The 72,089-nt window shown below is 43.7% G+C and overlaps 1 long non-coding RNA gene across 1 annotated transcript; it reads right to left on the bottom strand.

Moving 5' to 3' along the window:
• Nucleotides 1-32,745: 32,745 nt before the first annotated feature.
• LOC135315744 (uncharacterized) lies at nucleotides 32,746-55,288 on the bottom strand. Its single transcript, XR_010375247.1, has 4 exons — nucleotides 55,133-55,288; nucleotides 49,591-49,693; nucleotides 36,385-44,878; nucleotides 32,746-35,354 (listed from the first exon to the last, which is right to left on the bottom strand). It is a non-coding gene; the product is annotated as an uncharacterized LOC135315744 (long non-coding RNA).
• Nucleotides 55,289-72,089: the final 16,801 nt, after the last annotated feature.

Raw genomic sequence — 72,089 nt, 5'->3', positions numbered from 1 at the left:
ATGGAGAAAGAATGGGGCTTTGCAGAGGTGACTTACTGTTTAAAAGACAGAAGAGTGACTTTATATGGGATAGAAATGGGTTTGAAATTCAGACACAAGACAGCTATAAACCACTGGTTTTGATAGTTGCTTAGAGCATTTGAATACCCAGGAACTGAGAAGCTGCTGAGTGTGCTCTGCTAACAGCCTCATCTTGCACTGGTGGCAGTCAGCGTAGCTGTGCTGAAGTCAGGGCAGCAAATCAGCCAGATACTGGCTGGGGAGTTGTCCAGTGGGCCTGGAGTATAAGACAAATATTTATGGAAGGGAAAAGTCCTCTCTGGATAGTACCATTGCAGGAAAAACCAGCCTATACACATCTCTCTATCTCTCAATTTATCTGTTGTCATTAACAGATCTTTAATTGTTGTTTTGGGACTAACTTCTGAATCTACATTCAGGACAAAATCCTGTGAAATGGCTATTATGGCTCCTGCATTAGAGACAAGCCAGGGCTCCCTTATAAAGCTCCTGGATGCAGTCACACCTCTAATTCCCCCTGGTTCCCTAATTAAAGAGTAGAAAAACCTTAATCTTCTCTAGAAATGCTTTGTCAGTAGGCAGTGGCAGTCTGCCTGCAGAGTTAAGTACATCAGAGATTTTATCTCCTTACAGATGTTGACCTCCAGCAAGAGCAACCCGCCCCCCCCATTTTGCAAGTAACCCATCTCAGTCAGCCAAGGTGTTCAGTGGGGTAGATGTGGGGTATCTTAGGCTGCTTGCAGCCGTTATGTGGGCTCCCCCAAAATCTAGTATGAAAGTGTTTGGTTACAAATGGGCAGAAAGTCTGCAGGGCTTTACTACAACCATCTGCAAATATCACCCAGCAGCTTTGCCTCTGTCCCCACGTTGCTTTTTAAATTACAGAAATTCACCCTGTAAATTTCCAGTTACGCAATGGAGGGAATGGGAAGAGAAACAGGACATACAGATATTTGTATAGGAATAGGAATAGGAATAAGCGTATGTTTGTTCCAAGATCATCCGAAGGGCAGCAGCAGGCCTGGGAAAAGACAGTGCTTTCTTCATTATGTGCCTTTCTAAAATACTCGTGAGTTTGATGTAAATGGCACATGGTCCGCCTGCCACTTCTCATGCCGTGCTCTGTTCTGCCATTTAACCGCACGCCTCGCGACAGGTCGCGTCCTTAGCGGAGGTAATTGAATGGGGGCATCCTCACTTTTCCACGGAAATGAGTAACAGGAGGGATGAATGGAGGTGCATATGCATCATGCCCTTTGTCAATACATCACTTTATTCTTAGCAGAAGAAAAGGGAGCCAGGCTTTTATTTACCTACTGGCTGAGCAAAGGCCAACAATCCTCACTCTGCCAAATTACTTAAGACTAGCAAATGCTGCAAGACCTAAACCAAAAAGGATTTTAAAGCTGGTGAAAGATCGTCATGGGGTGGGCTATGCAGCTTTTATAAAACAATTGCATCGAGCCTGGGAAGTGAAAGAATCTCAGTCCATTAACCCAGCAAGGTATGAAGCTGTCAGCAGAGCCAGAGAGCATTAAGTGTCCATTTGCAACATATTTTCAGTGGGAATCAGTCACCAAACTTCTTCATACACCTCTGAAACCCCCAGCCTAACAGGGACAGCATGGGCACTGTTTTGTCCTTCCTACATCTGACACAGACGGATGGGAAATAAAAAGGGGACATTTCCCGGCAGGGCAGAAGAGAGAGCGGTTGCGGAGGAGCTGGGGGCTCCTCCAGGCTGCCACTGAGCTGCTGCACAGTGAGGGCACATTGTTTCATATCTCTGCACTGCAGAAGACCTGGTTCCTCAATCCTCAGCTCCGCTGTGCAAGCCAAGAGTAAAATGCTTCAAAGCCAGGAAGTTAAGTTCTCTGTTCACAATCATGAGTGGCTGCCCAGGGTGGAAGGTTGTGATGGTTCTCCTAGGACACAGGGGTCTTGGGCTATAAAAGGACATTTCTCATCCCTGTAATGTGCTGAAAGCCCTTCTATGAAGTTGTTGGAAATCTTTGGATCAAAACCAGCCATGGAAATGCAAAGTGCATTTGCTTATTTTGAAAGAGAGATGACTCCTAATGAAAAAAAAAAATCAAATAAAATTGACAGGGGAATATGTGGACAAGAGGAGGAAAAATTAGAGCTGATTGCAATGTAGCAATAGAAATGTTATTGAAAAGCTTTTTTTTTTTTCTATTTAAACCAGGGAGGAAGGAGAGAGAGGAAGCAACTTGGATTGGCATCAAAACCCTCTTATCTCACACATTTACACTCTCCACTGCACAGATTACTCTCGTTCACCTTTAATTTGCCTTTTGATAGTTGTAGGCTGATACCAAATACTCCTGGAAGCTGACACTTGGCAGATAGGACGCTGCACTCCCATCTCAAGTGTATGACATGAGAGAAGGATTTGAGGCCATCGGCGCTACAACAGCTATTGCTGGTGTGATCCTAGGACAATTTAACATGACTTGATTTTGCTATTCCTGTGCATCCCAAATGTGTAAGTGTGACAGAGGAACATCTATTTTAAAAAATGCCAAAGCAAAGTGCCAAAGATATATGCTGGACATCTCGTATCAGAAACATCTCCCTCCACCTTCTCTTCTTTTTTGGCAAAATCTCAACAACCGAGCAGCTTTCTGTGCCCCTACATTCATCCATACAGGCAGCTGATTTATCCATCGCTCTCCTCACCCCAGGAAGTTTCCTCACAGTCTCCTCTTTGTCACTGACACCTTCGGAGGCCCTGACCTTTGCAGTATTCGATAGCGAGCCTCCATGCAGACATACTTAAGGGTTCAGATATGTTGTGTTCCTGCTGCCTGAGCTGTCAAGAGAACAAACAGCAACAAGATAGTTGCACAGCATTAAATAATTGGGGAATAAGTGGATTGCTTCTCAGTACTGGAAAAACACCTTGCTGTTGATAAACATCAACAGAGCCGGAGACAGGATCACACGCACTTTGTGCATGAATAACCAGCAAAGATTTGAACCCGACTGCACTGTACAAAGTGCTCAGTTCTTGCTCTTTGTGTTTCATCTAGATCTTCCTTGATCAATTTTAAACCTACAGCTTCTTTTCCTACCAACAGCCAACCCAGACATTATTTTCATGTTCCTTCAAAGTGAAGACCATTGCCTTTAACCGTGGTCTATTTATGATATGAAAATAGCTGCTGAAATGGATGTTCTCATGATACATATGGTTGCTTATAGATAGGATTTTTTTGGCAAAAGTTCATGTTTAGAAAAAAACCTCTAGAATTTTGTGACCAAAACAAAAGGAAACAAAAAGAAATTTCCAAGTGATTCTATGAGAACAGAGCAAAACTCCATTCCCGCCTCTGATTTTTATGTCTTTTTGGTCTGCAAAGTTCAGTTAAATGGGGCATATGAAGCCTGGTTTCTAGCCCTAACAAGGAGTAAATGCTCTGGCTGATGGTGTACTGATACTCTCCCTGCACCCGACACACTGTACAGGTGTGATGCAGCCAGCGTTTTCATCGCACTACAGTGGCATAAATCTCAAACGCATCACAGAGCAGCATCTGGTGTGTTGAAAAAGTGATGTTGAAACAGCTTCTTTTTTTTGTTTTTTAAAAATTGTAACATTTGTTGCTTGACGATAGGTTCTGGAGGACAAAACTGATTTGCACTTGTTTGGCCAGGGTCTTTAAATATGAATCTTCACCTGACCTGGGTAATGATTTAGGCTAAATATGTACTCACATACGGGAAGGGGAAAAATGCTATAAGGGCTTTGCCACCAGTTCATGTTGCTGCTCACCACCACATTTCCCTTCTCTGCTCTCCAGATTTGTTTTCTTGTGTATTTTGCATAATTAAACATCTGGCAAATTTACCATGAAATGAAGTCCAATGGAGTGTCCAATGGAGTGCTTGGGAATAGGGGGGCTGATCTGGGGAACAAGGCTCATCCTCTGGCTGCCAGGGACCTCCACAGGCTGGGGGACCTCTGCACCCCTGCAGTAACAGAGTGACCGGGAGATATTTCCCTGCTCTGTACGGGCACTGCTTTAAGCCAAACAGAGACAAAATAAAATGTAATATATTAGCTTTTGGTCTGATCTACACTGAAGCCAGCCTTCTTGCCTCTTTTGCCTCTTTGGCTGGGCAAGTGGCCCAACAGGTCACCTGGCTGCCACCTCCCAAAATAGATAAGGACTGAGCTGTAATTACCTTTCCTTGAGCAGGAGCACTGTGTTTGGTATCTGTCTTTTGCTGATTTAAAAAACAGAACAAAAAAAATTATGGAAATTGCATATCAGACAGACAGACAAGACAAGCCTCACTTCCTTAGAAAAATGGGATGAAAGTTAGTTAGAAAAAGCTATTTTCTCACAGGCTATTGCTTTTCTGTCATATTCCTCTTGCTTCAGCCCTGGATAAAATAATTTTCAGTTTGATATTCTAATTCTAGGACAGGAGACATGAACCTGCACTGCCCATAAGAACTGCAAATCATTCCTGTTTACATTTTTATTGCTGTTGTATCTCTGCTTTTTCCATAGCAGTTAATGATGAAACAGCGATAAACAAGAAACCAAACAACATCAGTTGTTAGGACACACTTTGCAACTGATGGACCCCAAAACTCTTTTCAATGAAAAAAGATGCTTTGTTCCTTTATGAGAGAGATTATCATGGCCCCCCCTTCATCCATGACAACATCACCCTCTCCCTGACTTTTCCCATACATCTTTTTCATGGGCAAACCCAGCCAGCCAGGGTTTTGCTTGCTCCTTACAAGAAGGATCCTTTTCCCCTCCCTGAAGTCATCCAGAACATTTACCCCCATTTCTCCTTGCTCATCAGATTGGGGTTTCTCCCATTCCCTGCTGCTCTCGATCCCCTCTTCCCCTAACATTGCCATGCACCACATCAAATAATTGTTGTTTTAACTCGCCTCCTTCCCCAACTAAAATATACTTGATTGGGAGGGAGAGGGGGAACAGGGAAATAGCTGGGTTTATTTTAATAGTTTCCACTCTCAGTTCAGTTTTATAGTACAGTATATTTAACTTTAACGTATGGACAGCTGGATGCATTTAACAGCACAATGGAAAGAATTTAGCAAGTATACATTACAGGCCGTGTATTTGGAGCTGATCACCACATATTTCTTCATAATATTTAGATGCGCCTGTTACAGATTGTGTCAGGCTGATCAAAATATGTTTGTGTCAGGTAAGATTTGTCATAGATGAGCCTCTTTATTTCTTTACTTACTAAAACTCTTCCTGGAGGAAGAAGCTCAGTTTAGCTGATATCAGCAAGTCTAGCCGGATGCTTACGATAGGGTTACTTGCCTTCCCTGCAGAAGCCGAAAAAAGCCATAGGGGCATATTCTGCCTACAGACTGTGGGCACATTACTCCGCTTGTGGTGTCACCTTCACCAGCAAACCAGCCGGAGAGTGAAGGATCACCAAAGCATGCGAATCTGTCCCATATCCCCCCATCACTGTAGTGATGGAAAACATCTACCACCACGAGACAGAGCTATAAATCCTTCACATCTTTCCATCGGACTAGCATCCCTCTCTGAGCAGTCTGGTTACCCTCTTGCACCCTCTTTACGGCACTCTAGAGACTTTTTTCAGTGATAGCCAATGAAACTAGGCACTAGTCTTCTATTTTTCTCTCAGAAATAAGAATAAAGGGAATTTTCAGCAATACTTTAAAATTCATTTGCCTATTATTAAAGATACCTCAACACCCTGTTCATTATTATAAAATAAGCTCCTTCACTACTTTTATGCCTAAGTGCCTGAATGACACGATTTTATCAAATTTATCTTGCTGTGTCTGCTTTTTTACTCAGTGCCTATCGCAGCAATGCAAACAGAAGGTGAATCAGCCAAGCGACTTGCCAGCATACTTAGCCAGCTTTCTTTCTGATGCTGGAAAATAGTTACAGCTTCATCTTTCAGTAGACTTGGGTTTCTTCCCCATGTGTGTTTTAAAAGTGCTGCTTTCCCCACTACTGTAGGGTCGCATGATCAACACTGACAAAATGTAAGGGACAATATTTAAAAGGTACTCCTATAAAAATGCCAAAGAGAAGTCGGAGCCTAAGGAACAGCGATACTTCTGATTTGGAGAGATTCCAACAAGTAATATGGCTCAATCCTGCTTTCCAAGCTGTGAACAAGCTTCTTTTATTTGGGAAATTATTATTTTAGATGTGTTTGGGCAGATACGTTGCTTTGCCTCTAAGCTTTGGGGGAGGGAGCAAAGAAGGAGAAAGATGCTCAAGGAGAAAAAAACCCTTTGGAGGAAAGACCAAATTGTTGGAAACCTCCGAAGTGTTCGCATTAATGTCATGTCATTACACCGTATTGCTGCGCAGGTTAATATAATTGGGTTACTCTGTGTGAGCAATGATCCGTAGCATGTTATGGCACTGAAACAAATGACATTTAACCAGGAGATTTGTAAGGCACCTTGTTATCTGCATGGTGAGCGATTGCAACCGAGAGTCAGATTGCTAGACGAGCGACTGACAAATTAGTTGTTGGGTTTACTGGACAGCCTGGATTTATAACCACACAATTCCAACATAATTTATTAGATCCATAAACAGACAGATCCAGTATTTTAACTTAGATTACACTCTTATTGCAGCCTGCGATCCTGTCCCATTTGCAGTGCTGTAACAGCCTGGTTGTATTATTCATGTAACAGTCCTTGGTTGGGGGCAAGGTGAGCTCAGAACAATAAGTGGCAGGTTTCTAGCAACAAAAATATCTACAGCCCAGTTTATAAACAAATAATTTGCAGATGCCTATGGTCCCACTCGCCAACTTTAGTCTCTCCAAGGAAGGAAGGATGCAAATAGAACGGATTGGTAAAAGCTGCAACTTCAGTTCAGAAAAAGATCTTCTTCCCTTTTTGCTTCCTGGTAGAACAGATGCCAAAGTCCCTTGCCTGTACGTTAAATAATAAAGACAAGCAAACTGAATGAGGTCTAGGTGGGAAAAAAAGGGCTTGTTCCCACTTGAACAGGTGTAGTAATCCGCTCTTGCCTTGGCCTCTAGGAGAAGGAAACCTCACCATTTTGTTCTGTATCTTCTGGGCTGGGCTGGAGAGCAGAAAGCTCAGCATTGCCCTGGCTGCAGGACAAAGCTGTGTCCTTTTTGGAAGGGCTTTCTTTAACTACTCACTGAAAGGGAACCCACAGCTTCCCTGGGCAGATTATTCCAAATATTTAACTTGTGTCATTTCCCCATTACCTATCTACTATGACTTAGGTCAATGACTTCTTTTTTTCCCCAGGGACAAAGAAAAGAAACAGCCATCTCCCTCTTTATGGCCCCCTCTACAGATTGGAGGACAGCTGTCAGAGATGTCACCACCATGGGCCCCCAGCTGCTCCCTTGCACCTTGCCTTTCCTCTTCCTACCTTGCACAAACCCAAGCCTCTGCCCTTTCTTCAGCAGCTGTTTTGCAGCCTAGCCTTCCCCTTCTCATCCACCACTGCACCCAACATCACTGGTGGCACTTGGTGCCCAGAGCTGGCTCCAGTCTCCCCTGGCTCTCAGGAGGTCAGCTCAGGGGAACAAGTGTGTCCTTCTAATTTTTTCAGTTCAAGGAAATGATGAAATCTCACCTGTGTTCAGAGCTTTGGCTCACACCAAATTTTTTATGAAGTGATAAAATGATCACCTTTGGGCTCATGGCTGCTGACTTAGACCAAATCTACAAGCCTGAGACTTACTACCCAAGAAAGTATTCTTGCTCCTAATCCAGCTGGCATCTTGGGATCACGTGTTCACTTTCCAGGTTAGAGGCCGGTTTTGTTTGGTCTAGATAAACTCTGGCGAGATGCCCAAGTTTCTTGGATGTTCCCCACATCAAATCTGACCTCCACTTCTTTTGGAAGTTTGCCTCTCTCCAGATAGGATTTAAAAACTCCTCTCATAGGTTGGTTGAGTCAAAAATAACGTGGGGTGACTTGTGAGGCTGACTCTGAGTTTCAGCTGTAAGCTGGTAAATGCTTGAGTTAATGAAAATAAGAGAGGAGTCCAAACTCAATCAAAGTGTTGGAAAGCCATGAACTGTGGGTGAGTTTGAAATCCCAAGCTGAGATGTGGAGCTGAGTGAGCATCTCTCTGCATATGCTTGGGCTGAGCCTGACTGACGATAGCGAAGAACCCAGAACCGAGTTTGTAATTTGTAACTTGAGCAAACTGAATGGAAAACTCTGGCATCATGGACAAGGTGCTGGAGAGGATGTGGCTGGGAGTGGAAAACAGGACACGGTCTTGCTGGTATAAACCGGTGCAGTTTCAGTTCCTCACCCGTAAATGTAGCTAAGCCTGTGCTGAGCACTGAGCACGGGCACAGCTCTGCTCTTCGCTTGCTCTGTAGCTGCAGCCACTACAGAATGCTGAACAAGTCCATCAGGGGTTCCCCTCATGTAACGCTATTATCGTTAAAATAAACATGCGTTTAGCTTCACCATATAATATTTCACAAGCCTGAGGCACAGCAGTTGGATCGCATCTCCCCCAGCCTTGAAATAGGAGGCAACACGAATCGACGCGTTGGAGCATTTTCAAGGTAAACACTGAAGGATTTTTTTGACGCCGGCTTTGGTGTGGCTGTCACTGTGGCGAGCGCGCTGCGTGCTGTGACATCTCGGCCTGAAACAGCACGGTGCAAAGTGATCCCAACTACTGCTCTTTCAAACTTAGCTAATAACCAGCTGCTGGAGGAGTTTGGTCTGGTTTAGTCAGACATGCTGGATACTTCAGTCCATGCCTGAACCAGTCTTAAACCCTGACTGGACTGAAGGATCAGGAAAACAAACCCTGCCTATCCCTGCCTAATGATCTAACTCTGTCTTCCTGGGCAGTTTTTGATGAGTTGCTTTCTTGGAATAATTTGATTAATTTTTAATATTAAAATCTTACAGGCCAAGTTCATGCCTAGTTTAGCATCACTTCAATTAATCTACCAATTGGTAAAGCCAGTGAAAAACTTAGAACTAAAACAGAGTAAACCAGCATTCTTTCTCGTTTTCTCTGAAGCAGGTTCTATACAAAGATGCAATAGCGGATTTTGTATAAAACTGCCTAATTAAAGCATGCCTCCAAACTGCATTTTCATTTTGCAGTATTCAGGAAGAAAAAAAACACCCCTTTTTTAGTTCCCCTACTAATAATTATGGAAAATGAATCTCAGCAGGGTAAGCAAAAGGAAGTACGGATAGCAGTGGAGGAGAGATGCTTGGCATATGGAGGGGTTAACTAAATCTGAGCCTGTGATACTGCTATCGTATTTGCCAGAGAGACTGGGGAGAAAATCCTAATGGACCTCCTGGAAACTGTTAATGCATATCGGTTATGTGTACAAAAAGGACATGAAGCCAACAGAAGTGGCTAATGAAAAATTATGTGAGCATTCAGCAGTGAACATTATTTGGAGCCTTGATGGTGGTGAAGGGATGTGAATGACGCTGGTTAGGTGAAGAACTGGAAAGCCTGGTACAGTATCACCTTTCAAGCTGAGTGCTGCCAACACACTTAGGGAAATGTTGAATCATATCTGGAAGATGAGATATAGCTTTAGGGAGATGTAGAGAGGCATGTTCCTAGCATACACTTCAACCCAGAGAAAATACTCATTTGTTTTACAGGTGAATAAATAACCATTTCCTTGAGCAAACCCAGGCATCTAGTAGCATGCAATCCTATTACTTAGGGTTTCATCGCAAGCAAAAAATTATGCCTGTTACCACTAATGGGAAAATCTAAGGGCTAGATGTAAGTACGATGACTCCTTGTTGCTCCCAGACGCTTGGATTATCATGGCTTTGGGCACAGGCTCTCTTTGTGCAGCGCCCAGCCCAACAGGAGCTTGCTTTGGGATGGAAACCTCCATGTGTTACCACAGAAAAATATACATATGGTCTTGAATATCCCAGCTGTAGCTTTCTCATAGGCAAAGGGAGATGAAAACATTACATGTATTTCTAGGAGACTTGGATTGCAGGAGAAATGGCTTTAATTTTTTTTTAGATCTACTGAATTTTCCTCTGTATTTTCACTTAAATTTGAGGAAAAAGAAATGCAGCTCCCTTTCCCCATCAGTTCAGAAGGATATTGCAAATCTCAAAAATCTCAATTTAAGGATGGGCTTTCTTGCCCTCCAGTGAGTTGTCAGCATCAGCAAGGACACTAAAAGAGCAAACCGTGTTCAAGATAAGAAAGAATATTCTCCTTTCTGATGCTGCCATGAGGCTGAGATGGAGAAGCTGGGGAGACAGAGGTGTCCAGCTGTGACCTCCCTGCTGAGGTGGCCTCCTAAACTCATTTGTTTCATGGCCATGATCCTTCCTCGTATCACCACTTCCATGGAGAAACCAAAGAGGGAGCCAGGAAGTGTTCTGCTGTCCTTTCCCCATGTTGGTAATGCTTTGGGCTTATATAGTGTTACTTTAGGTCTTTGCTGGTTTAGGCCTCATTTGAGGAAATTATGAACTATCTTTCTTGAGAAGGGATAGTCCCCTTAATTTAAACTGCTTTGAGCAAACAAGTACCAATTTGGGTGTACTTTCCCATTTAATTTTTCTGTGATTTATGCTTCCAAGCAACCCTTCTGCTCTCCTGTTTACCTGCCCTCAAAGCTCATTTTCTAACTACAGTTAATCATGCTGAAGCAAAACATAACTCACAGTGAGATGATGCTGGTCAAATTTTATAACTTGGGCTACCGTATTGGATGTCAGCTCTGCCACTAAAGATAACTGCCCTGGGACAGGTGCCTTCCCTGGCCAACAAAATTTAATGCCACTTTTAAAAATCCTGGCCAGGAGAAGCCTTGGAGGGAAAAGGAAGAAACCCTTCAGCATTTGCAGGGGGAAGGACTGGTATTTCCAGTCCAGGAATTGAAAGCTGCTTGTTTGAAGTATTGACGGACAAACTGGCTGGACACAAAGCAAACAGCAGTGACTCAGAGTACTTTGCCTTTCTACCCTGGTCACAGTTTAGGTTGTGAAGTGGCAGACTGAGTAATTTCTAATTTGTAAATGCTATGATTTCTGTACCACAACAGAAAGTCCACCTGCAGCTCCAGAAAACAGCTCAGGGGTAGGCAGGTGGGAGCCAGACTTAAGGAAGGAGCAGGACAAATGCTTTATGCCATGTCCCTTTCTCTGCAAAAAAAACCCCCTTTGACATCCCCTGCCCTAGCTGCACTCCTTGATGCTCCTTTAACCAGGTACCAACTCAGCAGCATCCAAATGTATCAGGCAAAACCACACACCAGCAGCAGCCCTGGTGCCAGGGTGAGACCTGTATCTTCATTTCCTGAACACTGGAGCAAGGAAGAAATGAATAGAGATATGTGAGAGACAGAGGTCAAGGGGTCTGCTGGCAACTGAGAAAATACCTGCAAGAGCTTTTTCTCTTACAGTCTGGCAGATGGACGTCGCATTGCCTGTACACTGTGTTCGCTGTGTTCAACACTCAATGTTTCTGCAATACATAGAAATACATAGAAAATGGGTTTTTAATTGCATTGGCTACTCCCAGTGAGCCAGGGAAGAGAGGGAACTGAGGGTTAGCCATGGCTAGCCAAGGGTTTCACTTTCCTGGGAGATTTAAACTAACTAGCTCAGCTGCAGCAGGCAGCAGCGTCCCGGCAGAGCAGAGGTCTGCACAGGCTGCAAAGCCTGTGGTTAACCCTGCTGAGAACCACATCTGTTGTTACAGGATTGCTCTTGGGGTACGAGTGAGCCTGTCTAAACCAACAGCTGCTACAGGGATGTAGGGGAATTATAGATATGATTTCTCTCCATCCTCTCCGCGTGAAGAGTCCTGCTTAATATCACATTGGTTTTCTGCATGTTGGTTTTTTTTTTTTCCCTAGTGGGATGAGAAGCCTTCCCAGGTGGTGGGATATAAGTATCCCCGGAAACCTGTCAGCCATGAGGGACCAAACAAGTAGCTTCAGCAAACAGAAACTATCAGGTTTCTCACACCTCCCCAGAGACATCCCAGCTATGTGCAGCAGCACTTCCCTCCACCTGCAGCTTCCAGGAACCTGCATTGCCTGGGCTGGGGGAGGAAGCAAGGAAACAACCCAGCTCCAGGAGAGCAGCCTCATTTCCACTGCCCCTTTTGCTTGTCTTTCTTGTCAGAAGTGTCCTTTGCTCCTTTTGGGTGCTAAACCAAACCCAGCTGGATTTTCAGGGACTTCACAACTGTTCCCAGGCTCCGCACGCACTGTTGGCAGTGCAGGGAATGCTGGGCCGTGGGTCTGTGGGAGCCAGCAGGAAAGATGCACGTACCTCCTAGCACATCTTGCATGACTTTGGTATGCTTTGTGCCAAATTGTTCATGCTTTGCTCTTCCTTGTTACACCACCAGGAAAAAAAAACCAACAAGTACCTCTAAGTCCTCCTTTTCCTCCAGGGCAGGGGAGAGGGGGCAATACCTCTGTATAACACCTGACAGTCTACAGAGGGGAAGTTTTTTCTCTGGTTGAGTCCTAGGGCCAAACACATCATCTGGAAGGGTTCAAAAGCTTTTTCAGACCGCCATTTTCTAGCAGTTATAATTTCACACACATTTAACTAAGGACAATTCTGAAAAACATGAAAAATTACAAGGAAATAAATTATATTGCTGCCTCTAACCAGCACACCCAGACCTGGAGTCATATCGCACCTGGTTGCTGGAAGGACCGTAGTGGTGCCGATTATTCATTTTGAGCGGCAAATGCCTACAGAGCTGCGCAACCTTTGCTTTCGAGGTAGCAGCGTGTGTTCTGCAAACTCTGACACCTGATTTTATTCCCTTGTCAGGCTTTTCATTTGGAATTTGGCTTTGCTACCAAGTTTCTACAGAAACATGTTGGATAACTTTAACTTGTGCACTTAATCTTACCTGGTTAATTTTATTTTTCTTCCATTCCTCCCCGTCTCCTGAAGTTCAATATCTGTAAGACAAAATAGAAGAAAAGAATTAACTGCTAATCCATTAAAAGTCAAGCTTTCTGACAATAACACCTTTCGTTAGAACCAGCTCCCTGCACAGGATGAGATTAAGACCAGCCTCGGGTTTTTATTTGCCTTTCCTTGAAAAGCATTGCAGATGCTTTTCAAGTAGCAAATGCAATAAAAAAACTGTGAAATAACTTTATAATCAGAATGGGTCTCTCTTTAATAAAAGCCCATTTCAGAGACTGATATAAGGGGTAAATTACAGACTGCCAAGTGCAGAAAAGGCACCAATTTCTTTGTAGGGATGTAATTAATGGAAAAGGTTTACTCAAATTGACACAAACCAATGGACAGGGTTCGTTACATAATTGACAATGCCATTATCTCTGTTCAGCATAGGTATGAGTTTGATTCCATATGTGACTCCAAAGACACCTGGTTTTCCAGCACCAGGTCTGCACAAAGGGCCAGATTTCCCACTGTGTAAATCTGTGTAATTCCATTGACGTCAGTAAGGTTGCATCAACTTTAAACTAGGTGATCTGCCCAAAGTGTCTTTTTGGTCTACGTGGTGTATGACTGAGATACATTTTCACAAAGATGAAGAATGGGAAACGTAACGCTTTCTGGTAGACAAAATAGATCCTCTTTCATTTCCAGCCTGACCCATTTATTTATTAATTGCTAATTAGGAGCTGCAAGCAGAGAAGGCAACACTTGTGTATATGTTCCAGGAATAGCTGGTGTTGAGATGAAACATCCCATTCAAATATCCTATGAGAAATGGAAATATTAAAGTGTGTTACTGTCATGTATATAGAGATTTTATGAGGATGTGGGGTTTTTTTCCACCTCAACTCCTTGGGTCCTGAAGAGAAAATCTGTGATTTAGGAATTAGCATGGTCCTTAAATACAGCCATTAAATTAGAGTAGAAAATGGACATAAGTTCAAGACACAGAAAACAGGGACATTGCCTTTTAACAGTTTCATACTTCTGCATTTGCATTCACGGGGTTTAGTACCTCCACAAAACCTCATGGAAATACTTGGGAAAACTTGCATGTTAAAGCCTCAGTCCTGCGAAGCCTTATCAGTGCCTCTTGTTTTAAGCAGACAGCCCATCCTCTGGTGCTCGACACCCTCCGTGCCCGGTGCGTTGGGTTTTGTGCAAGTTTGTAGTAAACCAATGCTGACTGCCTCAAAGCATCTCACTGTAAGTAGCCCAGAAAAAATAACTAAGAGAAAACAGATTTACTTCTCTTATTTCCATATACCACATAAATACCTTGTCAAATACTGCCAAATACCTTTGCTGGTTTGTAAGTGTTTCTATAGATATTGGTTCAATAAATGCACTTCCATTACCTAATATTTGTACTGCAGGAACAGCCAAAGCCATGCTCTGACACCATTAGGAGACAACAGTGAACATGCGTCCAGAGGCCTCCTTAATCTTGATCTGCTGGGCAGAGCTAAGTAGGGCAGTCGCACTTCACCTTAACCCTTTGGATTTATTTTAACTCGTTAATTTTCTGGGCAACACTGTTTTGAAGTGATAATTACAAGACCCTCTTGTCCTATTTACGTTACACTTGTGAACACTTCGAAGCTTAGCTCGGTCATACACAGATTAGATAATGTTTTATTCTGTATGAATAGATCTCCTGGGTTTACAGGTGATGACAACGACCTCAATGAAAAGTAGATAATGAAGCCAGAATCATTGACAGCTGCATTCTGTTTATTTTGGGTTATCCAATCAGCACTAATTGTTACCGGGTTTAACAGAATATGCTTTTATCAGTATTTTAACCCAGGATCTTCACTTGATACAAAGTCAAAGCCTTGTCCTAGGCAACTAGTGCAAAATAGGTCACATAAAGGAATCCAGCATCTGCGTGACAGTCCAGGTCACACTGCTATTTGTGGAATGGATACTAGTGCAGCCTTTGTGAGTGCATGATATATGAACTGTATGTATTTCCTTGATAAATTGTTTTTAAATATTTCCTCCTTTTTATTAATTGAAGAGGAAACTCATGCATCAATGACATTTTTATGCTGGTTTACACATAAATTATTTCCCTGAGATGTTCATTTTTATTATTATTGCCGATATTATAGCAAATGCATTTTTTTGCCTTGTAAACAAGATTTTGCTTACAGCTAAATGAAAAGAAGAGAAGTTAATCACATTGAAATAATAGGTTTAAAAAGGTAATTCAGTAATGTTTGGCTGATGTTTAATCTTCCCCAATAGAAACCACGCTGACAGAGATGACAGAAATTCTGTTTTTGTAATTAAACAGTATTCATCACTGGCAGGGCAGCTGAAGGAGAGCTGAAATACTGCAGTGACTACCTACTCCTGGCAAAGCCTTCCAAGCAGGGGCTTCAAGGTTTGTTAAGTGGCAGTGGTGGCTGCAACCCTTGAAAATGAAGAGCATCATTGTAGCTTTCAGTGTAAGAACTCGGCATTGTGGGTCACTTCACTGTTTCTGGGAGGGAGTGAAGTTTTTTCTGAGCCCATTAGAAAAGACAACATCAACCATCAGACAATGTAACATGTTTTTCTGTAGAATAGCTCCCAAAGGAAGTTATACCTTCCTTTGCTTTTGAGATGGGGAACTGAGGCTTGCTGGTAGTGTGCAATCGAGCACCTCCATCCTTGAAGATCAAAAAGGAGTTAAGGACTTAAACAGTGGGGGTCTGAGCTTCATGAGTTGTTCAAGATCACACAAGAAGTATGTGGCAGAGCTGGGTCTGGAAACCAAGCTTCCTCACTTAGATTTTTCACAACTTCATCTCCATAGAAGAATCATCTTTTCACACTGCTGTTCCTGCTAGCATCTGTCCTGGACTCTTGAATCTACACCTTGTTCCCTTCTGTGTGAACATGACTGTGCTTTACCTTAGTCACAAATGTTTTATCCCAAGCACTGTGTTACAGGAGGAGGAGGTTCAGTGATGAAGCTTTTGCCTCTTGTTGTGGTTTCTGAAAGTTGACTATTCCAGCAAGCAAAGCCAAGTGTGCCAAGTTGTATCAGACTCTCAAACTCTATTGGATTTAGGTGCTACACCCAGAAAACACCTTTTCACTTACAGGTTATTTACCATTCAGGGACCCCTTTTAAATTCACTTTGAACTTTTGTGAAGAGCCTATAATTGTTTTCTCACCTGCCAGCTTTGAGGACAACATTGAGATTTCATGGTGGCTGCCAAAAACCTCGCTCTGCCCTTTGCATCTTTTCCCACCAAGTTAATCCCCATGCCCATGAGGTAGAAGAGAAAGCAGAAAGCAATCTACAGCATTCAGTTCCTTAAAGAGGTACCTGAAGTTGCTCATCTGCCTTCCTTGTAAACAATTGACAGTTTCTATTCTTTCGTATATAATCCATTTCCAAATCTGGAATCAGAGTCATAGCTTTACCTGAACTCCTAGCAGAGTCCAGCCTGTTCTCACTAGTCTTCAGCACCAGGGGCTTCAACACATCCCTAGGCAACCTACTGATGTGCAAAGGCCGTTATGTTTATAACACCATTTTAAGCACATCTTCTGGAGTTTTTCACTTGCCACATTTTTCATTATCAAGAACTTTATTTTATATTTCCTGATCCACTTAATGAGTTTTTCAAAGTGGGCTCATATCCTAAATCCCCCTTACTAGAAGAGTGTCTGAGCTTGACCCTACTGTTCCGAGGGGACAAGCATGCTACGTTTATTTATGCTAGTTTTTTACCATATGTTTTTGGATATGGTGTGTTCTGATCTTGCATGCCTGCTTGGTAAGGTGGGTAATTATTGCTGTTATAGCATAGGTGACAGTAGAGTGATGTTTAAGTAAAATAGTTTTCAAGCACTGCCACAGACCCACCTGGGGAGAATCTAGATTAGCTGGAGGGCATGGTGCTTGGGAAGAAAGTTTATTTGATTTTGGATGAGGAATTCCTGTCAGAATCACACTGCTAACATCAAAACCAGCAATATCAATCCTGAATCCGATCCCTAGCCAATCGCTCTGAATCCATCATCCCTAGTTTCAGGTCTGACTGCTCTTCCTTACTACTTCTGAAAGAAACAGAGCAAGGAACAGGGCCCAGGAGTCCAAATCCCACAGGGACCAGTGGAAAGATCAGAAGGCTTTGAAGCTGGCCCACCTCTAAGTCCCCTGCTGTAAGTTAGCTGCACACTCTCTTTCCATGCTTGAGTAAGCATATAGTTCCCAGCCGCGCAGAAGCGCAGTAGTTTTTTTGCAATTGTCTTTAGGTATGTTTTCTGCTTGGCAGCTGAACGGGCAATTTGCAGCTCCCCATGAAGAGCAAGCCCAGTGGGCAAATGGCATTTAGTGTGCGAGCTCTGAATGAAAGTTACATTTCCTTTTTTCCCCTCTGTAGTTTGAACCTCCAGCAAACTTCCCCCCGCAGCTCTGGAAAATATAAACAATCCCTTTGTTGTTAGAAACCAGCATGATCAAGCTTTGATTTGTGATTTTCTAGGGAAGAACCGTATCATCCTTCAGTGAGAAGATCTGCATGTCAGAGTCACAGAAGCAGGTCAGCCTCAAACAGCATCTAATTAGGCATATTTCTATTGTTTAGCCAACATATGTATCCATCACTGAACATCAGATGCTGCATCATCCTGTTACAACAGCTCCTAGCTCCTTAAAAATGCAGAAATAGGAAATCTCCTTTGCTTCTTGGCTGGTGCTTTGACCCATGCAGTAACGATCACTTCCAAGGTATCAGTAAGAAAATTAATAAAGTAGCTGTGGAAGAGCTACTTTAGTCGTTCCCCAGCTTTAGCATCTGTGTTTAAACCAGTTCCTAACAGAAGGAAAGCAATAAAAATGCTTGATATTTTGCCCAGGCAGGTTTTCATTCTCTCCCACCCTCTTTAAGGTCAGATTAACTTTTTCTAAAGGAATTTTAAAGATAATCAGGCATAAATTGTATTTGATGGAAGAAGGCGTCTCTTCAAACAATGCTATTCAGGTACTCAGTTCGTTGGTCTGTGTACACAGTCCTGGTTGGAGGTGCCAACAGTAGTAACTTCAGCAGCATAAGGGGACAATTATCTGCCTGCAAGGGCCAAGGCCTGGCTTTTCCTCTGGCCATGCTGCTGCCAAACCTTGCTGGTGCCTTCTTTTCACTGGGGAATGGCCAAAAGGTTAGCAGACCCCGTGTTGCACGATTCCCATCATGTCCCTGCATCAGGATCACACCATGTCCCAATGTCAAGAACATAACTTAGAGCTTCCTAGAGGTGGCCTTCATTTTTATCCAGCAGGACTGATGAAGATGACGTGCTCTTGGTCTACCCTGTCATCCTCACTTTATAGTAAGCTGATTCAGAGACAGTTGGGCACCTAAACACCAGTATCTAGTACCACGTCCACCTGTGCTCTCACGTAACTGAGTCATCTGGATGGTTCTGCTGGTAAAAAAATATAGTTTGTGTTGATGTATTATTACAGAATCACAGAATCTTAGGTTGGAAGGGACCTCAGGGATCATCTAGTCCAACCTTTCCTTTCAAATATTTTTACTAAGTGGCTTCAGCTTTGAAGTCTCCTGCACCTTTCTGGAGCTTGGGATATTTTACAATTAGAAATCACAGGAGTTGTAAGGATGTAAGTAAGCATGATCCCTTGTGACCTATATATGCATTATGTATCTGACCGAGGTCTTACAGGATGCAACAACTTTGCTAAACAAGAGACCACAGTGTGTCATGGGAAGTGTAGTCTGAACAGAGCAGAAGACTTTAATGCATTGAAACTGTTGTTTGCCTAATACACAACAACCCCTTTTCAAATCAAATACTTTTTTTTTCAACCCAAACGCTTTGTTATATTATTTTTTGGTGAAAAGTCTGATTTTTCCATGGAAGAGTTTTCTGCTTTTCTGTTTTCATAAAAATGAAAGTTTGCTTTTCCGATCAGCTCTGCTTAGAGGGTTCAATAGGACTGACTGGACAGAGCATCTGTGCTCACTGTCCTTACCTAAAACTAGCAGTATCCATTCCATAACATCTTTGAGAATTACCTGAACTCAGTGCATCAATGGTTTGGGTTTCTGTTTTGTTTTGTTTTGTTTTTTTAACAGTGCTACGTATTACTGAGTTTTTACAGAGTTATGAAGATGTTTTTACGGAGGAACGTTTGCAAGTTTCAGATGGTTGGCAGATGTGTTAAAGAACATATGATTCAAATAGAAAACCTTTCTTTTTATTGCTGAAACACTAATAAGAGTGCACTTTAATATGCCTTAATGTGTTAGTCCTTAATTGACAGCAGATGTTTCCTGAACAGCATTTTTTAAAAGACTTCAAAACAAGAAGAAATAAAGCCTTACTGTACATACAAGAGCGTCCAAAAACAACACCTCCCCTTGCCAATAATTGTTTATAAAAACAGCATTCCAGATTATTTGAAAATCAATATTAAGTCCCATGAAATATGTCAGAGTAAATCTGGTGTTATTTCAACAGAACCTTAGCACAGCCGGTGTTCAAGGTCTCCTTTCGCCTTCCCTCCAGTCTCCAAAATGGGAAACGTCATCTAGCTCTTAGGTCTTGATCAGAAAAGAACGGGGAAAAAGCTGTCGCCTCAATGGCAAGCCAAGCGTCCATCTACGTGGCCAGACATAGAAAACTTCCAGCAGAACCAACTACACCTCTGAAATCTTACCTGAGGAGCAGGAAAAATATTTTTCATGCTTACATGTAAAATACGCCAAGCTTTGGAACTCCCTCATCCGCTGTCTCCTGGCATCATCTCACCAAGACAGGAGAGGTCGGTCCTTTGACATGTTGATTCCACAAAGCCAGGCAACAAATGTCAAGGGATTGTCGTCGATGTGAACATGATTGCAAGTACTTATATCACCACAGGCCAGATGAAGATAATGTTTTTTCCTCATTAACTTGCTAAAGCCTTGCTCTAATTCTGATTCAAAGCTGATTCAAAAGTTCTCTCAAGGTGTCTCAAAGCACGCTGAGTCCTTTACAAGGATGGAGTTTTCGCCGTCCTCAGCAGCGTCCCAAGTACTGAAAATTTGTAAATCTGGTTATTACTGGTAATGGGTGTGATTGCAAAGGTCTAGAGAGGGCTCAAGTTATACAAGAAAAGAGAAGAAAGAAAAATAATATAGACCCTTCTTCCAAAGTCTCTCGGCAGTCTGGACACTCTCTTTGCAGTGCAGGACCAGTCTCAGAAAGCTAGTCCTGCCCGGTGCTGCCACCACTGGTGTCACTGCAAACCCTTCAGCAGGTCCTGTCTGACACAGGCCAGGTCACAGTCACGCTGGGCATCACCGCTGAAGAGCCTGACTTCAAACCCTCTCAGGCATCAGCCAAAGACTGACATGCTCAGGTGCTAAAGGAGGAGTTTATCTGAAATCAACTTAATTTATTTCTCCTTCCCTTCCTTTGAAAGGTTCATAACATTTTTATTTCCTTGGCCTTAATTTTTAGACTATTTCCACTGTGTATTCTTCCAGGAGAGGACTAGCATTGAAAAACGCACACCGTTTTGCTCAAATCCAAGTGAGGTGAGCCTGGCGCTGGGAGCCCTGAGCTCCACGCAGGCCCTGGACGTGGGGAGGAGGTGGCTCTGCTGCAGGAGAAAGGCCACACTTTTGGGTCCACTGAACGTTTTTTGTAGACCTTATGCCTGCAAAAGCATTAAATAGAAAAATAATCAGCAGCACAAGGAAAACCAGTGAAATAAGAAAAAATATGGAATTTTATTATCTTCAGTAAAGGGGAGAGATGAACGTAATCAAATTATTCATGGGTAAAGATCAGAGGAAGACCATCCCTTGTCTTGACCAACCTCAGGAGACCTGCTGATGTCCTGGGAAAATAAGACTTGCAGAATTCACTGCACTTCTCCCCAAACCCACCCAGGAGCAGCCCCAAAACTCCCCGTCCCTCCACCACGGTGTGTGCTGGGCCCCGAATACGGCTGTTTGATGTGTATGTAACTGTAACACACTGGGTTCCCCAAAGCATGCTGTGAGCTGTGATTTGTTGTAACAAATGACAGAATCTTTAAATACAGCCAAGTTGTGGTCAGTATTTATTTATTTTTATTATGTAAACAACCCATCACTTTGGATTATTACAGTTCAGCTTTAAAAGCACTTGATCATTTTAAATGACTTGATGTTATCATGCCCTTTTTTTTTCTTAAACCGTGTTAAAATACTAAGTAATTGACAGTGCTTTTTGTTATCCTGCTTATAAAATACAAATCATTAGGGCAATAAATATTATTCATTTAGAACTGATGCAAACCAAATGTTTCCTTCCTCAAAATACCCATAAAAGTGAAGTTTTATCTTCCATCTGGCAATGCCTCTTATGCCAAAATGTTCTGAGTGGAATTGCATTAATAAGAAGACATCAAGAGAAATATGTTACTTGTATCCTTTAATATGCCTTTGTAAACTGAGATACACGTTGGCCTTCTATCAATAAGCATCTCTACCTGTGGGTTTTGAGAAGGATTAGTAGAGAAGAACCATTATAGGATGAAAGGACAGAGCATGCTGGGAGAAAAATGAAAATCAAACATCCACCAGTGCATACACTTCCTTCCAGGATAATATTTAGGTTTTATTTTATTTTCTTAATTTAAATATATATATAAAAAAATAAAATGTTTAAGCTGGTTTTAGATAGCGCACATCTGCACTGCAATAAGGCCGTTTTCAAAAGTACAGCTCTCAGTGGGATATTTGTTTAATTCGTATTGGTTTTGGACCTCAGCCTATAATGAGAAAAGATATGGGCACATGGTAGAGATGGTGGCTGCAACTTGGACCTTTTTGAACATTAAAGTAGAAAAAGCTTTTGCATGTAGGAAGGGTTTAGTGAAAATTCAATAACTTTTGCTTCAGACGCTGTGCTTCAGAGCACTAATAAAGACAAGAGAGAACTGACACAGACACTGAATTCACGACCAAGCTGCCTGGAAATGCCAGCCAGTTCTGGCAGGCATTTTCCAGCCTTTCTCTCTTCAGACACTTTTCACCTTTCTGTTCAGATTTGATTTCGAAACCAGTTTCCAACCCCCTCACATTATTCACATCTGAAGCATACAGGGATGGTCTCTCTGTGGATGCATCTCCGTTTCCGTGTTGGTCAAAGATGTGTTTAAGGTGTTATCTCCCCAAACTGAGCTAAAACTACTGGTGCTTTCACAAGTGTTTTTGCTGATCTGCCTTTGCAGCCTCCCAAAGCACATCATGGCTTGCGCTTTGCACACACACTGGTGGTTTTGCACCGGATTCATCAGTTTTGAGTGAGTTCTAGTACAGGGGAGAAAGCAGAAAGCTTTCCCATGAGGCTGGGGGGCCAGCGGGGTCCATGGGCACTCTCTGGGGTGCCTGAGGGTTGCTCCATCAGTCCTGCTGCTGTGTGGATCAAAACTAGAAGTGAAACGGGGAAATGTTCCTCGGCTAGAGACCGTACATCTTTCCTTACTGCGCTACTGTGAATCTTGCGCATTTTGCTGCACCTTAGAGCCCAATTCAATGACTAAAATTGATTTTTTGTTACTTCAGTGGCCATGTGTGGGAACCAGAGGTATTATTTTTTTATTGAATACAACCCTTAGAGCACTACCTCACAAGCTCTCTTCAATACACTATAATAAAGTAATACCAACATTTCCCAGCTCTCTATAACTTCATTACTCTGTGTCTCTTTGGGACACTATCATCTCTTACCCAGACTCCTTCATCTGATGTTAAGTCTGAGGGCCTCTCCCTTGACTCTGTGTGTGCGCGCGTGTGTATGAGCTGACACACGTGTGTACACTTTCTTACATATGGTCAGCATTATCTGTCACACTCTGCAGAGAAAATAGCACATCCATGGGCCAGTCAGAAAAATGCACTTGACTTTCGAGGAATTGTTTTCATTAAAGCAGGATCAGGACCTGCCTGCAGACCCAGAAGTGTGAATGGAAACAATTTCCCTGTGCAGGAATCTCAGCTGACGTGCAGCTGCCCAGCTCCGCGTTCCTTTCAGTTATGTTTTCCGTGAAACCATAAATAGTCCCTAAAGCCAATAAAAAACTCGCTCTGCAACGTCGCATGGAGGTAGCACCCCATTTGCCAGCGCCAGCCAAGGTAGTCGCCAGCACCTCCTGCACTTTACTAGCCTTGCTTGGCACAAGGCTGCAATGTGTCTCACGCTCCCCTGACCGACTTTGCACATCTCCCTCACGCGGGGCAGAGGGTTTCCCTTACGTATTTGTGCCATCCCGAGCATGATTATGCTTTGTGTTGTTGGAGCGCTCCTGCACTCCAAGCACGCAGTGATAACCAAGAGCAATTGTAGAAGCACACGTGTCACTCCCGTGACATCCTTAAAGGTACTTTTCTCTTTCTTGCTGCATCCTACTTTCTTGCTTACCTACTGCTGGGATTAACATCCAGAAACGATGCTCTAAATTTCTGTCTGAAACGGAAGTGTTAAGGGAAACCAAAGGTATAGATGGAAAGATGTCAGAATTATTTAGGGCTTGATTTTCCAACATGCTTGGCCCTTCCTTCTCTTGCCGGCACTATTGAAATCAATGGGTATTTTTTGAAAATCAAAACTGGGTTAATGACTAAGGGTTTTTTAAAGATGGAGCAGTTGAAGCAGTGATTACTGGGGCAAGGGGAAATCTCCTGCAGGTATTAGTCTTACAGGACGGCATGCCAAAGGTTACTATGGCGCTTGCGATGTGGAACGATGATGAAATACTATGGGAAAAGCAAGTCCCCCAGCTACAATGTATGCATTTGGTGGTCATGGCTATGCACCAGTTGTGATCAATGGGTGTAAAGTCAGGGTCAGGGCTGCAGCAGCCGGAGATGCTGGTGCTTTGCAATCTAGCCGGGCCCCAACCAAGGGGCTGAGTTTCCACAATTCATTTATCATAAACCAGCAATTTGCAAATGTTAGCACTTTTCCCACACATCATGAGCCCTGATGGACTTTAATAAAAGAGAAAGAGAGAGAGAGGCGCGGGGGTGGGGGGAGTGTGTGTGTGTGCAGAGAGAGAGAGAGAAGAAAACCTACATAATTAACTAAAGTTCTTAGAATGGCTTTAATTGGGAAAACGTTACCTTTTTAGAAGTAATTGCTGTACAGGATTTCATTTGTTTTCTAGGTTCTGGTTTTTTACATTGGTTTCACATCAGTTAATTAGCCAGTTGTCTCTGTTGGTGGGGTTTTACCCCTCTCTCTTTTACCCTTATGGCCACATAGGAATGATTTTCCAGTTTGCTTGACTCAGATGGTCATTAAAATTTGAATATCTGCATTAATTTGGTTACTGCACTGCTTTTAAGCCAAAGGCCTCTAAAGGGAAGGGGTAATGAAGAATAAATTGCAAACAAACCTTGAAAACATATGAGAGTGAGATTGTGCAAACCACCAGTTGTGCAGATGCTGGCAGAGATGCTGGCAGGAATCACTGACAGGTATCACCAACCAGGTTCAAACACCTCCAGGCTCTGAGGACGTCCAGCTCTGGGTCTGGCCTCTCTCCAGTCTATAAATAGGTAGATGTTGCTGAAAGAATGAAATCTATGGATAGAAGAAGGAACAAGAGTTGACACTTTTTGCTAATATCAATGATAACATCACCTTAACATGATTTTCCAGGCGTCTTTTCTCTCTAGGCTCATATTCTTCTTCCCAGAGTGGGCAATAACAGAGATTTTGATGACAGGGACAAAATGTTCAGAGCTGTGATTATCAGATTTTCTCCTAGTGTTTTAGGAGGAAGTTGTTGTTCTCACTGAGAGAAGAAATCAGAAGGTTTAGATCACTTTGAATTGTTTATCCTCTCTCATGGATCTTTGCCAGCTCATCTACCTGTCTGCATCGCCACCCCACTGCCGAATGCTAATTACCAGATCAGCATGAACCTGCTCTGAAGTTCTCAGAGATTTCTCCTCTGGAGCTTTTCTCTCTTCTTGGCCAACCCCACAAAGCTTCAGCAGCTTTCTCTTCTCATGTACCATGTGCTCCAAAGAGCACATCTATTGCTGATAGGAACAGCTGTCATTTTCTAACTCATAGATGCAATGCCAGCATTATCTGTCAGAAAACAGGTGAAAGGCTGGGGGGAAAAAAAACCCTTAGAATGTCAGATCCATCTATTCAGCTAGTAAGAAGTTTCTCCTTCTAAAAACCTTGGGTTGGTGGTGACATCATAGCCAGGGTCTGTCTTTAGGGCTATGATGCCCTAAAGCCCTTGATGACATTGTAAACTTGTATGTCAGTATAGCCCATCACTTGCACCTTGCATTATTCACCAAACTGCTTAGAACAGCTGAGGTTTAACCCTCTTACCATTTCACAGGTGCTGGGCAGCACGAAGCTGACCTTCTGCAAGAAACTGCACCCTGGGATGTATATTTTTCCACTACATTGAGAGAAACCATTTTATGTCATCTCATTTTTCTCATCATTTTTTTCTTCATCTCATTTTTCTGTTTTCTCATCTCATTTTCTCACCTCACCTCTTTATTTCTTTCTTAAAAAGAAATGCAGTTTATATTCCCATGTGAATAAACAAAGAGGAACAAAAGCAAAGTCCCTGTGAAAAACTTTGCAAAAGTTGTTTCTTCTCCAGTGCTAACTGCTCTCCACAACTCCATCAAGAGCTGCGAAGATGAAGAGTGGAAGGTACCTACAGGAAAAGGAGCTATGGTCTAGCAATGACTAGATAAATACATCAGAAATAGCATGTAGGTGAAGTGGTATCAGAGAGCTGGTTTGGTGCATGTTTATTAGCATGTGTTAGGTAGAGCTGATCTTGCTTTGGAACAGAGATATCAGGTCAAGCAGCCTCCTGAGGACCGTATGCCCTCCCTTTTTCCTGTGCTCCAAACTTCTTATCTCTAGACTAATGTAAGTATTCACAGCACCCAACACAAGGCATGCAACTGTCTACATTTTGCCTATGCTTCCTTGCTGATCAAGTCTACCGATTTCTGCTTTGAATCACCCTCTGGAAGGCCTCAGGCTAGTAGACAATGGCACCCAGGGAGGATTGAGGGCCAGATTACTGCTGCAGTCCCACGAAATGACACTGCCTTGCAGCAGCCATTAGTGTTAGATGAAGTAACAGGCTGCTCTTGTTGGACTTGGGGAGGGTCCTTGGTGGCCTGGCACAGCAGAAGTGGAGACCTGCCAGGCTTGCACACCTCACAGTCCCCAGCAGAGGAGGGCTTGTGAAGCCTGACCAGTTTGTCACCTTTTTCACCTGCAGGTCGGTCCTAGTATTTATTATAAATCTCAGAAACTGTCTCTTCAGGGCCCAAAATATCATGGAGTTTGCTTAAACATTCTTCCCCAAAAATACAGTTGTGGGGTCTTTTTATTCTCGCATTTCCAAGCCTGCTGCACATGCATTTCCCAGCCGGCCTCTGCAGGCAGAAGGGCTCAGAGCAAACCCATCTTGCAAAACTGCAATCCCTAGGTGGCTGTTTGATTTCAAGTCATAGTTAGAAAGCAACCCAAAACACAGAGGCAGCAGGTGAAACCTCAAAAACTGGCAACACTGATGCCTTCCTGAAAACCCTTGAAGCTGCAAGCGTCTTGCAACCAAATCCCTCTTCCCAATTAGTGCCTGTGCGGGTAACGGTGCTCCTCACATGGCACCATTAGCACTGTGCTGAAGCATCTTGTCCACCTCCTTTCCAGCTCAGGCGATGGCCCGAGGTGGTGCTGGATGTGAAATGAGCCCCTATTGCATAGTAGCTGAGCAATGCATATCTCTTAGTGCATTTTGTTTCCTTTAACACATTTTTTTTCATGACCTGCTACCAAAATCTCTTTGCTAATGTTTCTGCCACCATCGACGCCATGCAAGAAAAGTGTCTTTGTTAACACATTTAGGGCCTGCTTTTAATTTCTACAGTATTCCCTTTAATAACAATGTCTAATTAAAACATCTGTTAAAAAGTCTGTAACATTAACTTTACAGGGAGAATTTAATAGAATTATATTTGAATTGCAGCCATTTAACGGGTTTCCTAATTAGGCTGTTGAGTTTTTATTTTTTTTAACAAAAACATTACACAAATTAAAATCAGGCCCAGTTTTTTATTATTATTATTACAACACAGAGTGTGGTCAAAAAAAGGCAGGCAGTATGTAATGGTGTGTGAAGGGTGAAAAAACTCAATGCAGCAGCCGGTGACTGAAAAGCTAAAATGCATAAAATGAAACAAATAAGAGAAGATATTTGAAAGGGGGAGGGGACCAACGACAAGTGGGGGAAAAAAAATCTCTGGCCTTTTATTTGCATGCTTTATTTCAAACGAATCCCTGTGAGTATTCCCCCATTTATCTGCCCCCAGCCCCTACCACCTTTCTCCTCTCCCCAGATCTCACTTGTATGGATCTTGTCTCCATTTGGGAGGAAAGAGGGGAAGGAGCTTTGAAAAAAATTGATTTATGCCAGATTTGTGTTTGCCCACATTTCAGAAGCTTGGATAGGTTTTTTACTAGACTGAGGTCCTCTGCAGATCTTTTAATAACACTTGGCTTTTTATGTAGAACTTTGTACCCATTAATTAATTGACTTGCACAACGTACAGAAATATGTAACCTTCAGTACTTTCAGAAGAAGCTGCATTCCTGGGTTTTCAAAGGGAGGATTTTTCAAATATTTTTAAATATAGGAACCATGGATTGGAATTTTAGTTTGGGAGGAAATATATCTTCTCATTTATAGGGAAACTCCCACTGTTCATTTTTTCCCTGTTTTAAACCAAAATGAAAACTAACAGGAAAAAATTAGATATGTCCCACGAAGAAAATTTGTAGTAACTGTTTTTAAATCACACTTTGTGAATCTTAATTTGATCACACTGGGATAAGGCATCTCTCAACTGAAACTATACCCTTTTCAGAGAAGCATGGTGATTTTCCAGTGAGATGGGGTCATTTTTGTGTTCAGAATGAGATACAAGAAAACAATACAGTTTCTTCAACATAAATATTTCATGTGGCTCTCAACAGATGCTAAAGTTAGTGCCTGTACAAACATGTTGGGTGAAATCCTGGCCTCTGAGTTGTCAGTGATAAAACTCTTATTGACTTCAGTAAGGCCAAGACTTCATCTTTTTTCTTTAAATTGAACTTAAAGCTGTAGCAACCACTGGCAAGGGGAAATCCACTTCAAAGGAAGGCTCTGACAGTTGGATGCTTATCTCCCACTGATCTAAACTATAGCAATCTCTTTTTGTTTCCCAAGCTAACTTGGAAATCCCATTGAGAGCAAGTTCATCAAAATAGTTCTTTTGTTCTTCTAATTTCCAGCAAATCCAATGAAGAATACAACTTCCCTCGAGGAATTTTCAGTACGGCAGGGGCCAACCCCAGGCAGAGAGAGCAAGTTTAGTAGGAAAAAAATAACAACAAAATGTTCATGACGAAGAGTAAGAAATGCTTTAGCATTAGTCAGAGACCCAGGACACCGGTGATGCCTTTGATCTCTTCTTTGCCCCACCATACTGCATTGCTTTTGTGGCTTTTGGACTCATAACATAAGTTATAGACTCTTTAGGGCTTGTGTCAACCATGTGAAAGGGATATACCTGGACTCTTCTAGCCCAAATATCTATTCTTTGGTGGCTATGAGGGGCCTGTCTTCATAACCAAATTATCTGTTTCAGGCCTATATTTCTTCAACCCACCATTCTGCACATTCTTTCTTTGCAAGGGAGTAAGCTGAACTGAGCTCACATGTAAATACCAGCTCCAGAGTCCATGGTGTACAATGACACGAAGCAGCCACCCAGCTCTTACAATCTCTTACAAAGTCCCTGGGAGGGCATCCTCCAAAAATGCCTTTCTTCACAAAGAGGGGCATTTGTAGGGGAATTTGTAGGGCACTTCCCACAAACACTTGTGGTCACCAGGACTCTGTGAATGCCCCATCCAAGAACGAGTTCCAGGGAGCTTCGCAGGACAAAGTTGTACACAGGAATTACCACAGGATCATGGTCAATATGTTTTCTGTGTACTTAAAACCTCAAGGAATAAAGTTGGTTTGGAGCAAATCCTTAAGAATCTGCTTGGGTGTTGGTGGGGAGAGGACATTTTGGTACTTTCAAATGGCATTACACGTTTGTGGAGTGGAAATTACAGTTCAGTGTGTGAGCATACTTGATTGGACAATCTTCCAGTTGATGGGTTCTTCTGTTCAATTACTATTAAAATTCATCAAATGGAACAGAGTGGCTTTAATGCCCGTAATTGTTGTACAAAATGCTCTGTAATTGGTCTTACAAATGAAGCTGAAGAGCAAGATCAAACTCCATTGAAAATGAATCTGTCTTTCCACTGAAGAGTTCAAGAGTCACTTCTAAAATCCCTTTCATGGGGAAGTGTTTAGCCAATTCCAATTCTGGTTCGTTTTGTGTGGCAGTTTTTATTTGCTTATTTTGGCCTCTCATATGCAAATGAAGCCACCAACTCTTGAACCTGGTTCTGCATGCTCCCCTCACTCACAAATCCAAAGCGAGGGCAGCGCTGCGGTCACTCAGCGGTAGGAAAACTTCAAAGCCACCTCAGGTGCATTTTGGGTGCTAAGGGCAGTCTGGCACTAGGGCGATGCGAGGTGAGGAGCCCGCAGGTCTGTGCCATGCTGCCTCTGGTACAGGAGCCAGTTTCAGCAAGTGCTGCCAACCTCTGCCTGGTGTGTTTTTGTGAGTGGGAGGGAGTCATTTTTAACCTGGGCAGATGAAAGGAGAGGCAATCTGAGAGACGGGGGAATGAGAAGAAGGTGAGAATTTCTTATGCTACTTTTGCCACCAGAAGCAGCATAACCTGGAACTACACTGTTATTCAAGAGAGTGGGAAAGCAAGCAGGACATTCAGGGCTTCAGTCTTACTTGGTGCTCCACAAAGAATTCTTTGAATCCTTCACTCAGAGGTGTCCTAATTTTTCACCTATAAGCTTCCCTGAATGCCAGTTATTTTCCCCGAATTTCGAAAATGTGGATGCAAGTCTAGTAGACTGCCACTCAGTTCCTCAGTGTCACTGTCATTTCTCCTTCCACCCCTCTTTTCTGACGTGTAAGGTATGCGCAGGGAACGTTGTGAGTCTCACGCCAGTATTGGTGTGATGAGGATATGGAGCAATGAAAGCACTTGGGTGCTCACCGGTGCTCTTCGTGACCTGCCTGCATTCAGGATGTGTTTGTGCTTCCTAGAAATGGCAGAATAAAAAATTCCCCAGACATGATGGATTTAACCACTGGACCCATTACGTTAGGAGCTGATATTTAATTCTGTTTTCCATCTCTTAAAGATTCCAGACAAAATCCCCTCTCTGGCCCCCCTCCAAAGCCCTCTTCCTCTGCCCCTCACCCCAGCCAAAAACTTCCTGTTTTTCATCATTGATTCTGGAAAACGTAGTTTATTGTTCATGCTGCTTCTGTCAGGTTTTTTCTGCTTTGTCTACTCTCAAAGAATTAAAAAGAGGGCTCAGAGGGGATCATTCCTCTTTGTACAGTGAGTAGAGAGCTTTCTATGGCACCTCCTCCAATGAAATGAAGTGATGGCTGTGGAAGAAGAGCAAATCAGAACCGAAGCTGAAAAAAACCCTACATGCTACTGTCCCATACCCATTTAAAAGGCACAAATCCCTCTCTGTGTTCCTGATTTGTTACCAGGGCATCTTATTTACGCACGTACACACTGATTCTGTCATCGTTAATCTGCTGAGGGTGAGAGTGAAAGAAGTTCAGTACGGCAGCTGCTGGGGACAGCAGAGAAACTGTGCGAAAGCACCGTGCGTGTGTGCGTTCCCCTACATGCCTACGAGCAGGTAGGCTATGGTAAAACAACTGACTAATTAAACTGCAAGTGAAAATTAAAAGAACAGAATTTCAGATTGCATCCAACAAAAACAAGAAAAGGTCATGGACAAGACTCTATTTTTTAAAACCTACCAGCTCTGTTCAGTAAATGTGATTGCTTCATACACACTCAGCACTAATTGGATTGCAGGTTATTTTGTATTTAGGTGGCGGTGGGTGAAAGCAGTGAATACAATAGGGGAGGGTGAAACCCACTCATAATGGCATCAGTTTTGTCCTAAAACAGTCTGTTAGTCAGCACCCCGACCTTTTCTTCCCCACACAAAACACCTTGATTTTTTGTTTGGATTTTTGTTGCACATACATAAGCAATTCCGGCATGGCTTCATCCTCTGATGCTGTTTCTGGGATGTGATTGTGTCTATGTGTGTGCACGTACAGCCAGGAAATGCCTGAAGCTGCAGGAAAGGTCCTAACTGCAGTTAAATCTAGGTGCCTCACCTTCCCCCACGTACAAGCATTCTTGCCTATGTAGGCTAAGGTGTCCAAGTCTGTGTTTTAAGTCATTCAGTGAAACCGTAGCAAAACGAAGGAGTTGCACTGCCAAGAAGCACCAATTTAAATTTTTCTTTATTTTAAAGAAGGCACAGCAGAAATTTCTCTTTGAAGGGCACATCTGGGATGTTGGAAAGGTTTGGGTGGATCGGCCAGAGCCGATGCCAGTGGATGCCTGAGACCCTCTTTCCTCTCCTGGTGACTACAGGGGGAAGGAGAAAAGAAGAGCAGCAACTCAGCGCAGCAGTGCGGGAAGGTATTTCTGTCTGTGCCTCACCTACATTTAATTCATTGGACACGGCACCAGACCAGAAAGCAGGGCCCTCGGGGCCATGGCTGCTTTTATCTTTGCCGAGCCCCCCCTCCCCGGCATTTCGTGCGGCTCAGCACTGGGCATCAGCGGGTTTGATGAGAGACACCCACACACCCTCATTGTCAAATAACAGCGCCCTTTCATCTCCTCTGCCGGGGGATGGCGTTCCTTGTGTCGACTTTGTCTTTTGGCAGAGGGTTTCCTTGTCCCCCTTCCCTCCTCCTTGCCTTGCCCAAGCCGGGAAAGACAAAAAAGCCCCAAAGCCTTAACAGCCGAGGGTGGGTTTAGAAAAGAGCTGGCAGGAAAGATCAGAGTTAATCATTAGTGGGGCTGACCAGTGCTTGGAGATAAATGCACCCCATCCCTTCACTGGCTGGGTGGCTCTGAAAACTCTCCTTTTTTGGGAGAAACCTGCCTAGAAAGGGCACGTTTCCCCATCAGCATGGCCCCTTGCGCGGAGCTGGCTGTGCTGCTCCAGGGCTCTGCTGCAGACGCTGGGATGGAGCGAGGTCCGTGGAGGGACCCGCTGGCCCATGGTCCTGCCCCGCTGCCGTAGGGTGGGGGGTCCCCCCCCATCCCTGCAACTGTACAAACCCTGCTAGCAACTTTTTACCTGCAAAAAATGATGCAAGTGGGAAGTTGCTGGCAGTGATTGCGCAGGTCCCAACCTCATTACAGAGAGAATATTTTTTAAATCGCACGGCTGAATGATAAGTGAATTGGCAGCCAGGGCTGGGAAGTAGGACACAGGAAAAGCCCTGGAAAATATTGAATTTCCACCAAAAAAATTGCAACCTAGAGTGGCATTTTTTCTTCTGAAAACCAAAGGATTTTGTTAAATTTCAGCCAAAATCATTCCATATTTTGGTGAGGAAAACCACATATCTGTGGCAAGGGACCCTTGTCAGGAAAGGTATAGTTTAACTAAAATCCATTTTTCTGTTTAAGCAACCATTTTTATTGCAATTTTTAGGTTTTACAAGTAATTTCTTCTAGTTCATTAAATCACATGTTTCTTTGTATCCACAAATAGTTCATAATTTTATTTATTCATTAATTGAAATTATCCCTGGCTTTCTTCAGGAATTAATTGTTGCTAAGAAAAATCTGAATATTTCTAGTCATCTCCCTGAATCAGCACTCAGAGAGCTGTTTCAGTCAGGCAGCATCACTTATTTTCTCTTTCTCATGTAACTGAACAACAAACTGAGAATTGCTTTAGTTGGAATTCAAAAGTATATTGCCGTTTACCGTACGCAGACTCATAACTGAAATGTTGGTAATACAAATGAGGAGAAAAACAGCTATCTTTGGATCAAAATGCACCTTCAAAGTAAAACAAAAATTACAGACCTAGTTGAGTCTATTTTAATGACAATAACTAAAGGAGTCGGATTAAGCCCTTTAGTGGGGAATTTTGGGGGAAATGGGGATTGCTAGAAACAGTTTCTAAGATCGATTGACTTGAATAATACTCTCAGGCACACAGAACATAAAGAGGTAAAGCCTGAAAAGAATAAATCAAATATCTTGTGGCATTTCAGGCATTCTTTCCTTTCCTAGACACTGCTTTTAGTTTTCAGAAATATGAACAATTCCAGGCAAGCAGAGAATAGCCTGTTCATTCCCCCACCCTGTGATGAATAGTTGCATGTTAGCCTGTTCATTTAATGACAGCTATATATAGTGTGTATAATAAATCAGACTCCAGGACACAAATGCCTTCTGTTTACCTTTGAAATACTTTTTTTTTTTTCCTGAGAACTGTGGTTGTTGCAAAAGTCTGATGTATCCGTCTACATGTACCTGGATCCAAACAACTAATTACCTGAAGCTTTTGGTTCAGTAAGGTCCCCAGTCCTCTCAGAACTGCCTGATGCCGTGAGACCCCAGTACCTCGCAGGATCAAAGCCTGCACAGGGTAGAGAAAATAAACTCAGCCCACTGCATGCGGATAGGAGGAAAGCTCAGTCTGAGCTTTGCATGAAAAGTCTCATTTTAATCAGAGATCTCAGTCAATTAGTTTGATTATTGCTTTATAAACACTTGTCAACTTTTATAATATGTGCCTTTGAAATACGATGTCTGAACTCACCAGCCCTTCGAAATAGCATATTTTCAACCTGGAGTGCGCTATGACTTCTCTGTACAATAATTAACCAATTAGAGTTTTTATATACATATATATTGCTACACATATATGTACTGATAATTTTGGTTAGATTATCATTTCTGACCTTTATAAAATATCTGAAATGTTTCGCTTTTAAGAAACAACAGAGATTCCTTTTCAGTTTAAATATCAACAATTTCATCTGGGCTGGAAGATACAAGTTTCAAGTCATCCTCTGCTATCCTAAGTTACACCTGGCACTTCCCAGGCAGTTGGTACAGCACTGATAAGATGATCTGATGTCCCACCTGCAGGATGAGAAATTCACGGGCTGGATTCCTGCTCTGGTACAGCCACCATAATATTGTTCTCCAGAGAAAAAAAAAAGGTGCAATTTCTATCTTTTTCTTTATTTGGGGAAAACTTTTCATGCAGAGAAATGTAGTATTAAAGTATTGAGAATTGCCGAAAGACATACAGATTATGTATATTTTTATAGCCGTGAAGTCACTCAAATGGCTTTGTCTCCATTTCATTGTTTGGCATAGATCACTTATTGTGCATATGTTTTCAGATGGAAATGCTGAATTAGACTATGGCAAAATGGATAATGCAGCCCTAATGCTAGCATGAGCTAATAAGGAAACAGCAATGAATCTACTGTTGCAGATTGAAGTACATGCATTTCATATTATTACTCAAGGCTTGTCTCTCCGATTAGATGATTGCATAACCTTAATATTATAAATCTTGCATGATGTGAATTGTTCAGCTGTAACCATAATCAGTTTTTACTAAGGTGGCATTTCTGTCGTCTTGTTAAACACAAACATTATATATGCGCTAGTCATAATTTTATAACAGTTGCTTTTAGCAGGAGGCGGCTTTGTCACTCAGGAGATGCAGTTTAGCACAGATGCAGCGCAAGTGCTTAAGACGCTCATAATGTCAGTATTTGCTTCAGAAAATATCGCTTTGTGGATCCTTTAATTTTCTGACTGTAAATTTCTCTTCAGAAGTAATGGAAAAACTTGCAAGCTTTTAGAAAGAACTCTCTAAAAGCCACTTTTCAGATCTTCCAAGAATCAAGTTTATTTAATCAAGTGGAAATGGCTGTATACTCCACAGAAATCACGGCACACTGTCGGCATTCTCAGGTGCCACTGCTCAGCTCTGAGCTCCCACTTATTTCAACCCAATTTTCCACAGAGGAAACGTGGCAGAGCTCCCTGTGTGTAAATTACCAAAGGCACGGCTTTATGGGGAATGCGCGCTGCCGCCAGCTTTTAAGGGTTTAAGACCCACCATATAAACCTCAGCAAGGTTCTCTTCTCCCATCAATTCACTGGGGATTTACGCAGTTAAAGCTCACAAGCGGGTGATAAATTTCAAGGCATATCATGGGAAGAAGGGGACCCGACCGGTGCGAATACGCTGCGACGCTGTCCTTTGTGCAGACCTCGGGGATTATTTAGTCCAATTTATCTCCTTGACAAATTTATTGTCTTCATCAGATGCTCTGTAGAGGGGGAAAAAAAAAAGGCAAAATCTCTGCCTTGTTCAAGCAGTGGACACTCTCCTATTTTTTGCTGTAGATCTTGTGCTGAGATAGTCCTCAACAAAGAGGAACATGTTGAAGAGATAAGGGCAATACTAGCACTTCCACGTGCTGTCACGTGTAGGAAACCCAGAGACTGCATAATCAGGGAAACAGGCATAAAACAAGCGCTATCTCACCTCTCTGGCTCTGCAGTAAATCTAATCAAGGGAGATTTCTTATTGGTTTTAATGGCAGAATAATTGGCTCTATACTCAATAATTTTATACTCAAAATTACATCTTAGGTGTAATGTAAAAACTAAGTTCAAATAACTTTTATCAGGCAGTTTGTGGACACGATTTTCTGGTAGGAGATATAAAATAATCAGTTGCAGTGGTCTGTTCTTTGGAGAATAAGAGTCTTTTCTGTTTCTAGTGTGTTAAGCATCCCTGCAACGACTGCTGGCACTTTTGCCAATGCGGAAAGCACAACGTTTTCAGAAGTGGGCATCCTCTGGTGAGAGCTAAAGGCAAGGGGGAAACACCAGAAGTACAAGATTTGAGACAAACCCAGCCTCAGACCTCGAGGCCCATACCCAGCACTTAAGGGCGTCTGGGAGTTTTGTTGAGCATGACTCCGTGAGGGTGAGAGCTGGATGGTTTGGGTGGCAGCTCGTCCTGCAGGAATCCCTGTCCAGCGATTATCCACAATGATCTGCTAGCTGCTTTACTATGCTGAAACTCTGACTGGCACTGGAGAGGATTTCTCACGTGGTTTGCAGGGAAAAATAGTTTTTAATATCAGTTTTTAAAAAAAAAAAGAATGTATGGCCCCTATAAACTGTTAAACTTCACTTTATTGATCATAAATCTGTGTTTTGCTCAATGCAAAAGTTTTTCATCTTCCACACAAAAATGCTGAAACAGCTACAAGTATCAAAAACACAAAGTTTTCTCTCCTGGACAATTTATATGGAAGTTATTGGATTTTTTTTTTAAAGCACTCTTACCACGCTGCGCTCGCCCACCGGGTTAGGAGAAATTGCCTTTCATTGCCAAGCTTTGTTCCTGCCCTTCTGTGATGGGAAGAGACCTGAAAACAAAGCAAGGGCATTAGTCTTTTCTACATACCGCTAGGGATAGAAGGGCTGAATTGGATAAGAAATCCAGGCAATGGGAATAAGACCTCAATAATATCAGAGAAAGAGATACTCCTTTGCAAAGCTACTGCTGAAGCAGGGCACAGGCAGCAACAGTGCTACAGAGCTGAGCACGGGGCTCACAGCAGAGGGACGCCTCGCATTGAGGTTTGTCCCAGGGTCTACCCCCAGATACAGTGGCTGCTGCCAGTGCAGGATGGCCAGACCAGGTCCCATGGGGACATTTCTGGGAATTAATGTGGCCCGGGGGTGCACCCCCTGCTCTGCGGCCACAGGCGCCGTCCCATCTGTGCCCCAGCCTCTCTGTCTGCAAGTGGGGTGATGCACCCTGAGACCAAGAGATTAACAGCCCTGTCTTGGTATTAACAATCTGCAAAGGATGTAAACGTGCAGAACAGGGCAAAGAAATCTTGATTTATTAATGGCAAAGCGGAAAACTGGAAGGAACAATTAGAGTATTCCGGACTAGCCAAGGGTGCTATCTAGACAGGGAGATTTACCCTGTTGCAGCATGGATTTGAAATGGATCATGTTAGCTAAGGCAGCTGTGTGTTAGCACATTGAATATATTTGGTCTCCTGAGACACATTTTTTTAATATCAAAGCCCATTTGGGGAGAGGAATAACAGGAGAAAGGATATTTTCTTCTTTGCATCCAACTGTACAAATCAGAAGAATTGTGCTTTTCCTTCATAACCTGGAAGCCCCTTTTTCTGCTTGTTCTCCATCATGTGGTACAACAGGTCTCTGTGCTCCCCGACAGTGGTCAGCATCTCGGTAGAGATAATGGACTGGATCATCACCTGGATGCAATGTTTCTCTTTGGTCATAAATCACAATGGGAATACAGTAAACAAAAGCTGTGAAATATGAAGCCACATAAATAAAGGAAGGGAAGGACTGTGAATTGTCTGGGGAAATCTGTGCAAAGAAAGGGAGGAGGAGATGCTTGCACTGTCAGAGGAACCACGACAAATATACATCCTGATTTTAAAGTTAAACTGTTACTATAATTATTTAAGATTGGCCTCCTCCTGTGTCTCACAGGATGAGGCTTTGTTCTCCTTTCCACTAATTTCATGTGCTTTCTGTTCCTCTTGGGCTTTGCTTTTATTTCTGTGCTTTTCCCGCTTCTAGTAATTCTGTTACAAATACCCTTGTTATTTCATCATTCCTCCCAGCACACACAATCCCCAGCTTTTGGACAGTTTCTTCTTCCTTTGCCTTTGTTCTGCTAAATTCACATACTTCTTGGTACCAACCTGAGAACTCTAAGCAGCTCCTACAGAGGAAAACACAGGTCAGTCAAGTCATGGGCTTTAGCTCTCACCCATGTTGAAAAGTTGAGGTCCAAGCACATCTGCATGTTTAATTAAACTTCAAATGTTAAATCATCCTCACAACTGCCCAGCCCTCACCAATATGATCTGCTCCACTGTTTTGGAGAAGTGATGAAGGACACAAAATTTAGCAGATTGTCCTATTAGGAGGAAAAGTAAAAAGGAAAGGAAAAAAAAAATGTCAGAAATAAAAAAAAAAAAAAAGTCCTGTAATCTTGGATGGGGATCCTTAATGCTAAAACTTTGCTTAATCTTGTCGGCAGAGTTTCACCTGTTATGTTTCTTAAAATGGGGGTGAGGGGGAGGAATCCTTTTGTCACACTCCAATAAATGGAGTGAATCTATATGTCCATTCCATTGCGGAAACAGCTCTGTTTTCCTCAGCATCACTGCAGACATATCAGGTAGACTAAAATACCCTGGGATTTATAATTTGAGCACAGTTATTTTATATATGTCAAAACCAGTGGCTGATCTTGCTGTCCTGAGGCTACTTCCCTGTGACAACTAAACTACTGAACACTTCTTCACCGAACTGCTGGCCCTGGGTTCCAATACTTTGTGTTTCACAGAGCTGAAGGACCCTATTTAAAACATAATAGTCACATTGAAACATGCATGATACAATTTTTAAAAGCATATTTTATTTTCAGTCACCTTGTTGGATTTTATTTTCTCCTTATGGACACAATTACATGTTCACATAGATACTAGTATTTGGGACTTGACAAACTCCCACCTTTAGTGCTTTGTTGAATGTTCAGTTCAGTTTCTTCCTAGTGAACTAAGGGACTTACCAGGATTTTTAACATGGGTGTAATTTTATTTTCTAAAATAACACACGTCTATCTGTTTGGTGATGTGTGCATATTAGAAGGCAGGATAAAATAAACAGAACATAGGGCTTTGATTTGAACCACATTTAAGCGGTACAGGTAGAATTGTGTTTCTTTTGGATCAGCTGCTTTGCTTCAGCTTTGCGGTGCAGTTAATAAATGCTGCAGACCGCTTTTTCAGAGCTTATAAACTTAGCAGAAATAAAAGGAACTAAGGAGTCTGACAACTGAGTGAGGCTTATAAATGCCACTGAAAGCCTTTGGGGCCCCAGCTCCTGGGGAGTATATCAGAGCCCTTGCAGGGTTTATAAATTCTGCTTATTTACTGGCAGGTTTCTTTCCTGACCATAAAAACCATAGGTCAAAAAGCATTGCTAGATGGGGAACATGAAGCCTAGCTTTCATTTAACTCCAACTTCTTCTTACACAAGGCTGTGTAGCTCATGGGTAAAGCTGTGGTGTCTAGTGCTGAATGTCGCACGGAGTCTGTCATGGGGAAAGCATCTGCAGCTCCTGCCTTGCTGCAGGACGGATGCCCTGGAGAAGTTAGCTTCTGGCTCCTGTTCAGGGTCTATTTGCACCGCTCTTTGCACTTTGCAATCTGGGGAACGCTGCCAGTTAGCTCAGACAGGGTCATCTTTGGGGTCAATATTTTAGAAGCATATAAGTCAGTTGAGCTGCTCCTCAGCAGGGGACGAGCAGGACCAGCACTCAGCGTTGTGCTCCCACTCCTCTTGTGTTCCCCACTGCCCAGGCTGGCTTCCTTCCCCCTGCAGTGTGAATCAAAACTGCTGTTTTGCACCCCCTCTACAGATCTCCATCTCAACTTCAAGGAATTTGGGCACATGAATAGGCTGATTTGTTCACAGGAACCCAACAAGCCCTTCACCAATTTCGTGCTCCTGAGCGTTGTTATAGGCAAGCATCCACCTGGCAGGAGGAGTAAGAAGCACTGTGATCACATAGGGTTTCTTCCAAGCATCCTGGTCCCAGCTCCGTTCCACCCTGCCTGCTGTCTAACAAGCTGCTTTAATGGATAGGTGGTGGCCTTCAGTGGAAGGGCTAAATTTAAAACTTTCCTATGCTTCCCTTGTCAAAGTTAAAAGCTTTTCATGTCTGTGTTAATGTTTCTTTTTTTTTTTTCCCTCCTGTCTGCTGGCACCAATGACAAATACTACATCTTGCATCGAGTAACAGTATATTGAATGGCTGGCAGAGGCAGAATACGGCACCTGTAATTTATCTCTGGGAGTTTGGGCTGGATGACACTGCTGGGAACAGACAGGGGCTCTGAGCTGTCACCTGATTACTAATTCTAGGATTTCTCCTCCGAGAGTGAGAAGGAGTGAGCTAGGATGAAGGGTACAAAAAGCAAATCAATAAACAGGTTAGTGTTTGCATCATTATTAACACTCGGGCTGTCAACACACCCATTGAAACTATCGCTCAGGGCAGCTTCAGATTTAATGGTCAGTGTAACAGATTTACTGTAAATGTTAGCTAAGTCAGAGCAGGAGGGGGGAACTCATTGACAAATAACAGAGATTTCAGTGGGATGCATGAAGCCGTTTATGTGTGTGCATAAATAACAGCACTATTGCCAGGCAGAGGCGGGTGGCTTTCTGCAGTATTTCTTCCTGTGGGGCTGCAGAGTATCCCCTTGGGCTCCCCTTCCCTGCCCGGAGCCCCTGCCTCCCTCCCCTCTCAGGCAGCAGCTGCACATCAATTAAACCACGGAGGGAGCTTTGGTCTTGGGAACCCGTCACAAACCCCTTAACAGCCTGGAGAAGGGAAGGAAGGGAAGGGTGATGCTGCCATCTTCACACCAAATTAGCCCGTGATGGGAAAAAGCTTTAAATGAAGTTGGGTTTTATCGTCTTTACCCAGGTGATGGGCTCCCGTCATTTTCCCATCTCCACGGGCAGAGTCATCCTTGCAGAGTTTTCTCAGGAAAACTCGTGGCATTGCCCTTTCCCCAGTGATCCGATCGCACCCTTTTCACAAGTAACACACAACCAAGCAGCGCTGAGCAATAAAAATGAATGCTTGATCAAGTGTCTCTGTTTAAATTACTGATGAAATGATAAATCTGTTGCAGAGTAAATTGGCTGAAGACGAATCTTGGCGAGACCTGTCGGTGCTGCCACTTCTTCAGATGAAAGCCCTCATAAAGAAATTAAACTGGTTAAAATGAAAGGCACCTAAATTCAAGAAGCTGTTGCAGTGGAGGGTTTCCCAGATTGCACTGTCATCTCAAACACGTCCTTCTTCAGGAACATTCTGCTGCTTTACTTTCTTGTTTTAAACGGTTCCCACATGCACATTTACAATAGTACAGCAATCTCCTGGTTTTCATTCACTGCTGCTGCCAGGAGGAGAAGGGACCTGGAGGCTGAAGCCTCAAAGTGTCGGGATGTACCAGACACGTGTAGCTCTCTCTGACTCAGGGGCTACTCATCGCCTCGGAGGTTTGAGGCTAATGGCAAAACATGAAGTGCCAGAGCTCACTGCTTTGGTATTCTCAAACCTCATCTTCATCTCCTGTCCTCCAGGCAGACACCTCAGGAACTGCCTTGCTCAGTGAGACCTCAGAAAGCGTGGTTTTGTACAATGGATTAAACCTCCTGTCTCCAGAAAGAGTCTTTGCTGGGAGTGCCCACCCAGTTGAACTCTGCCTTCGGCGCATGGACTCAGGATGGAATCAAAGATGCTTGAAAGTTCCTAATCATGTCCTAAAATAAGCCAGTAAAGCTATTTCAAATGCCTCTCATAGGAAACTTCCATTCAGAGCAGCTACAGAAAACTCAGCAGAAACTCAGGGCAGTTTGAGACCACTTGAGAGCTGTGTTTCTGCTGGGCACAGACCAGTCAGCAGAGCCCAAAAAAGGTGTGAGCTTGGTTGCTCAGGAGGTAGCTCTAGAGCAAGAGCAGCCCAACTGCTTCTCCCCCCACTCTGGACTGTCCCAGTCCTCACCTGTCTGACACGGCATCTTAAGATGCTTTTTCTGCTTATCTGCCAAGAGCGATGTTGATAAGCTCTATCATTAGTGCAACCGCTCTTCAAACACACAACCTGGTGGGGACAGGATTCTCTCAGCCTTTAATTTCATTATAAACCAGGCCAAGATGAAACTCGTAACTCACAGCAGAGCTTCCTGAATGCTCTTTCTGCCAGGGAACATTCTTCAACAGGAGCAGAGGATAAACCCATTAGCACCAGCACCTCTGGGCTCTGGGATGGGCCGTGCATCACCTGTGTCTTCCACATTTTGTGGTTTGCATTATTTGCCAGGACCCTATGCCCTGCCCAGACCCCATAGGAATAGACAAGAATCACAGGCTTGGTGGGACACGGGGGATGCAGGCAAGGTTTTTTGGTGTTACAGTTTGTAAGTGCAAGTGTTAAAACCCTCCAATACGTGGCTTAGGACCCACCAATATGGATCTCTGTTCACGTTACTTGATTTTGGGGTGTTACATTGTGGTTCAACCCCAGATGTCCCTCGCAGCAGTGGTACAGTAACTCTGCCCATGCTGGTAAACCCACTGCACGGGAGCAACCTCTGAGTGCCTCTGAGATAACCTGGGACTGTGCCGTCCACTCGAACTGCACTGCCAATGCTGAGCTCCTCTCCAGAGAGCGTGTCTGCTTCACGCCACGAAGATGTTAGTTCAGTCTCCTAGGCTTCATGAGACTTGCTACATTAGAAGATCAAAAAACCAAATGCAGCAGCTGCAAAACCAACATTAATGTGTTTAGGTTTGATTTTGATTTCTAAAGGGCTAGTGGCAAAGGAAAGCTCTAGCTCTGGAGCCTCTCTGTGGAGTTGAGCTCTAATGCCTCTAGAAGGGAGCAGCCCTGTGAATTCAGAGAGCCTCTTGCTTTCTTTAATCTGCATACTATTGACTAGAGGAAGAACAAACCTCCCTTGCAAGCCTTAATTGGAGCAAGTGGCATCTGACGATTTTTGTTTAAACTGTAAAAGACGACTCCTCCCTGGTGGGAGATGTTCAGCAATCAAAATAAGGAGGAAAAAAAGCCAAAGCCTTGCTGCACACAGCTTGGCTGTGCAGTAGATAACCCAGCAGAGAGCGGCCCTGGGAGCTGCTGAGGTATTTGGACAAGGTGACCTCGCACCAAGCACATTAGTTGTATTATCGGCCTATAAACTGTCTCACTGCTTTACATAGCCGTATGGCCCACATATTGAAGGAGAAGATTAGCTTGATTATCAATGGGGGAATGAGCCAAACAATTACTTTCATTATTGAATATCCAATTAATTATTCAGGAGGCAAATCAATTATTCATATCTCATTTAAACTGGGTGGGGGGAGAAGTGTTGCCACCTCGCAGAGCTGTTCACAGCCTCTTTGAATAGGCAGCAATTCTACTGCAACAGGAAGGAATTGTGTTGGGAGCAAAAGCCAGCCCCAAAATTATTTTCCCCAGGCTGTATAGATATCCATCCATGCACATTTGATGGCTGAGGCCAATTCTAGGGAACCGTGACAGTTTGGGGTTCCCTGCAGTGTTGCCTCAGCCGTGATTATTACTACCCTTTTAATGTGATACGAAGCCCTCTCCAGATCAGCGCTGACAGTAGTTCAGAAGCCCGTGGGAGTTAAGCACGTGCCATGGGAGCACCGATGCATTGAGGACTTGGAGATATTTGGCTTTATGTGAAAAAAAGAAAAAAAAGCCCTCATCCAGATAGCAAGAGGGAATCTCCCGCAGAAGAGCAGACTCTTAACTGTTTTTCAAAGCCTGATAACATCATACGTAGATTTTACCAGCAAAATATCTGTATCTTGCTTCCCTCCTTTAAATAACGGAAATTAAAAAAAATTATTTTGCCCACCTTCTGGCTGCTTTTGCTGTGCGTTTCTTGGAGGCAGGAATGGGTATATTGCACCTAAGCACAGCATTGCGCACAGCCTATTCTGCATCTGGACAGAATCATCCCAGTGCTGCGGTGCCCAGTACCACTACAGACCCTTTGCCATGGCCATGCATTGTGCTCCCATCCCAAGCATCGACAAGCAACAGATTGCTGGGTTCAGAGCACCCGACAGCTGCACTGTAGATCAGCGGGTAAGTATGAGAGAAAGGGGAGAGACAGGCAAGGTGAGGAAAGAGGTACAGCCACTGAGAGAGCAGATCCAGGAATATAACCAGGGTGCAAATGATATGGAAAGGCCACAGACTGAAAACTCCACTTTCCTGTAAAACTGCCCACACAGGTGATGACAGCTGGCTGCGACTGTTTGAAAAGCAGGGAAACGGGAGTCACAACTCGTGTGTGCATGTGTGTTCACGGCAAATGGGTCCCTGGGACATCCAGTGTCTGGGAACGCTCCTTTCCTCCTTGCTCTCTCACGCAGTCACTTGTCCTCGCTGCGGCCAAGGCCCAGCCCTCCGGTAATCTCAGTTTTGGGTTTTTTTTAAATTTCTTCACACAAGCAGAAGCAAGATAACATATTAGAAACAAATTGTCAATTACCGAACAATCAAGCCCTCCATTTGTTTGTTAGATTGGCTCTCAAATAGTCCGATTAATTATAACAGCACTAATTATTAAGATACACTGGTAGTCATCTCCTATTTCAGAGAGGAGGAGGAAGTCTTTCCTTCTGCTTTTCCTGTCACAGTAGCAGCCTTACCCAACAGGGCGATTTATCTCTGTCAAGCCAGTAAAATGATAATGCCAATTAAATCACACAAGTAATTGCTGTTGGGGTCCCCATGGATTTCTCCCAGCAGAGTCAGGTGGAATATGAATGCAGGCTGGCTGGGGAGGGCTGGATCCTGCAGCAGGGAGCACCATGCTGCCCTCCGCCTGCACTAGTCCCTGTCCCCCTTTGATCATTATGGTGGGGACCCCAGGGCAAAGCTCGCCCCGGTAGCCCCAACAGTGTGTTTTCACAGGCAGAAGTGGGTAAAGTTGCTCAGTCTCAAAGAGTTGCCACAGAGGACCCATGGCATGAAGCTGTCACTTTTTTTGGTCTCTCCTGATACAGGTGGTTCTTCTCATGGCTTTGGTAGTCTCTAGCATCTCTTGCTCCTGGCCTGCTTGGACCTGGGCTGCGTGCCCCATCCCCTCAGACCAGAAATGCAGATGAATCTCCAGCCCGAGTTAGCGTTACAGGCCTCCCCGTATACATACACTGCAAAATATAAAGATATACGTTCAACACACGCAGACACGCAGCCTGGTCCGGAGAGGCTTGAAGAATCACATACACAGATAACAGCGGTAATGACTGCCACGGCTGCGGCAAAAGGCGGGGTCCTTGCCCCCACCTCCTGTCCTGTGCTTTCTGCTTATTGTAATGAATCGGGCAAACCCCACCTAAAAAGGATGGTGTGATCTAACCCAATTTCACTTCTCATTCAATTAAACCCCGTGAAAGCAGGCACGTAACCTTGTTAATATCAGGTTTATTAGAGGGAAGGGGGACAGAAAATTAAGATATACTTCATGTTGTTGCTAATTAGAAAAATTGAGACTTTGCATCTGTGCAAGGCAGAGCAACATGTGGCATTAACAGATGTGAACTCATTACACAGCTGCATCGTAGGAAATTGTGCCACCACAGCGACAAAAATCTCAAAATCAGATTTCTCCCAATGCCTCAGCTTCCCATTGCCTTCTCCATCCTTCTCCTAGAAAAGTTTGTTCTGGGGTTGTTGGGGTTTTTTTGCTGGTTTGTGTTAGGGAGCAGAGGGGGAGGGGAGCTGCTCTTTTTGTAACGATAAACTGAACCCCCCGAAGAGAAGAAACAAGCCAGACTGCAGTGTGACAGCACGACCACTGGCTCCTGCTAAAACACAGGCAAAAGGTGCTACATAGCTGGAATAAAATTCATCCTGCTTACCCCCAGCTATAGTGTTTTCTGCAGGGGGGGAAGCAGGTAGGACTGCAGGCAGCCTCTTCCCCAGGGCTTTCCAGACACCGGTTCTCCGCAAAGTAGAGGGAAGTGGGAGTAATACCTTAAATGAGGTGTCACCAATAAAGTGCTTCAAATCCTGCCCTTCATCCCCCTGGGAGCTGTCTAACATCACCAGACCACTTGTCATCAACAGTAAAGAGCAGCCAAATAGCATGAAAATAGGTCACTTTTTTATCACTTCCTCTGTATGTTCTGCTTAACTTTTTGCCTCAGATAGTGGAAGCCAGCCCCTGGGGGCTGGTTTGGAGCCTCTGGGAGGAAAGCAGAGGTCAGACTTGGGATTCCTCTGTTATAGAGTTACCAAGAGCTCATTTGCTCTCTGGTACAGCTGAAAGCAGTCCAGCAAAGCAGCTGCGTAAAAATACAACTTTGCTGAGGCTTGTTTCATTTGTGCCTTATTCAGCTCTGGAGAGGCTCAGCTGTGTTTCTGCACAGTCAAAAAAAAATCACAGTGTGATCAAGAGTCATCACTGTAGCAGACTAACAGATTTGGGGATGCACAGGCAGGGCATCAGGGCAAGGGGGTTGTAACCCCCTTCCCGAGTGACTGGGCATTGGATACAAATAAGACATAGCCTGGAAAATGAGCACCAAAGACTGTTTCTCCTTTTCCAAAGCTTTTGCAGGGACCAAGTGGAAGTTTTGTTGCAGCAACACAACCTCTTTCTCCCCATCTCATTCACAAAAATTTCCAATGACTTTCAATGATACATCAAATACCTCTCTGACCCCCGGCACTCTGCCTCCCCGCATCATCTTGGAGCAGTATGCGGTACAAGAGGTGTGCTTCGGACAAGATCTGGAAAAGGAGATCCAGCTTTTATCCTGATCATAAGCACATCAGCTTATGTGTTTTGCTAAATTAAGTCTTTGTTTTAAGAACTTTTCTGAAACAAACCTTCAGTAAATGCCCTTGGCACTCCAGTGCAATTTGCCTGCTCCTCCCTCACTGAGTAAAGCATTGAAAAAAAAGCAAACCCTTATTTTTAACAAAAAAAAAACTGGTTAGTGAGTGCGCTACAGGCTGTCTGGCAAAGCTCTTCTCTTCATTTGCACGGGCAAAGAGTTGGTAAACATGGATTTTACACTAGCTGTTCTGAGCAGCCACTGGTAGCAGTGTTCCTCGCTTGCACCGTTTTATCGAGAGCCTTTTATCCTTCCTTTGCCCCATGCAAACATGCTGCGTGCAGCACAGAAACCCGTCACCCTACACACACTGCTGAGGCCTTCAATCCCTTTGTGCAGGCTGTTTCATTCCATAGACTCAAGGGTCACTTTTATTGTGGTTTCCGCTAAATGAAATCACAAAAGCAATTTAAAATCGCTTAAGCAAATCATGAAAGATGCAATATGAGGAAAGGGCTGTGAATAATGGTTAGCCTAAAGCATTGCAACAAAGGGAGTGACTGTGCTTCTGTCAGGTCCTTTCTCTTGGTCCGTATCCTTCATGCTGAATTCCTCATCTTCTGCCTCAGATTTTGGGCAGGAACTCATCAAAGGAGAAAGACACTCTTATCAAATTTCTAACATTGCCTGCTATTCTTCATGGAAAACGATCTCCAGGACATAGAGAGAGCTACAACTGAGTATGGCATTTCAGATATGCAGTAGCCAGAAAATAATAACAAAAAAACAGGATATCATTTTTATCCCAGTAATTATTTTTGGGGAGAAAAGACATGTCATTGTACCCTGTGAAATTCATCCTTATCTGACCATCTAACATTCAGCAAAAACTTCTGTCTGCTTCCAAGCTTTGTCCTAGTGGTCAATGGTCTGATATAGAGCAAAGTTAGAGGTGATTAAAATGGCTGTGAGATAAGTTTTCAAGCAACGTTGCTTCCCATCCCACCATCAGGGATATGCTTCATATAATATTTTTTTTTTTTCCCCCCATGAATTACTTTCTTGAAGTGTTGAAAAGGTCTCATCATCTTTCATCAGCCCTTTCACTAGTATGGCATTTGCTCCCGTGCTGCCATATCCTACAAGCTGAACAATGACGTTGGCTCAGATGTTCCCTGGTGTCCTGGATCCCGTGAGACCAGGTGTCCCAGCGCTCAGTATCCAGGTAGGGTTGAGAACCTCAGAGTTGCCATTAATGCAGTATTGGCACTGAGCAGGGAGCAACACCTCACTGTGACAGATTCATTATAAAACAAGATAGGAGATGGCTACTCTCACTCAAGAACCAAAGTGATGGCTGAGGTCTCCTCTAGACCAGGTATCTCTGTGTCAGGACTCATTTCTACCAACAGTTTTCTTGATTTAGGTTTTCTCAGGCAGCTACAAGTCAGCTGTGTCCAAAGGCTTTATGAAAACAGCAGCCAGTTTTGGTGCCTCAATTTCTGGCTGGGAAAGGAGAGAGAAGAAAAGGAGAGGGACTGATCTGGGGTCTCAGTGTGGTGCTCGGAAACCACAGTCAGCATCACAAGTTGTTTTTGAAAAGCCTGTGCTTTTGCTCCAGTGATGCTCAGCTTTCTGCAGGAGGAAGGCACACCCAAGTTTCCCTCCCAAGGACAACACTTCCCAGCTCCCAGCCTTGAGGTTTCCAGCTGGACCTATTGGACAATATTCAAAACCAGATTAAAGTGTTGCAGCAGGCCCTCATCTCTAAAATGTGATCCAAGCAGAATCCACACATCTGAAACAGCAGAAATACTGCAGATGGTGGGCCAGATGTGCTTTATTTTTAGCTCAGGATCACATTGGATCTCAACACCACTTTCTCAAGTGGACAATCACTTGCCAATCACCAAAAGGATCCTACAGAGCTGCTGCCCACAAGCCTGAAGATCCCCCAAAGGCTGGAGAGGATTCAGTGCTACTGAAAGGACAGGTGAATTTGCAGCTGTTCATGAGGTTTCCAATTCTGCCGCATCTCCTGCTCACTAACCCTAAAAGTCCCCAGAGTGTCTGGAGAGATCAGCACAAAAGCAGTAGAGAAGATGGCCCAGAGAAGACCCTTCTATTTGAAATGACACAATAAATGCTTTCAGTATATCCCCCCCGCCAAAAAAAAAAGCCCTTCTAAGCTTATGCATGAAAATAACATTTCCCACACTTTCAATTCACTCAAGTAATCTTGCTAAAAGCTATTAATAACCCACCTTTAGCTGTGAGCACGTGTGCACCTGTGTGTGCAAGAAGACAAGCCGACTCTGGTGGAGTGAGAGCATCAATGAAAAATGAACTGCCTGAAATTAACTTTAAGCGTCCAAGTGATTAAACCATTGTGCTGTGATTGTGTACAATACTCCCTTTCTTCAGCAATTAAGGCTGTATTGATCAGATACCATGAGGAAAGGGACTGGCAGAGTAATGCTTATTCAGGCTCCCATAATTAAGAGTGATCATCTATTGTTCTGGAGTACACGACATAGCCCAGCTCCATCAGGCTCTTTCCTCTCGCCTCCCTCTCCCCTTGCTGGCCCTTGCTCCCCCATGGCAGCCACACAAACACGTGGATGGAGCATCTGCTTGGAGCAAAAATCAGAGCAGGAGCTGGCTGAAGTTGCTCTGTAGCAGGTTGGGATGAAACCCATACCTTTCCCCAGTCGCTCAGCCTTAAGACAAGCAGATTCTGCTATTTACTAGCAAGAAGGAAAAAAATGGGAAAAGGAAGGGAGCACAAGGGAATACAGCCCATTGCATCTGAGAGTAAGTTTCGGGTCAGACTGTGGGGCAACCAGACTTCAGCAAGACTTTGGAGAAATTGCACGTCTCTGTCAGTATGGGTCATTCCAGCAAGAAAAAAGACCTCCCAGAAGAGATACTCCTGCTCCCAAAATTGATCCGGGGGGATTTTTTGGTTAGTGTTTTTTTACACACACACACACACACACACACACACACACACAAAAGTACTCAAGCCAAACTTCTGCCCTTAGACACAGCTTGAAATTGGCCTCTTACTTATATCTTACCTAGCGAATGCATTTCTCACAGCTTCCGCTGAACTCTTGCTAAGTGGCACTGTGACCAAACTCTTGCTTTGCCTTTTTTCACTTCATGGTGCATGGCTCCAGCCTGTGGAAATCGGCATGGTTTTATCAGCATTTAAAATTTCACCCAACAGACTATATTCTCGTGATTTTTATGACAGCAGTCCTTGGACATTTAAACTCCTGTGGTAAGGGATATTTCCTTGCTTAATTATTCTAGTTCCCAGTGTATCATTTCTCAGTGTATTGATGGTACTTATTGTGAGCCCCAGAAGAGTGATGCTTGTCACTCAAGGTGTGCAACTGTTGGCTTGGGAAGGACTTGGATCATTTCCTCATGAAGACCACAGAATGAAGCACTTGGAAACATACTTCCCCAGAAAGCAAGGGCATGTGGCGCTGAGCCCCATCACTCCAGAATTGATGCAGTGATTTATTATTCATCCACAAGACCTTGCAAAACTTGATGCTGGTATCTAAAACAATGTGATAATCACTGATATTTTCCTTCACCTCTGTGGATCGCTATTAAACTTGGAACATAAAGAGAAATAATTTGCATACCTGGGTGACATTTCATGACACGGCCACAAACCGAACCAAGGTAGCCTAAATTTCAGCTTGGTGCTTTAACACCAAGAGTGCCTTTCTTTTCAGTTGGTGTGTGGAACCCGTTAAGTATGACCGCTGCTTTCTCATTGTCAGTATGTGCCCCACTCATCAGGCTAAAAAGATGCCTGGCTAGTAGGGATGGCACATGTGTCCGATCATGCAGCCCACGATCACACAGTACCTTCCTTTCCTAAAAATCAATCAAGGAAGCAGTCCTGCACTTTCAACCTAGGCAGTGCCTATTCACTTTAAATACATGTCTTACTACTTTATTCACAGTTCTTGTTTCAGTAGATGAGATGTAGCCTTGCCATTGTTTTCCAGTTATCTCAGTCCTGGCCCTCAAAGATCCAGCCAATGTCCTCCGCCGAATATAGGTCTCCTGTCTCCCTTTCCATGAAAAGCATTTACATTTCCTCCTGCTTGACAAAACCCATGCCCTTGATAACTAGTGTGTCCAGGTGCTGCTAATCTGAACCCTTGCACTGTGCGATTTCATTTTGCACTGCCCTAGAGCAGCCTTGTTTCCTTGCACACTTTGAATGGTAGAAGCTGCTGCAGGAAGAGAGATGGAGAGCTCTGCTGAGCTTGCTCTCTTTCTTCCTCTCTCACAAGCTCAGTGTTATTCAACAGCTCATGCCCAGGCAGAGTAAAGGGTTAAGCATGAAGAGACTGTGCTGTCCTGACAGTGCTGCCCTTTTGCCTCTTCCTCACACACACACACTGTTCACATAGCCCGCATTCCTCTCCAGTTAACACCATTAAGCTTTGACCTGAACTAGAGATAGAGCTAAATATGTGTGCACCTGTCCTCTTATAATGACCTGCTATTATCATTTTCCACCCCTCTTTTTTGATTGATAGATATTATATGCATAATGACCCTCAGGATTTTTTTTCCTCTCTTTTTGTTAGGCTTTGCTAAAGCAACCTGCAAATTAATTTAATATCCTCTTTTGGTTGGGAGCTATGAAACGAGGGCTCGAGGCTGATGATGCGTAAACCATTTGTGGCATGTATTTAATCTCCGGACAATGGATAGAGATGTTAGTGCATGCTACACTAAGTTCTATTTACGCTGGCTATTAAGTGCAGTCAAGCTGAAGGCAATCGGAGCACATTACAGGGCCTAATGGGAGAGGATGCTACACAACAGTACATTAAAGACTGAAAATGAATTAAGAAGGAAGCATGGTAGAGAAAGCAGACAAGGAAAGGGTTCTGTATACAGATAACTCTTATTGACAGCACAAATATTCATGTACTCTGAGTTCCCAAATCCAATTTTGGTATTGGATACCACTCTAGAGGGAATGTTTTGAACTCCATTTTCATGCAGATACAAAATGACTTGCAGTCAGCCTGCCCCCTCCCACCTCCGACTCAGTAGCTTGCATAACCCGATGCTGGGAAATGCATCCCCATTACCTACCTTGCAAAGCTAAGCTGGACCACTGTTGACCACCTAAATCAGGCCAAACTTTCTTGGCCTGCTCCCTGAAATGCATCTGGCCCCAGGAATTATAAATATATATATTGCTGCACTCTCAGTCCTATTCACTCTCCTTGGCACTCCTTGGCTGTTGCATGGCTGAGAAAATTCAAGCCTTCTGGGGAAGATGGGAGGAAAATACACAATGGGAGAAGCATACGAGTTGTGAACACTGTATCTTTGCTTCTGACTTTTTCTACCCTGGTATCTGGGTGGGAAGAACATAGAGATGACAAAATACTGGCCGGCTGTCTTTTCAAAACCAAGCTCAGAGCCCAAGAATGACGTTGCTTTACTCTATCTCACACACACACACAATTTTATGAGTTTGCTTTTATGCATAAAAATCCCCATATGTGAAGCGTCTGACTTCCTAAGTAAGGTGGTTTCTTTTTTATTCTCAAAAAGAAAAGCCCAGTTTACAATTAGAACCTTGCACGTGAGAAAGAGAGCAGCAGCAACCAGCCTACTGAAACCACATGCTTGCACCTACCAGCTCTGCTCTGTATTTCAGCAAGACTCTTCCAAGATCAAGCTCTGATTATTATTATACCCAGGGGTGAAATTCATACCAGAAGCCCAGATTGCAGACACACACCTGACCTACTCCCTGCTCCCTCAGTGGAGGGAAATAAACTGTGCCCTGAAAGCACCTACCCAGTGTCTTTTTGACATTTATTTTAGGACCATATTACTTTGACTCATAGCGTTCCTGCCTGTACTGCCAAGGTCTTCACTGACTGTAAATGAACCCCATGCCTGTCCACCGTGGAGCTGTGCCACCAACACCTGCTCAGACGAATCCCATCCCTGGGTCCTGAAGGCAAGACCAAGGAGTATGTCCTCCCTTCCCATGCAACTCTTAAAGGCCAAACTTGCCTCTTAGATGACAAGCTCCTTGCTACTGTTGGCAGGGCCTTATCTACAGCTTGATTGCATTGGAGAGTATCTTTTAAGAGTCAGAAAAAGAAACCTTATTTATACCCAGCAAATGTACTAAGAGTGGACCAGACCCTGCAAGGAACCAGGTGCTCTCTGACATCCCAGAAGCCTGAACCGAGATTTGGGTAAGACAAGAGAGTTTTCCTTCAGAACAAGAGTGGGTTAATGAACAGTTTTCCTTTCTTTAGAGAGCCCAAAGCCTTACCACCTCCTCCTCTTCCCACTTCTTGAAGCACTAGTGTAGAGTAAGAGCATAAAGGAATTATTTTTCACATAGCCAGTTTATTCTAAAAGCATGTCTGGCAATAAAAGGAGAGAATATTAGAATCATTTAGTAACCATCCTGTTTTGGCAGCAAGGGAGAGTTTTGGGCCTCTTAAAATGCTAGCATAGTAAAAAATCAATTCATTGCTAACATAAATAGAAATATACTGAAACCAATACCTGAGCATAAAATACTTACATAGTATTTTATACTGTGTACATAGCGCACAGGAATTTAAACTAGTCTTTTCAAGCGAGGCATTGACTAACCACGGAATTCATCTGGTTTTAAGGAGCAAGCTTTTGAGTAAGCTCCGCAGAAATAGGAGTGCATTGGTTTTCAAGAGAACTTCCCAAGTCCAAAACAAGTTTCTTTCACACTGTATTTGGATAGGGCTGGAGGGAAAAGATGGGAAAAACAATGTTGTTTCATGGAGGTCTTTTCCTTGGCTTTTGGTGGTAGTGAGACACTTTCTCTTCTTAAGGACATTCTTGCTGATGCGTGGATAAGTGTCCTTTCTGTCTTCCAGAGCAAAACGTCTCTGGAATAGACATCGTTTACATTTTCTATGAAATGTCCCTTAATTATGTTTTCATAATTATTTCCCTTGGGAAAACAGCCTTGCTTATGTTTATAGGGATTTGAGACCTTCTCATATTTCTGCAACAAGTTCCTTTGGTCACTGTCATCCCAGTTTACAGCCTACTGTGACACCGAGCCAGTCTGAGTGAACTCTGGGGTGTGTGTAGCAGGCAGACACTACACAGCTACCACGTGTGCTACTGTCCGTGACAATTTTAGTACTACCTCCTGCACTATTCCTGTATCCACAGCCCAGGACGCTCGCTGCCAGTTTGAGATCCTTCCTATTTTTAAAAACATCTTGAGATGAGGAAGAGTAAGGGAGAGCAGTGAGCAAGTGTTTCTGTCTTGCTGGCACTATAAATCTAACCACAGCTTTCTTCTTCACCTTCTTCTTGAGAAGTGCCCTATCATCCCATCCCCACCAGAAGACTAATTGGGATAAGCACAAGAAAGAACAGACAGGGAAGGAAATGTTCCCAGAGCTTTTAAGCACCTCACAATCTCTATCCAGAAGACTAAGGGCTGGATGGGCATCATGCTGAGAAAAGCTTACAGCCTTGGAGGAAAGGAGAGCGAAGGAGAGGTGAGTCAAGAAGTGAAGCAGCTTCACACACAATCAGCAAGAAACATTCATCAAAGACCTAGAGGAGCTCTTCTCCTGGGGTTAACAGGAACAGATTCCCACTGTGACCAAAGAAGAAGGTGCCTCTACCTAGTTGGCACCCCACATCGCTCGCTGGTAAACCAGGAACATTGCTCTGAGGCCACTTGTATAGTGGCCTGTGAGTAATGCAAGGCAGGCAGTACTTTGCACTTTGCTTTCTCACTGAGTTTTATACAGCTTAACAAGTCCTCCACAGTTCAGTGAGTGCTTAAAAGGTTCAAAGTTTCTTGTTGTTTATAAGAAGAATGTCTGTGGTTTATCACTAATGCAATAAAACTGCTGAAAATAATAATCATAATCTGTGGATCTAACCCAACAGAAATGTCACAGTCCAATTCAGCACCCTTCCCAGCCAAGACACAACAGTCATCTACAGATAATTAAACTCTCTATGAAAGCCAAGTACACAAATGAGAACCCATTGGGCAGTGTCATAACCCTCTGCTAGGAGTTAAAAACATATCACAGCAACATTGCAGCATGAAGGACTTCAAAAATAGCCCTGTGAATACTTGCTTGCTGGGATCCAGCCTCATCTGGAAGCCCTCACCACCATCACCTTGGCAAATATACCTCTCTGCATACCCTCAAGATGATGGTTAAACCTCTCCTTTGTGCTGCCTCACATGTGGTTGCATGAGGTAAGGGAGCAGAGTTTCCTAGGCTCAATACTGACATTGCGACACCATCAATTTGAATGTACTGCTCTGGAAGGATAAACATGTTTTTGTTTTAAAAGCTCTACATTTCTAAAACTGTCGCTGTCTCTGATCCACTGACACACTTCAGAGGCTATGCCGTTGCTCACAAAAACACTGGGAAGTCCCCTTTTTGTGCACATAATCGGAGAAACGCAACTGCAGGGGCGGGGGAGGGAGGAAGGGAGGGAACAAACTCATAAAGACAGTAAAACCTTTCATTGAAGAACAGATGAAGACTGGAGAGAAGGACGGGAAGGCATTACCTTAAGCAAAGCACATCATTGCACTGCCTTTGTCCAGGCATTTTGCTGCTGTTGCTGATGAGCAGAACTGGCATATTCTCCCAGGCCCCAGTGAGGCAAAATCATTGTATATGATTAACTTAAGATAGTGAACGACTGAAGGTCTGCAATCCCTGATTTTGTTTTCCACATCACAGGCTCACGTGCTTATTGCCCAAAATTTATGCGCTGGGATACTTGGCAAAGGGTAGAAAATCCCCAACTCCTGTACAAGTTACAGAATGCTTCTTCTTTTAAAGATAATCCATCTTTTTAGTTTGTCCCGATGACTTTGTGATGTTTGTATGGATCATAGATACTGCGTAGTCCCCTGATAACCTTCAGGAGTGGGATAAATAGAGGCACTGAGGGTAGGAAAAGCACATCGTCCTGATACAGGAGGTTGATATGAGAGCACAAATAAGCACAAGGGAAAGCATTTGGAGTAGGGCTGGCAAAAGAGGTAACAGCCTGAGTTTTGTAGAGAAAAAACCGTGGTTGAACCAGATTGCTGGAGAAGTAAGGCATGGTTTGCATGAGCTGGCTTATCAGGAGTAAGTTGTATATTTATTTAGCTGACTTTAAATAATTTTTTTAAATCCATGCAAGATTTTTTTGATTCTGAGATATCATTGGCAGCACAACGAAAGTGCAGAGGCTTTAAAATACTCTATTAAACAGGAAATTGTTCAGGTCTCCACTGAAAAATCTCTTCCCCACCTCATTTTCCACATTCTTTTGCCGTCTTCATCATTCTGGAAATCGAATTTTTAGGCTTTCTCAAAATGGCCATAGCAGATAGTCTTGGCAAATTCAACTATTGAGGAGAAAGGCAGATCAAGGGTCTGTAGCCCCATACTGTCCCTTCCTACCATAGCTGACACCCTGTGGCTTGTGATAAGCCTTACTGCTGAAAAGTGAGTATTTTTACTTTTCTATTTTCCCCAAGGAGTTTCTAAGTAACAGCCTTTGCCCTGTAGCCTGTAGGTCAAGCAATTAGCTCAGCTGTATCCATTTACCCAACTGTAGCTTTCTCTTTTCATGTTTTTAATATATTCTTCAATCAGAAATTATTGAAATAATTATCCCTCAATATTTTGATTTCATATAAGTTTTTGGGAAAGCACCTTAAAAGAATAATTTATATCCCTTCAAGTGTCTTGTCCTTCTCAGTATTCTTTCCTCAGAGTTTCTGTCTTCTCTTTCTCTTTTCCCCATAAATAACTTCATCCTGTAAATTTTATTTTAAAAAGTATAAAATCTCTGATTATCCATCTCAGCTCTCCGGTAGTTCTTAGCAGCCCATAACAATGCCTGTTTCTCCAAGGGTCATTTTTTCCAGCTTTGTCGTTAAACTAGTAAAATGAGGAGCTGGTTCATCATTAACCCATTTTCCACAATTTCACTTTATATTTTATAACACCTTTGATATTTCAAAAAATAGCCCTCTGCCTCTCTCCCTTCCTTAACATTGCATTTCAGTAACCAGCAGAGCACGATCCGAGCTGCAACATTCAGAGAATCAATAAACAAAAACTTTTCCTCACCCCTCTTGGTGGCTGGCTGAACATCAGGCCATAACACCACTCAGAAAATATGCATTAGTGATGTGGTAAGGTCTGTTGTTACCCAGCTCAGTTCATTTCAGCCCCTTTGTGCAGAACCAACATGCACATGCTCTTTTCACCTACAAAACCCCAGCAGCCCCTGCAATTAATACCTAATTAACAAACAAAAGCAGAGATGCCAGGTGGAACAGCACAAAACCATTCACAGCTCACAAAAGGGAGCAATAAACTCCTGCCAGCTAAGGACAGTAAGAAAAATATTTTGTTATTGAATGAAGCAGTGTTGCCAAGATGGGATGTGTATAAAAAAATAAAATAAACCATGCTCCACCTCAACTGCAAGATGTAGGCTTTGATTCAGGAATTGCTTATGGTAGGCCAGAGGCTGGACCAGAGGGTCATTATAATCCCCTTCTGGCAATAAGACCTATAAATCCACTGTTCTTCCAACAGCTTTTAAAACAGATTATTTATGTCTTTTCATGTAAGCCATGAAGTCACTCCCACAAGAGATAAGGCAGACTTCACCACTGAATGAGCTAAAAACTGCACAAATTGGCTTCCCCCAGCAAACTTAACACTTGCACACGGCTAACAAATTAGCAACAGCATCTGTGGAGGGGAAAAAATACCCTTACTGTTCCCAGCTTGAGTGAAGACATGCTTGAGTTCAGGCTGAGGTTAGCTAGCGGGTTTTGGCTGCTGGAGCCGTGAGCCCTGTGCACATGCATGTCCCTGGAGGGTAGATCAGCCCTGTCCCCACTGCTGGTGACCAGAGGTGGCTGCCGCAGGCTGGCCCCGCAGCAGAGCTGTGTGTGCCTTCCTGCTCCCTCTGCATCCTCCTTCAGGGTGAGCAGTGGGAAATGTCCACATCCATCTCCCTGACTCTTCTTGTCCCATTTTCTCTGAATCTGGAACACTTTTCCTAGCTGATATACCTGGCCACAGAGCCTTCACTCTGCTTCGCCTCTCATCCCACCCTCTACAACTCCAGAAAAACTCTGGGTTTGCACATGTAAGGGTGAAAGAGCATCGGTTTCATACTCAGCAAGGCGAGGATGGATCCTCTCCACTGAGAGTGCTGCGAGTGGGCAAAGGGCATGGTCAACCTCTCCTCCTGCTCTCTGGCTGTAAATGACATATTAATTATATTTAAGGTTAAGAACTCTTTCTGTGCCTAGATCCAAAATTTGAAATTCTTAGGGAAGGAATATCACTGTCACTAATAAAAAAGGATAATTTTGTGAAAAATCTGCTTTGCTTTCAAGTCTGAGTCCTCTTTACACGTATTGTGTTTCTGTCGGTACCGGTACCAAACCAGGACTTGGCAGCTCCCCATGGGTGTATGCTCCCCAGCCCCGGCTGTCGACTGCCCTTCCCTGCACACCACGGCAGATTAAACTCTGTTATTACCATTAGCATGTTTCTCACCGAGTATCCAGGCACTGTGCCTAGGGTTTTAACTCCCAGGTATCAGATCAGCAACTGAATATGTGTTTGGAGAAGAACAGACGTCAGCGGAGCAGCAACAGTTGTCCCATCCATCCCACCCCGCCGCAGCTCATGTGGTGACACGCAGCACCCACCTGCCAGGCACTCAGATTTTTTTTCGGATACCGTGATGCAATGCTGCAGTTTGCTAAGTCCTACATGGCGGAGCCAGTCGCAGTCGCATTGCAGCCAGTGCACGCACAGTTCCCAAGTCCTGCACGGGCTAGCCAGTAAATCAGGCCTGTAAAAGTATTTTTGGCCCCCTGCCCAGTATGTGTACCTCTTAATCCCTAATTCCAGTTGTGTAAACAAGGCATGACATAACGGGTGTGCCATGGAAATATGCTCTATAAAGTTGATTACCACGCTTTATCCTATTAGAATAGCAGTCACTGTAAAACTATAGATAAGGCTAAAGCAATTTATTTGTGTTTCTAAAGGAGATGGGCACATTTTGTCTTTTCAGAGCATGATCAAACTTGACAGGCGGACTGTAGAGCGACTTGGTAGCTCTTATAACAGCACATTTCAACCTATACTGGCTGGGAATTTTTAAAACAGATATCTCAAAAGGTCAGGTTGACCATGGCCTTTGCTCAAGTATGCAAAGAGGGAGAGTGTAAAAAGCATTGGATTGCTGGGGTGACCTCTTTAGCTAGATGTAGTTTCAGCTCCTGCTCTCTCCTGAATGCAAAAGGCAGCTCTCAGTGCTCTTGGAGGAGGTAGGGAGCTCAGCAGCGTTAGGGAAGGAAGAGCTGGAGCCTTATCCCCAGGCAGCCAAGCTGACTGTCATGAGGAAGATTTTGTGCCAGGATGACAGGAGGCAGCTGTGCTCCCTTTGTCCATCCAGTAGCCTCCAAAAGCCTCATCCAACTCACGGTTCCTGCCTGCAACGCACGGGCCAAGCCTGAAACTACCTGCTCAGGGTCACCCACCGCATCTTGACTCAGGTCAAGGCTTTCCTACAACTCCACAACACACACAAGGCTTCCTTCAGGGCTGTCGTCCATCCAAGATCCTTCAGCAGGGTTAAACATTTCCTTAAAAATGTTTCAGGCATGACACGGATCCCCGATCTCCAAATCTGTACCTGCAGGTAGAGAACCCTCTCCCTGGAGAAAGCATGGATTCACCCACTGTCCCTCCTACTTCCCATGGCATTGCAGCTTCAAGGGGAACCAAACACCCAGCACAGACCTCAGTTACAGGGAGGACTTGTGCTTGCAGTCAGGCAGAAGGCAGAGCTGCTGAGCCTGGGGGTTTCCATCCCTGCTTCATGTCTGGGGCCAGACTCCTCAAAGAACACATGAAACCTTGAATCTGCCCCAGGTTTGCAGCAAGCAGAAAACGGTTGCAGTTTCAGATTTCACTTACAAATCAGCTCTGAGAAAAACAGCTAGTGTGATCGAAGGCATTAAAAATTGATATAATTAACACAAATCAAGGGTATCATATACATCAACTTGTGCATGAGTTCAAAAGCTCTTTTTAAAAGCATAGGAGCCAAGGAATTTTTCCACTATCTCAAAAAGAGCTAGATAAAGTCTTTTGCTTGTAGAATTAAGCCTGTAGCAGCTGGTAAGGTTACTGAACCAGCTACAGCAAGCCTTGTTCTGCTTTATAAAGACATTGCTCTCGCCAGAGAAGAAATGCTAACGTGCACTCACATACACATCTTTTTTTTTAACCTGATTCTTTAGGCACCCCCCATCTCCCGCCCTCTCCCTCTGTCACCTCTTGAAAAGGTTTTTCAGGCTGGAACTGTACCTGAATTTGGTCTAATTGGAAGGAAATGTAAGACCCAAATCTTGGTTCTCATTGGCATGGAGACACTTGCGTACAATCACGGTATGCAAAGCAGCAGAAGTCTGAATTCATAATTGGACGTTCCAAAATGTAATTATGAAAGATGAAATGCTCCTTTCAATGAGAAGGCCGTAAATAGAATAATTAATTTTGTGTTTGCTTGAACAATTCTGTATTATGGACCTTACACTGGAACTGAAATTAATTAAGTGCACCAGGATTTATGGAGGAGGTGAAGAGAGAGGGAAAAAAAAGAATTAATCTGAAGTAAAAGATAGATGACTTTGTGAGTGTAATGATGCGTTAGTCTGGGGTATTCTTTAACAAATTTAGCAGGCATGTTCTGGGTACAAACAGCACTCACTGACAGAATTATCTCAACTAATGCAGCTGCTGGACTCCGAGCAAATTGAGATTGCAGATGAGTACTTTAGATTTAGAGCTATTAACCCTCCGTGTGCTGGAGACTGTGTTTCTGTTCACTTGGTGGGAAGGATGGCTGCTTGCCCTGTGCTAAGGTCTGCAGGACGTGGCTGTGCAGCAGCTCCTTGTGCTTGCATACACACACACACACACGCAGGCACAACTCATGCACTCACTTGTCCCGTGCCCCGCGCAGCGTTTGAGTCCAACGCAACCCTGGTCTCTGCCCAACGCCTGCTGACACGGTCAGGCAGTTCTGGAGGAAAAGCGGAGGAGAGGCAGAGCACTCTCAAAAAACGGAAATGAAGTGAAAGGGAAGCAAAGTTCAGGGTAACATCTCTCAATGGACTCAGAGAAAGAAGGGATGGTGACTATTGGCAGTTGAGATTTTTAAAGCAAATGAAGCCAAAGTGAGTGCTTGAAAGAATAACTCTAAACCAAATGGCTTAGGTGTGAGGAGCTATTCCTGAGCTCATTTCATATGAAAATCCAGGGTTATTCCTTTTTTCTGCTGAGATCAGGCTATAAAAACCCAGGTGTAAAAATCTCTTCCAATGCTTCATTCAAGACTAAACCATTTTCCAGTCCTGAATGAATTAGGGATTTCAGATTTACCAGCCTGGCAGAGACCCCTGAGACACCGGGGGCAGCGAGTGCTTCCAACATCCGGAACAGTCACTCAGAAGACATTTCCAGTCCCATAAACATTATGCCTTACTGGTATAATTTTGAATAAAATAATGTAATTCACTATAGATCCACGAATAATCAATGCGATACTTCCCCTGCTAAGTCATTCAGAAGCAGCACTTTCTAAAGCGTTGGCTCAGGCCGTGCAGTATCACTGCACCGTGCAGGGACACTGTGGTCTTTAGCACGTTATGTCTTTGGAGTGTCAGCTTTCCCTGCCCAAGAGCCGGCCGCTGAGAGACACCCAGCAGCTGGAATCAGCCCCCTGTGAATTTTTTGAGACTCCAGGAAGCGACCAATTAGGATGTGCTGGTGCAGCCCTGGAATGGTTGGAGAAATCACAAGTATTGAGGAGAGGTTCCCTTATCTCTGGTTTATCCTCTGCTCCTCCTCTGCTGGGATTTCTTTGCTAGGGAAAAACTTTCTCAGGTCTGATTTTATTCCTTTGTGGGATCACGGCAGTGTGGGACTGTGACCTCCTTGTGTTTCATGGGCATCTGCTCCAAGAGACCGACAGTCCAGTTAAGAACAAATTGTATCACAGTTCGTCAAAGTTCAGCACAGCAAACTTCTCCCAGGTCACTTCTCCTTGCAGAAAGCCCAGTGGAAAGCTGCACTTGGTCAAGTCATTGGGATGTGAAAGGTGTGAAATCCAGGGGTCTATAACCCTCAGGCAAGACCTGAGGAATCTCACAGCCAGGGCACGTGGCAGGTTGTGAGTCTGAAACACATCCCTGTTCCCAAGCCACAGCATTACCTCTGGGAGGGAGGGTGCCTCACAGCAGCGTGATAGCTTTGCCCCAAAAACTGAAGCACCAGAGTGCAGGAATGAGAGTCTCTTTTCCCATGGAAGAAAGAGCTGGGATTGCAGAGTAACATCTTGCTGCTACACAGGAAACCTCCATGGGCACTCTTAGCGTTACAAGCTGCCCGGATGATGGTTACCCAGTAACATAAGTTGATCTCTGGGTAGCAGAGCACACTTGGGTACAACGCCTATTTGCTTACTGATATTTATTTTCATTTTCCACAATAAAATGCTAAATATGAACTACGGTTACTCGGCTTTAAATTGCAACAAGAGCTGCATTTTCCACTTGCTTGGTTATAGCTCTTTAAGTGATACATTATATTGTTTGCCAGAATACTTCTACAAAGTCTTTGCTTCATTTAACTTGTAGAACAATTCAGCCAGATTGGTCTATAAAAGGTGTACTTAAAATCAGGATTACCCTGGGACTCAAAAGTGCTGGGTGCTAAAATGCAGTCTCTCATTTCCCATGGCCTTCTGAGCATTTGAACATATTTATACCTTCTGCATTGCAGCAAACTTAATCAGAAGGACAGGCTTGCTAACATCTGTGCATTCCATTCACTTCTGGAGTCGTCTCAATCTCTTCTGAAACCTGATTCTGGCTGTCAAAACGCATAGCTCTCTGTGCTGGGTATTATTCGGACATTTAGACATCTGTCATCAGGAAGTGTGATAGATGGTTTTATTAACCCTCAGAGGCAAAGAGTGTGACAGCAAAGGACTCTTATGCAGGGAGAAAGTACTCTGCAAACCTTGCAAGTGTGCTCGATACTTTTCCCAGCCTACAGTTGTAGCAGGGACCGAACACTTGGAAGTGAAAGATGTGTTACTCATTAGCTCATATGTCCCGGCCAAGCTTTGACCAAAACAAGTAAAACAAGTAACATAGGTGATATGGTATCCCCGGCAGCAGAAGAAACTTTTCACAATGAACTGATCTCCACTAACAAACTCCTGCAAGGAAGAGGTTTTGTAGCAACTGTAGCTAGAAATGAAGGCTGTGCTTTACAAAGAAGTTTGAGGAAAATGGAAATCTGTTTTAATAAAAATCATCACAAAGATTTCATTCAAATTGTTCAGGAAGTAAACACAAACTCACAAACCAGTCCCCACAGCTGGTTATATTTTTTTCTCCTGTTGAAATTCTTTCTCCTTCCAACCTCCCATCTAGCAGTCACCTGCCGGCAGGACTTAGTACCAACAAATGCTTAAGGCAAACTCCAGAGCATTTTGGGATGCTTAGTTTTGGGGTTTGGTTTTCAGCCATATGTAGCTTTAGCCTGAGTAGGGCCAATCCTTTCTGTCTCACAACCGTCCAAAAAACAGTCAAATGCAATTAATCCTCACTGTTTCCCATTTCCCATGATTCTAGGATTCCTGTGCTGAGGTTCTCAGAGAATTAAGACCACATAAGGATAGAGGAACACGTCCTTACTACTTCTTTTCCAAAGAGCCTGTTACTACAGCAGCCAGTGGCTCACAGCTGGAAAGGGACGTGGCTCCTGCAGTCACAAATAGAGAAAACAGAAGAACACAGACTCTGGGATGAGATCCTATACGGAGCCAGGTGGAGGGACCTGAGCAGCCTGTCCGGAAAGTCCCTGCAGTAAGCTTGTATTATCTCTCATACAGATGAGGTGGTGGTGCTGGCATGGTTAGCACAGAATTTGGACAACTGTAGTTTAACTTACATCTTTTCCACCAGCTTTCCTTTGTGATCCCGAGAAAATCTTCTGAACTGAGTCCTCTAGAGGGTCTGAGTGCTCAGTTAGCCTCAGCAGCTTCACTACTGGTTTCGCTAGCCATGTCATTTGAGCCAGGTGCATTCACAGAGCTGTAGGGCTGGTGTCCGAGGTCCAGATAGGCTCATTTTTCCCTTTCTGTGCTGACCCCATGCTTTAGGCTGAATTTTTTTGTGAGCAACATGGCTCCACCCCCACTCCCTGTGAGCATGCGTTCGAGCTGAGCCCCTGCAAACATATCAGGATACATGTGTGTATTCTGTGTGTATGCAGACACATATATTATATATAGAGATACGTAAGTATATAGATACACGCTGTGATGCTGGTAAACTTTATCATTCTAAGGGGACTAGAAAGACTAATAAGATAAGAGCAGTTGTTTCTTTTTGTTTATAAAAGGGAGTGATTGCACTCAGTGTTTGTCTTTGCCATTTGGGAAAAGCTGAATTTGAAGTTTTAAATTTGTAGGGTTTGGCTTGTTATATGTATTGCAAACATTGCAGGGGAATCCATGTTGTTAAGTCCCATTGCACTACTGCAGACTTTGAGAGATGGATATATAGTGATTTCCTTTAAGACCTAATTTCTGGAAACAAATGGCTGCCTAGAAACCTCAGCTTTCAATGTGAAAAGAGAGAAAAAGAGGTTGGTAAAATTTCTGTGTATGGGAAATTTGAAAATGTGATTTAAATGGAAGCAGCAGTCTTGCAAACCAGACAGGATTAAAAAGTTTATATGGAGCAATGAACAAGCAAACTCATAACAAAGCCTTGAGCTGATTTTTGTCCACTTGCTTTGACAATGATGCCACACACTACCTGCAAAAATAACGTTTTATCTCATGCAGAAATACAAAGGCTTATTTTCGGAAACACCCTGTCAATAAAAGCAGAAAGAGGAAAATCGCCCTAATCACTGTAACAGTATAGTTCAAACTAATAACATAACCTGCAGTTCTGCAGTTTTATATTATTACAAGGAATGAAAAAAAAAAACCTCACCAATCCCCATGACACTGATTCATCAAAGAAATTAACTGTGTTCATCAGTTAACTCTCACTGGTCAAATAGGGTTAAAATTCTTGGATCTAATTCACATTGCTAATTTCACAAAGGGGAAAAAAGCACGCTGGGATAGCAGGAGCCAAATCTGCTATTTTGCCATAACTGACTGAACCTTGAGGGCTGGTGTTTTATTCTTGTAATATTTCTTTTAATAAAAAAGTGCCTGATTAAAATACCCTTTTAGAAAACATTAATTCAGGAGCTAAAAAAAAAAATTCAAATGAACTCAAATAGATTTTCTCTGGTACGTTAGCATTGCATTTAGGATAATGGATAGGGAGAAGGATGGATTCTGTAGGTATAAATCAATAGGCGAGGGGGATGATGAAACTGCAACCTGTGAGAGTGAAGCCCTAGTGGTTTGTGATATCATCAGGAGCCCAAGATTAATTCATTTGACAGACCAGTCTCCTGCATTCATTATTTTAACAACATGCACACAGGACCAAGATACACATGTGAACCAGTCAGCTGACATATATTCACTCAGAGTCCCTACAAGCACTCGGTTTGAAGCAAAAATCCCAGCTGACTTGTTGGTAGGATATGTGAATGGATTATCCTTTTTATTGTTGTAAGAAAACTGATAGAGATAGGGGGTTATGGAGAGATGGAAGCATAACTGGTAGTTTCGGATTAGCTACGCTGCTGGTCACACTGGCTGGGCACACACCAGTCAAGGACCTGGTTCTGCCACTCCGACAGGGCTCAGTGCTACCTTCACTAAAGATGTGTTAATGCTTTTATTAGGATTTCAAGGGGAATGTGATCGGTTGCAGCACAGATAAATGAACAACAAACACTCTGCTCCCAGCCTGCTTTTCTAACGGTTTCCGCCTTTGAATTTTTTTCTGGCTGAAAATAAAAGTTTGTAAAAGAGAAAGTTTTTGGTCTGCAAGAAAAATAAATTAATATAAGTCAGTCAGGTGCTGGAAACCTCAATTAATCTGATGTACCCTCCATTTTCTATGCAGATATCTCACTGCTCATTTTCCTTGCAGACTCATGACCAAATCCTCATCTCATGCTCCATCTAAGGGCCTCTGAAACCTGTGAAAGGGTGATTGCTTTTAATGGCTATTGGATAAGACCCTCATTCTTAGGTATAGCCCCATTAATTTCTTATGGCCTATTCATGTGAGTAAATTGGCCCCAATTTGGCCCCAAGTCTGTGACTTTCCCAGCCCTGGGAAAAGGCAGAAATCCCTGTCATGTTCTGCTGTTTGGTCTATCCTGTCCAGCTGGAGTTAAGCGTACCTCATTACTCAGGGAAATTTGGATTTGGACTATTCTTCACTGATAAACAACATATTGCCATAATTAGAGAGTGTGGACTGGGAATCCTGGAAATGGAGTCTGTCCAATCTGTCAATTTAGGAATGTATTGTTTAATTTACACAGTGCAGCGCATTTTGCAACCCGAGAAAGTTCTCCCACCCCAGGCCCGAGCAGGGCTTGCTGCTGCGTCCAATTTATGAAAACAGTATCAGGTTCAGACAATAATTTTGACACTCTCCTTTTTCCTCTTGGACTCCACATCTAGGTTGAAAGTGAACATGCATGGTTGAAAGAGGCCATGCACAGTTCCCGTGCAACCACGGCCAAGATGTTTTTCGCAGCTAAGCCCTGAGTTTCCTCATTTTCTAGCAGGAAAGTCTTCCAGAAGGGGAGACTTCGCGCAAGAAGCATTGCGAGAGGGAACCGTAGAGCCCGATTGTACTTAAGTGCCAGATTTAACACTCCAGACCCCGTGCTGGTGTACCCATGCTCTGAGGGTCCTGACCTGCAGGATGAGAGAAGCCGACCAACCTGGCCTACAGCATGGAGTCCAAGATGACCATCCAAAATCTGCTCCACAGAGTGCTATAGGTTTTGTTTGCCAGTCACCTCCAGATCCATGAAAAGGCTAACAGAAATGCACAACATATAGTTGTTTTAATACAAATACACACTATTAGATTTCCACCTTGATTGACCAGCCTCATCAAGCATCATGGTTTGCCTCCCATTCTCTAGGCCAAATTCTTCTTCAGTTATCAGACTTCCCTTTCATCATCCTGCCTGTCTTCTAATCAAAGCAAACCACTCTAACTTTTAAATTAAACTAATTTTCATATTGTCCACGTATACATACAGTTAAGAAATTACAGTGACAAAAAATGTTAATTTTTCTTTCCAGATGCTTGTAAAACAGCCTTAACATATGTCCGCTGTTTAATTAACAGAGCGGCAGCATGGTGGAGAGAAGCCAAACTAATAATTTAAAGAAGCATTCTCCCTCCCTTGATTTGAATCCCAAAACACATCCATCATGTGCATTTCTGAAACTGCAAAAGATTTAATTTTCTGAACTTTCAGCAAACATCATAAAACAAGTCAAAGAGAAACCTGGAGTCAGGAGTGATCGCCTTTGAAAGAGTTCAGCTTCAGAACTTGTACCAGAAATTCATTTAGTTAAGTGAATAAAAACTCCAGTGCTTTTTTTTTTTTTTTTTTTTTTTAAATTAGCTTTTATTGTCATCTCCTTCTGGGTGGCCAAAAGGTGCCATTTTGCTGCTCAGGTTCTAGTCCTGAGCTGCCTCCTTGCTCAGATTGATGAGGATGTAATTCTTTCCTACAGACAGAGCCAAGATGAAGCCAGACATCTCACACACTCTCAGCCCCTTTTCCTGTAATACTTGTGCACTGCAAAATATCTGGAATGTCTGTCTTTATCCCCCAGGAGGTACAGACATGCTGCCACCCCAACTCATAGAAGGGGGACTGAGACAGTTTAAATGTTCAGCACATGCATTTTAACTAACTCCACTTTTGAAATCTGGTTGTCCACATGGCCCTCAGCCCAAGTGCTGGAGGGGACAAAATGAGGATGCTGAGGACCTTGGTGCAGGGTGAAGGTCTCACTCTTGCAACCTGGAGCAGATGAAGTCAAGAGACACCAGTCCAGCACACAGCTGATATCCCAAGCTCTGCTCTCCTACGTGCATCTTTGAGGGCTTGAGCCTGAGCTAGAGCCAGGCTTGCTGCTAGCAGTGAGGATAGAGAAAGGGCTGGTCTCTGAGCTCACATGCGCTCGCAGCGCTCCTCTTTGCCCCCTCACGTAGATGAGGCCACAGGGAGAAGATGACCTCAAAACTATCACTTGCAAAGTTGGCACAGAGATCATGTCTCTGAAGCCAGTGAACTTCGCAGCAGGAAACCTGCCCTCCCTCTGAAAGCACATCGAGACCTTCCTCCCCCCACTGCCCTTTGCATGTCTGGGATGACTCTAAGTTATTTAAAGGTGCAAAAAGCTCTCCTTACCATGTGCAGTGGTTGTCAGCAAGCAACAACTTGTATGTAGAAGGCATCAAACCCCACATGGAGATTACTGTGAGATCCATAGAGGAGGAGGAGATGCCACCACAGCCATTAACCCGTTGTGGGGTAACAAGCCATGCAGAAAGTCAGAACCGCCCACCTCTCACAGTCAGAAATGATGCTATGGCCCTCATGCTCTGCAAAGCTAATGAATCCTCCTGAGGGACCAATATGCCTGGGGAAAGGAGGATGTGTTTTATCAACCTGATGGAGGAACCTCCATTCCCAGAGAGACACACGGTGTAAAAGATAAAGCAGCACGGTGCCGACAGGGGAAATCCACGCTTTCCTCTGTGAAAAGGAAGAGATTTGTCAAAGGTGATGCTATATTTTATTACTGCATTAAATGGAAGAGCACATTAAAAAATTTCTGTTAAATATTAACCAGGAAGAGGAAAGACGGGGGCAGAGCATTTTCCTTCTACACCTTTTGTAGGGAATACTCAGTCATAAAGCAACTCAGAAATTAATCTGCTGATAGATTAGATACTGTGAGTGTTAATTGACCTTTTGATCTCCTGGTTGTTATTTTGGGTCTTTCAGGGAGGGATATTAATGAATCTGAAGGTATTAAATGAATTCCTCACTTGCTGTGGCAGCATTTGTCTCCCAGCAGAGAGCATCCCTTTGAGCTGGCCATGCCCTGGCTGGTCTTCCAGGACAGGCGAAGGCACGGAGACAGGCGTTACAGCACGCACACAACAGGCAGGACGACAGCGCCCAGCTCATGCTCTACATGGCTAAAGGGAGTTGAAATAGAGAGCATTTCAGAAACTCCTGGATCAGCGTAACTGCTAATCCCAGCACAGCTCAAATCAAGTGGATCTGTTTATCGCCTTTCTCTTTTCAGAGCCCACCGGGAAGGTGATACAAACAGAGCTGGGATGTCTCCCCAGGTACCAGTCGTCCCTGGCACAACTCTGCAGCCTCTGAGGGTGTTACACCAGGTGTTCGTTTTGCCTTGTTGTTTTCAACATAGGACCTCAGGCTGTTTTTCCAGAGGTCTTTCTCCAAAATTGCAAAACCCACTGGGCCATGGGCAAGGTCATCGCCTAGTGGCAAGGCCTGAATTGCAGAACTCATGCAAAAGTCTGAGCCAGGCTTGTTCGTGTCACGGCCCTGTGTGTTACTGGTATCGTGACCAGACAGAATTTCTCCAAGGCATGCAGAGAGTGGGAGGACCATCTTGGATGAAGTTTCTTCTTAATCTAAGAGCTGGAGATAAACATTTGGAAAAAAAATCACAGGCAATGAGTCAGTTAATATAGCAGGGACTTTCTCCAGAAACCTGGCCAGCTCTTTCCATTAAAGAGCTAGTCTTTGGCTATCTCTCCAAAGGAGGCTCTGTGACTGTGTACATTAAAAAAAATGCTATCACCATTATGGTCTGTTCACTAAAGGTACAAGAGCATGACAAATATATGTAATTTGCAAATTGGCTGGTCTTTTGCAATAATTTAGAGACACTAGTTAGAGGCAATAGAAATCTAACAATTACTGATGTTTAAGGTTTGCATTGTTGCTCTGTGAATATTTCATGCATAAATGAACTTCCCCTGGACCAACTGCTGTTTCTGATGAGGCGCTCTGAGGCTTTATTGCCAAATACACAGCAGGGCTCCCCCAATGAGCCACATAACAGATGATGCATCGCCTTCGCAGCTTAAATAATGCAGGGTATCTGCATTTTATAGAGTGGTAGTATACTTTATTTACATATCAAGTGAGTGGCCAGACTGAATATGAAGAAATATGTGAAGGAAAGGACATGGCACTTTTAATATTTCATATTAGCAAGCACCTTGCAGGAAAAGCTTAGGCAGACTGAGATGTGAGCTAAACTGCCTGATTTCTATGTGTGCATGTGTCTCTCCAACAAAACCTCTTGCAAAACTGATGAAATATATGCCTTTTCCCATTCTTGCAAACTTCTTCAGCACTAATGATGATAAAAGGCATAACCTGCCAATCAGAGATTGACTTTCCAAGTACCATTTGTTTGGAAAGAGAGACAAGCCCACCCTTAAAATCTCATCCTGTTCCTTCCCAGGGCTGCTGGGAGATGTAGTCTTGCTCTCTATCACTCAGAAGGGAGCCTCAGAGGATTTCTGCTCAAAGGGAGGCCACCCACAAGACTCATCAGCCTGCTAGGACTGCAAGGAGGCCCAGAGCCCATGGGAAAAAGCATCATCCAGAATACAGAACTATGCAACGGCTGATGATTCCTCCTACGTAAACCGGTCTGGGTTGATGGAAGGGAAAAATGATATATAAAAGCAAGAGCTAGTTCCTCCCTATGAAAAACAGGGCTTGCACATCAACGTCCATGTGGGACTGGATCTCAGGGTATAGATCCTCCTTCTGGAGTGGGTTATCCAAGCATTCACACTTGACCCCCTCATAAAATCCTACTTCCTCATTCATGAAAGCCCCTCAGTCTCAGCCCAGCGTAGCCGTGCGCAGGGGACTGGTTCAAGCCCAGGAGTGTTGGTTATCATGATTGTCCCCCTGTAGCAATGAGTTCCAGTCACCAGACATGGCACTGATATTAAATTGTTTAAAGCAACAATCTGCTCCCTCCACAGAGGGAATGGCCCAGCAGAGCGTAGGCACCAATTCTTCACCTGCTTTTTTGCCTGTCTGGTGGGGATGTGCCCGCCGGCAGCACACCTCAGCCTGCTACTCCGCCCAGCATCTCTGTGAAAGTGTGCAGCATCTCCCTCGCATTATGCCTCATTCAAAGAAGAACTGATGTGTGCCAGTTCTTTTTTGTACAAACCTATTAAAATTCCAATGCAAATGACCAGATTCATAATCCGAGTTTCATTGAGAAACACGGTTTCCTGCTTTCCCCAGTAATGAAATTACCAGTTGTGCAGATGCTCCATTTCTAAGCTAATTCAATCTTTGACCCGTTTTTTTAAGGCTGTATGTGTGAGGGCAGGGGTGTGTGGATGTGCAGGTTTGTGTGTGCGTGCACACACAGAAACACATCTGCACAGCATGTTTCCCAGCACGCAGATCTGTAGGCTATTTAGATAGATAGCCAATTATAATTATAAATGCAATGGGAATACAAGCAGTATATTCTATAAACACGATTAAAAATAAACTGGGAAAGCTAAAAGCAGCTTAGTCACCAGAAACTAATACACTACTGGGGCAAGTTGTGGAAATGCCTGATTATTCTCTTTTGCTCACTCCATCCCTGGGGGATCTTCCTGAACTGTTACTTTAACTGCTCAACTTGCCTTTTCCACTGTGATAGTCAGCAGATGAAGCCCTTCACATTTAAGTGTAATAGTGCCAGAGAGACCAACTGCTCCTCAGAGTTATGACCTATAAATGTCGCTTCTGTGTCAGAATGAGAATGTGCCACTGAAGATGCTGAAGTCTGCAGAGGGTTTGCTTGACAATTCATGCAGGCCATTAAACTTACTCCTCCCCTTGTCTGCCCAGCGTTGTATACACTGGGATTTCTTGTTTGCTTTCACAGCTTTCTGAGCAGTTCTTCCAAAGCTGGCAACAACTGAGTAATTTATCCCTGGGACAGAGTGTACGGCACAGCATTTGTTCAAGCTGCTTTTCTTTTCACCTGTCGTGGCAAACAAAAGCTCCAGGACAGACTGCCTGTACTTACTTCCCTGCACCAGGTGTGGGTACCTTTACCCGGAGCAGAGGGGAAATGGAGATGGACATTGGGTGATGCCAGGATGGGACAGGGAGTGCTGTAAGGTGGATATAAGTCAGCCCCCTGTCCTGGCTGATTGCCAGACACAGGGTGTATGGCTTGTTCCCTTTGCACGGGAACCTGCACAGCCTTCTCCACCCACAGTCGTCCTTTACTGGAGGTGACTTGGAGCACCTGGAAAGAGAAAGAGAGATACTTAGGTTGCTCCGCAGCACCCAGATGTTTCTAGCCATCTGAATAACCATGTTAGAGTCATTTCAGTCTGGCTTGGCCAGGAGGACATGAT

The sequence above is a fragment of the Phalacrocorax carbo genome, chromosome 14 (genome assembly GCF_963921805.1).
Source record: "Phalacrocorax carbo chromosome 14, bPhaCar2.1, whole genome shotgun sequence".
Taxonomy (NCBI): domain Eukaryota; kingdom Metazoa; phylum Chordata; class Aves; order Suliformes; family Phalacrocoracidae; genus Phalacrocorax; species Phalacrocorax carbo.
The sequence above is the reverse complement of the archived record's forward strand: the minus strand, read 5'-3'. Positions and strand labels throughout refer to the sequence as shown.